This window comes from Vigna unguiculata, chromosome 2 (genome assembly GCF_037176805.1).
Source record: "Vigna unguiculata cultivar grain cowpea cultivar isolate G323 ecotype 2 chromosome 2, ASM3717680v1, whole genome shotgun sequence".
In the NCBI taxonomy this organism is placed as follows: domain Eukaryota; kingdom Viridiplantae; phylum Streptophyta; class Magnoliopsida; order Fabales; family Fabaceae; genus Vigna; species Vigna unguiculata.
In genome coordinates, this window is record NC_140793.1 from 25615662 (window position 1) to 25679939 (window position 64278).

Sequence of the window (64278 nt, forward strand, 5' to 3'; positions counted from 1 at the left end):
TTTAAACCAGTGCAGAGTTCTTGCCAATAAATTTCTTCGAAAAATTTCTTTACATTCTTTTTTTTTAAGAAATGGTTTTAATTAAGTTCTAAAAATGCTAATGTAATAAATAAATATTTTACTTCTTCTTACATGTTTTTATTTTTTTTACAGTTTTACTCTTTCTAATTTGTCTGCTAAAATAAGCAATGTTATCATTTTATAATGCACGTATTAATTATTATTATTTCCTTCACTTTTCTTTTCATAAATTAATAATAAATGATCAATCTCCACAACTATATATTTATTGGGAATGTGAAACTATTTTAGTAAAATTGTATAATACCACCTCTCTGTATATATTAATATTTTTCTTAATTCACGTATAAGTCTTAATCGGTAAATAAATTAGAGAGGAGATAATATATTACTAGCATAATAGCCTGTAATCAAAATAGGAAAAAAAAAAAGCGCAGTAAAAGAATATACGCCAGCAACATGAAACCTATTAACATTTCATCACTAGTTAGAAAACTACATTTACAACACGTAATTCATTGAAAATTCTATAATAGGAGTAATAAGTTTACAAATATAAAAATGTATCAATTTTACTAATTTGATATTACTTATAATAACGCAACTCATTGATAATACTTATATGTAATATTTATATATTAATCTTTGAGTAGATGAATTTAAGAGAGAGGTGTGGATGAATTTGAGAGAATTTTAGAGTGAATTGTGTGTTACTTTTTCTTAAAAGAGAGTTAGAGGTAATAATAAGTAAATTAGGAAGTAGAGTTCCTAAGAATTTATGAGTAATTTGATTGTTTCGATAATTAAAAAAGATGTTTTAACAAAAATAATAAGTAGATTATTATATTGTTCTTTATGTAATAAGTAGTATAAATTAATATTTGTATGAATTGGTTCCAACTCATATGGGATCAGATCTCTTCTCCTAATGCCATGCCTGAATCGATTATAACAACACTTGGATTATATGCCTCTTAAGTGGTTCCAACAACACACGAATTAGATCCCTCTTAAGTGGATTGGTTCCACATGTGACTGGATCGGATTCAACTGTTTATTTTCTTCCCCCTTCTAGACCTCATGAACAACCACTTCATACATCGATTTCAACTCTATTATTCACCATTAGGGTCTTCTCGGTGCACTTCTCATCTCATTATATCAAACATGCACACACAAGAATAAAATAGACTTTGCTCAATTAATCCTCTCAAATCTACTTAGGCGTGATTGTAAAAGTTGTACATCTCGCAAATCATTGTTTTTAATCGCTGATGATTCATCATAACATAATAATTACCTCTTAATCCATCTTTCTATTCTCTTTCAAACAACAAATACACTCAAATGAACACAACTTAAATATAAAAAAAATTAATAATATATATTACTATAGAAAATATAATCATCTTTAATCATTTTTGCTCACAAATTCTCTCATCTTATTTTTTTTTACTCTATTAAACATAAAAAAAATGTTTATATATGAGTTTCACTCACGTTATTCAAAATTCAGTCACATTACATCTCAGAAATTGCTGGACCAAATCCCATGAAAACAGACATGACGGTAATGTAATAAAAGATTTGACATTAATTAAAGTTAAAATATTGACAAAACATGAGTAAAGAAGATAAAAAAAACTAAAATGCATTGAAGAAAAATTGCATTATTTGAGAGGTGTTTGTGATTAACCGAGGAGGAGAGCATGAATGCATATTTGATGGTTGATAGAAAGCATAATGATGAGACAGTGGAATTGAAGGGAAGATTTTCCATTATGAATGAAAAGACGTCATAAATAGTGTGGTGAGGAAGTGAAATGAAACACAGAAAATACATTACTTTATGCTCTCTTCTGCATCCAAATGGTCAAACATCATTTATGTTCATAAATAGACAAGGCAACCCCTCCAACCACGAGACGCAGATTACAGTTTTGCACTTTCAATTAAAAATGTGGCATCTCTGCATGCTCATACCTAGCTGTCACTGTGTCACAACACACTCCTGAATGCACCACTAAATGCTGCAATAAATACTGTGTTTAGTTCAAATCAACGAGGCAAAAAAATATTTATTCACTCTACAAACAAATTATTTCTTTTACAGAATGCATTACTTATTTTTGAATGCCACTTCCCATATAAGTGATTTCTTTTTAACTATATTTTAAATGGAAGGATAATGAAAGTTTTATTTTTCTCTCAAAACTAAGAGATCGATAATATATTATTAGCCTTATGTTTTAAGAAAGTAGATGCATATGCATCCTAACTCCTAATAAATATGTCACAAATCATAACAACCAATATCAACACAAAATGTTAATATTTTAATGTACTTGCAGAGATAGTGAGTGGTAGCAAACAACACTCTTACAAAAATTATACGAATTTGGATACAATCAAATGTCGGAATGGTGTATAAGCAGAACAGAGAGAAAGAGCAAAATTAAATTTCTAATTTAAATAGAAGAATACGAAAAAAAAATCATTCACGTTGTTTACGTTTAACTTCTGAATTTGAAAAATCCAGCTTATGACAGCAAAAAAATATTTGGCACGTAGCTACGCACTGAATATCCATCTGTTCTTGTGGTTGTATATCGTGGATGCAAAATTTTAGTGCTTCTTCGTCGTTACCAATTCAAATACAATACGAATAAGTATATTTAATTTTTTTCTAACAATATCATTTTTTTTTCCAAAAATCAAATCGTTTCATATGCAATTGTTTTTTTTAATAATTAGAAGTTTAACAGGGAGCGTGTAAGAGCGTTTTGGACGCGTGAATTGTATTTTGTATCTTTAAATAGGAACACGCATTGGAAGAGTATTTTGTAAAATTGTGAAAAATGACATAGATGACAAAAGAAAAAAATATGAAAAATAAAGAAATAAAAGCAAAAAAAAATTCCTTGCTTAACAGCAGCTGCCAATGTGTTAAAACCAGACACGTCCTCTTCCCTTTTTTTGTCAGAAAGAAAAGAAAAAAAAAAGAGAAACAGAGAGAGAAATGGAGACAGAGACAGTGATGAATGAATGAAAAATGAATCTGGTATAAGTAAGTCATAGATTTCTTTTTCTCAGAACTCCACCTCTCTCTCTTTCTCTCTCTGGAACTTCACTCCATCAAGGTTCCAGAGAAAACCGCGTACTCTTTAAAACGCACCAACAGAAGAAAGAAAGAAAGAAAGAAAAACGCAGAACTCAAGAACATCCCAAGAAATTCCAGCAATGCCGTTTTTTCTTTAAGACCCTTTCATTTTCTTCCATCAAGAACCCGTTTTGCCACCGACCCATTACTCCAATGCTTCCCCTTCGCCTGAGCGCCGTCGTTTCTTCCCTCATTCTCTGCTTCCTCTTCCCCCCGTTCTTCTGTCTCGGAATCCGCTCTTTTCCGACCGCCGAGGACGGCGGCGCGTTCTTCCACTACGCGGAGGCACCGGAGTACCGAAATGGGGCGGGCTGCCCAGCTCCCTCAACCCACACCGCTATCCCCTCGTGCGACCCGTCTCTGGTCCACATCGCCATGACCCTCGACTCCGGCTACCTCCGCGGCTCCATCGCCGCCGTGCACTCCGTTCTCCGCCACTCCTCGTGCCCGGAAAGCGTGTTCTTCCACTTCGTCGCGGCGGAGTTCGACCCGGCAAGCCCGCGGGTCCTGACCCGTCTCGTTCGGTCCATCTTCCCTTCTTTGAACTTCAAAGTCTACATCTTTAGAGAAGACACGGTGATTAACCTAATCTCGTCTTCAATCAGACTGGCCTTGGAAAACCCGTTGAACTACGCGCGCAACTACCTCGGCGACATGCTGGACGCGTGCGTGGACCGCGTGATCTACCTGGACTCCGACGTGGTGGTGGTCGACGACGTGAGGAAGCTGTGGCGCGTGCCGCTCACGGACGCGCGCGTGATCGGTGCGCCGGAGTATTGCCACGCGAACTTCACGAAGTACTTCACCGAGGAGTTCTGGAACGACCCTTTACTCTCTCGCGTGTTCTCTTCTCGAAAGCCTTGTTATTTCAACACTGGGGTGATGGTGATGGATTTGGTGCGGTGGAGGGAGGGGAACTACAGGAAGAGGATTGAGAACTGGATGGAACTGCAGAGGAAAAAGAGGATTTATGATTTGGGTTCTCTGCCTCCTTTTTTGCTTGTTTTTGCAGGGAATGTTGAAGCCATTGATCATAGATGGAACCAGCATGGGCTTGGTGGGGACAACGTTAATGGGGTGTGCAGGTCTCTGCATCCCGGTCCTGTTAGTTTGTTACATTGGAGTGGAAAGGGGAAGCCATGGGTGAGGCTTGATGAGAAGAAACCATGTCCTTTGGATCGTCTTTGGGAGCCTTATGATTTGTACAAACCCAAACAAACGAGGGATAGGGTGAGAGATCAGAACTGGGGGTTCTCTTCTTCTATTTTGGTTGGCTATGCTCATGATTTGTTGTGATGATGATGATGAAGAAGAAGAAGATGATGATGATGGTGATTCTTTGGTACATTTGTTGTTCAGAGATTCTTTGTTAGCAGTGTACAGAACAGATTGAGTAGAAGAGATTGATTGGGGTTCTTCATTCTTTCTGTAGAATTTCTCTCTTTTCTTAAGACGTTTTTTAAAATTCTTGTGCTTTACAAAATATGAAATTTCGATTCTTTTCTCTGCTGGTGGAGGGTTCCATTGGAACGATTTTGGTGGGTGGGTTCAGTTCCTTGTATGGGACCATTGATTGTATGTGCGAAACCAAGTGCAGAATAACAGACAGTTGTTCATTGTTTTATTTGGATTCAGTTTCTATCACCCTTTTGTTTCCTTTCCTACCTGACAATTTCACATTCAATAGTGCGGTGAGGTTGAACAATCTGGTGTTGAACACGTACCAAAGTTAAACTTTGCTCTTCATTGACATTTTCGAACACCGTAAAATATGAAAAATTGTTGAATTATCTGGTGGTGTGTAAAGCAAAATTCCAAATTAGGATAAATATAGGTAGAGTGAATAAATGAAAAGACAAAGCGGAAGGCACATTGGCACTTGTCATGTTATGATTGAGAATTGATCACGGAATGACTATGAATTAAGGCTAATAAAGGGCGAAATAAAGTGCACATGAAAGGGTGTTTGTTTGAAGTTGTGGTTGGTTCGCTCACGGTTGTTTCCTTTGCCATGAGGAAACTGAAATCATCGTAGTTTTCACTTATCCGCAACTTTAGACCACAAAACAGCTAATGCTATTTGGAAAGTTCTTGGCGTAAGGATTAATCATTGCAGTTTCATCTTGACTCGCAATTTTCGTCACAGGCGTCATTTCACACAGTCTTCTCAAGACTTCCATGAGAATCCAAGGAACGCATTCGTAGGAATTGGTATAAGAATAACACTATTATTGGTTTATACTTTATACCATTATGCCACTTTTTTTTCATTTTTCTTTAATTTCCATTGTATATGCCATTTGTCCAACATGAAGTCATGCCTTGCTGTTCTGGTTTACCAAAGTTGACCACATGAGGTGTACCGTTACAATGTCTGTTTCAAATGAAATTAACAAATTTCGCGTTTGCTTACTCAATTAAACTATTGGGAAAATGCGGTCATTCTTAATATTCTTAGTGCTAATTGTCAATTGCATTATTTGCAACATGTCGTCTAACAGAAAAGAGTTCCATAAAAAATGATCCAGGAACAAAAAGTTAAACAGTTGTTGCAGAGGTATAAAAAGAATTGGAGTTTGCCAGAGCCATGTATTTCCTCAATTGAAATCTTAATGCCAAACTGTGTTTTTTTTTTTTCCCTATTTTATTCGGATATAAAAATAAGAAAAATGTCACATTGAAAGCACTATTAGCCTAATGTGCTACCAGAACATGATGTATAGAAGGAACAAACATTAAAATTCGGAGTACAAAACATGTTGGCAACTGCCAATTGCATTGTTTGCGTCATGTCTGCAGAAAAAAATGACATCAAAGGACTATGATTGAGGAACAGAAAGGTGAAGAAGATACTGTAGTAGTATAAACAGAAGTAACTTTTGCTATAGAAACATTGATATCATAAGGGGTTTGAATTTATACACTCCTTTTTCATCAACCTTGCAAAAAAGGTGCCAGCTATATGAACCGTGTCAACAAATTAAAAACAGGAAAAAAAAAAAGGACAAATCATACTTCTCACTCCACAATAATATTCAATACATGACTCTCAGATCAGCCATCTGATTTTAATTTGATTATTAAACATGTAATGTTGTAACATGACTGTTTCGATGTCTTTTTCTGTTCATTTTAAATATGTGAATCTAACACCATGTTCCCACCTAGAATCCCAAGCAAAATGCAATAAGAAATTAAGGATATTATTAGTGACAATAACTGGATCACCTCCATCACCAGCATAATCAATTAATCATCCCCCAAGGTTTCTACGAATTGTTTCTACTTCTCTGCCAGTAATTTGGAAACCCTTCTTGAGAATTTCATCAAAAATTTCAGGCTTGCTGGCAAATGTTGCAAGTGATGCTATTTGAGTACCTGGGTTCTGGCTATTTAAACCAGAAAGCGCTAGTGCTGGTTCCCTTAACGCATTGTTGGACAAGAAATGTATCAGGCCCTTTGGGAACACAAAAGACTCACCGGGCTTCAGGTTCTGGGTAAACACACGGTTATTTGTGTCAATAAAGCCCACAAGAAGCTGGCCCTTGAGGCAAGTGACCACTTCGGAGGCCCGCGGGTGGGAGTGAGGTGGCACGATCCCATTCGCCGCTATATCAACCCGGGCCAACACCAGGCCCAATGTGTTAAGCCCAGGAAGATTAACAGTGTTGGTGGCTGTGACACTGAAGCCAAATATGTTACTAGTGTTACCACTCTTAGACAAAGCAGAAGTCACAAAATTCGACGCTGTAACTTTATCTGGGTTGATACAGGGCACCCCATTAAGGAAAAATTCACCTTTGTTATCAGCAACACAGTAATCTTGAAGCGGGTCAGGGTCGGGTCTGGATTGGCCCAATAGAAGGAATAGGGTGAAGAAAAGTAATTGAAAATAGTTTCTCATTTTTGCTAGAATTGAAGAAACAAGTGAAAGGAGAATTTTTTTGATGTGTTACATTGTAACTTGCATAAGCGAAATTGTATATAAATAGTTGTAGAAGAGAAAGAGAGAGAAGGTGGTTGATGTTGATATTGATTTAACTTCCATGTGTGTTGTGGGGCGTGGTGATTGAGTAGCTTAAGAGCATAGGGTGAGGGAAACAAAGGCAAAACTTAAAGTAAGTGTGATCAATTCAAATTAAGCCACACACAAGAGGTGATGTGTACCTTCTATTTGACTGAAAATGATTTTTGATTATGATTTTGATTAACCACTATGTTTACCATTCCCAGGCCAAGTCCATTGCTGCTAATTCCATTCTTTATTTGGGCTTGGGCCCAATTTAGATCACGTTATGCAAATCTAACGGTGTCGTTGAGGTAGTAGGACTGATACGGCATCGTTTTCTGTTCTTATTTGAGGGTGTAGAGGGGGTAGGACCTTATATTATATGGTTATATAGTTTTAGTTCAGCCGATTCAATCATGGTCCACATGTAGCCCAAATGCTACATATTATAATAAATTTTGAGACTCGTCACATGCAAACTTTCCACTTTCCACACGCGGCGTGAGAGTTTTAGGTTGTGGCGATGTGGGCCTTCCTTCCTTGCCTTACATTGCTGCTTGATCTCATCCATGTATCTAATCTAATCTAATCATCACTGCATTGGGGTTAATGGGTCTCTTTCTTTGAACCATCTAGTATAGAGATATTCGTTAGTTTAGTGGGAGCAAGGAAAAAAAAATTAAGTGTGGTTGTGACTTGACTTGTGATCTCCTTGTTTTATTATTCAGTGCATGGTCACTTGTTTAGTTGAAGCTATATGATTTGAGTAATTATTTGCTAAAAAGGGTATAGTTTCTTTTTGTTCCTTTTTTTATTTTTAACCTTTGTACAAGGTTCTCCCTTCATCATTCTATGTCCTTTCGTTGTGTTGTGATTCAACGTTGTGTTGTGAAGTCTAATCCAAATTGATTCAACGTTGGCCCTCACTGGAAAGCAGTGGTACTTATTGGCGTTAAAAGTTACCAAGTTGTGATTTAGAAATATCGAGTAACTTTGCACTTTGCACTTTGCACTTTGCTCTAAGTTTTGCTTTTGGGATTGGATTTTTTTATTTTTATGATTGGGTTTTTGGTGTTGGGAGTTTCCTGAAGTGCCACAAGCAGACAAAGGGTGTTGTTACTGTAGACAAGTGAAGTAGAATTTGATGTGAAGGAAAAAAAAAAAAAAGAGTATTCTCTCACTCCAAATCCACATGCACATGTTCCTGCTATTCCCCTTTCTCATCATTTGCTGCAAATTATTTTAGACTCTTCTTTTTTTGTCCCATTGGGAGGACTCTTACTCCTGGTCTTTTCAGTGAGATATCCAGGAATGGTTATTCCCCAATTGCTTGTTTACAGGCCGTATAGTGCATAGCTTCTGTGGCGAAGTAGTAATTTACTTCCATTGGTGAATTTCTTGTGGATGCAACAGTGTTTGAAGATAAGGTAAACACGTTTGTCATTAAGGTTCTTTCAGATTAGAAGTTGATTATTTTTGTATTATTGTTGCAAATCTGTCTTGCTCTCTGCTTGGATCACATCCAAATTTATGATTGTTGAAATCCTGTGCTGTTTATGGTGGTGGTTGTGAGTTGTCTTTGTGTTGGTTGTTTGCAATTATGCACAAAAGTTTTTGTTTTTTTCCCTGATATTGAAGCAGATGGGAGAAAGTGCCGCTTCCAATCCTTCTTTGCAAGTGTCTGTTTCATTTGGGAGATTTGAGAACGATTCCTTGTCTTGGGAGAGATGGTCCTCTTTCTCTCCTAACAAGTACTTAGAAGAAGTTGAGAAGTGTGCCACACCTGGATCAGTGGCTCAGAAAAAAGCCTACTTTGAAGCCCATTACAAGAAGATTGCTGCCCGGAAAGCCGAATTGCTGGCTCAGGAGAAGCAGAAGGAGAATGATTCTTTCAGATCAGAAGAACAAGATGAAATAGATCTGGGTGGCAACACTGATGTACAACTTGATAAATCCGACACTCAAGGTTTCGATGAAGGAGTTACACAAGAAACCAGTTCTGTTGCTGAGATCCATAGGACCCATGTTAATGATTCTGAGGAGGAAGTTGCAGTTTCAAGAGATTACGAAAGTTCGCCGGTTGAGATGGAGAACAAGGAAGTGGAAAGTATATCACATGGTTCCTTCCAGATGGATGAACCTGAAGATGTATGCGTGAAACAAGAGGAAAGTCCTAACATTGAAGCTGAAGATGTGAAGGAAATTTCCCACGTTGTGTACAAGGACACAGCAAAGGCTTCAGAAGTTGAAGCAAAAGATGTGAAATTGGTTCAACCAAAGGAATCTAAGGTTTGATTCAATTCATATATCCATCAGATTTATGTTCTTTATTAAGGGTTGGCAATCTGGTTACCCTGGTTTTAATTTCTCTCCCTCTTATTTGGACAGGTTACCTCTGTGAACAAGGGTAGCAATGCAGCCAAGACAAAGAAGAAACCAATGCTACATACTTCTAAGGCATCCCAGATTTCCACACCAAAAAGTTCAAGGCCTGCATCAACTCCTTCCAAAACAGTAACACCTGCTTCTTCAACTAAAAAGGGAAGTTCTCCATCTTTGTCTAGGAGGCAAATTACTTCTAGTGGGGAGAGCAGAAAATTTGCTAACAAACCTTTGCACATGTCTCTGAGTTTGGCTCCAAGTAATCCTGAGCCAGCTCCTCAAGCTACCATGAGGAGATCTTTAATCATGGAGAAAATGGGGGATAAGGACATAGTCAAACGAGCATTTAAGACATTCCAGAACAGCTTCAACCAGCCAAAAGCTTCTGGTGAAGACAAATCTTTGATAAAGAAGCAGGTAATTGGAAATCTTTATGCACTACTGTTCATCATTGACAAATGTTTTTTATACAGTGCAAATAGTACTACACAACTGTAGAAAATCATATTGATTTAAAAATGTTTTTCTCTTTATTTCCTGTGCAGGTTCCTTCAAGAGGGACCGTGTCAAAGGTTCCAACATCTACGGCTTTGAGGAAAGAAAATGGACGGTAAAATTTTTAATCTGCACTGATAATGAGTTTTCATTGCACAAGCTTCTTTTTCTTTTGTATATTTCATAGTCCTTTTCTCTTTGTCTCTTTCATCCTACTGGTGCACTCAAGATTACCATTTGATGAGGTCATGTTTTTGTTGGTAGCTTTCTTTGGGAGAATTTTAAGCAAGGAAACTACCGATATTGTAGAATAGAGGAGGAAACGTAGCGAGTTATTGTTATGCAAATTGATTCAAATATATTTTATAACTTGTGATTTTGTCCAACACATCTGTTGTAATTTTAATTGAACCTTTTCCTTAAGCTGAAAATTTCTGTATATGACCCTCTCGAAATTATTTTTGAATAGGCCAACTAAGGTTGAGAGTGCGGATAAAAGTGGAAATGCTGTACGAACTTCTTTTGGCCCAAAAAGTGACATCAGAGCAGAGAAAGGAAAAGAGGTAGGACTAGCTCTTGGTTTTTTCCTATTACATTTCAGTGCCTATAACATGGAATATTCATAAGATTATGAGAATTCAACCTTTTCACTTTCTATTTCTTAATCAGTCTTCAAGAAAAATAGAGGAAAAATCTAATGCTAGAGAAGTAGAAAGAATGCGTCTTCAATCAAAAGTAAAGGTAAACGCCCTCTTTCATGCTCCAAACTGTTTTTCTAGAAATGACTAGCAGTTCCTACATTCCCTCTTGCTAATGGTAACTGTGTCTGCATATATCTACTGTACTAGGAAAAATGCTAGAAACACCCTCTTTGAATATGTTCCCTGGTGTTAACTGCTGTTAACCTTGTGAGTGCTACTTATTAAATAAACTTCACTTATGTTATAAGTTCATGGTTTTTAAGAAAATTTAACCAATTTTAAAGTATGTGTTAAACTGTTTATTCCAACACTCATGATACTTAGGTATTCTAATATGTATAATAGGTGATATGAGGTTATTAATAAAAAATGGACATTACTATTTTTCATCCATAAATGGCTTTCTGAACTCTATGCATCAAACGCAGGAGGAAAAAAAAGAGGCAGAGATGAAAAGGTTAAAACATAATGTCAAAGGCACATCCACACCAGCTTTTTACCGTGGTCAAAAAGTAGTAAAAAGTCGTCCAGAAAAGGTACAAGTTGTACATTTTATGCGAGATATGTACCCTACATAAATTGTAGTTTATACTTGTCTGCTGAATGTTTCTTAAATTCTTACCTTCGTTTTCACTTTGGGGGTAATAACTGATAATCTATTTTCTTTATATTTAATACTGTAAAGCAATTTGTAAAACAGCTACTATTGATTGCATTCTGTTTCTTGAGACACAACTGTAAATTACTAAAACAATAAAGCTTAACTTTGAATTGAAGTAAGCTGAAACTTGTGTTCTCAAGTTATAATTACTGGAGTCTGGTGATTGTTGACAAGAAAGGGAGATCTATGTGACCTAGTTGTTTTGTTATGCTGTAAGAATGAACCTGTTTCTTGCCAAATGAGCAATGTGGTTGATGATGATAATATAAGTTCTTTTTACAATATATATTCCGTTAACTGTTATTTGTAATTTCAGGGTGATGCTAAAAGTAAAAGTTAGAATCCTTGGTGTCCCCACAAGTGATAAAGGTGAAGAAGAAGGAGAAAAGAGGTTAAATACACCAGTGTATCAGGTAGACCTGTATGTTCAGAGGAAATGTTTGTGGAAACAGCTCAATGCTGTGATATTCATGTTTGGTAAGCAACAGTGGAGCTTATGAACATTATGAGGAGTAGGAGGAAGGAGTAGGCATCATTTATTGATGATAATTTTCTTCCTTGCACCCCTCGTAGGCATTGTGTTGATTAGGAAATAATATTGTATAATGTAATGTAAGAAATGCAAATATCTGTTGTCATTGGTTGCATTATTATTCTGCTTCTCTACCCGTCCTATGTGGGTGATTGATATGGTTTTTAACATGTTGTAGACCATGTATCTCTAAGAAGCTAAGGTGATATAAAAGTTGTCTAAAGTTCAACTCGCCTATCTCCCCCATTCACATGCAATGATGCAAGACTTTGTTACATTGGGAAACATGATTGAAGAATTTTCAGAACCAAGGAACAAGACTAATTAAGTGGGTTACACAAAGCAGATTAATTTCAGTATCAATTTTGACTTATGTTCTCTCCAATATACACTAATCAGAAATAAATATTGCTGGATGTGCTACCTATACGAGGAAGAATTCTTATGCTAGCAACTTGAAATTTTGAACTTATACAATAGCCTCTATCTCTCTCTCTCTCTCTCTCTCTCTCTCTCTCTCTCTCTCTATATATATATATATATATATATATATATATATATATACTTTTTGTCTTTTGTTTTTTTTATTATCCTTTCTTTTTCTTCCCTTTATTTTGTAGTTAGAGTATACAAGAAAAATCCTGTGTAACTGCGTACGGTTATGGAGCTGTGGGATAATGCTTTTGCATGTACACAAATGCATACATAAAAAGAGAAGTACAATTATCACTGAAAAGTTAAAAGGCACACAACATTTATAATACATAGGAAACTTGCTAAAAGAAACTTGCAGAAATAATTGTATGCGGGAATTCAATTTATGAATGTTTTCTGACGCAAACAGAGAGCTATGCAGCCAAGATAGTAATGTCAAATTTGTCGTGTATTATGTTAAAATAAAATCATTGATGACACGAATTCATTTGTCTATCCTAACGTTGCTCTATTAGTTCATGCGCACAATCAGTTTACTTTTTGGGCAATGCTAAGTCAGCTTCTTTGGTGTCATACCTCAGATAAATAAAATAAAACCCATTAGTTGAACATTCAAATACAATAGAAAATGAGAAGAAACGGAGCACGTTATGAACTTCTGGATGATAACAAAAAGAATCCAAGATCTGTGTATATACATGAGACTTAAAATGCTCAAGAACAATAGTTCTCTGTACAAGTGACACGGTTAAAATTTGGAAAATTGTTGACACTACAAGAATGTTTTAGCTTCTGAATTTGACAGACAAACTGGCTCTAACAATGCCCTCATAGTATTTTCAAACCTCCATTGGTTAGCACTTTGCAACACAAGATCCTCCGCCACAAACTGGGAGTGATGTTATCATTTTGAACTGGGTTTTAGCACTTCAGCTCCATTATGTAAATGGTCCCAAAGATCAGGTTGCGTGTGTTAGCAAATCCTAGATTTCGATGACATGCAATGTTAAACCTCCAAAGTCCTTTGTGCTGGTTCCTCTGCAGACTATTACAGTGTTAGACTTAATTTACCTTAGGCGTCTTCCTCTTCTGCATGTTACGAGCAATCTCAATGCATGCTTGATCAACCATTCCCAGAAAATCTTTAACTATGACGAATAGATAAAGAGGGTGTTCTGCACTATCTTTTGAAGCTCCTCCTTGATAATAATCTGTTGTTTTTTTCACAATTTGCATCACCCTTGTTTGCTCTTCCCTCACTAATCTCAATTCTTCCTCAGCATTTTCAAGAAAACGGTTCATTTCTCTCACAAAGTTCCCTCCCTTGTCATTTTCACACTGGGAAACAAGTTCTCTAATCTGAACAATCCTGGCCGAGAGTGCTGAGATTGAACCAACAAAAGCGTTGTAATCTGTAACGGCAGCTTTCTTCACGTTGGAAAACTCAGAACTGATCCCTCCCACAACTGGCAATCCTAGTGTTATGTATTCCTTCTGTCTTTGTTCATTTGAAGCAGAAGAGTTTTGAGAGTCATCACTGTAGTTACTGTTCCTGCTGCTACTACGACTCAAACTGTGGCTGCGGTTGAGAACAGCACGTTTTCCTTCAGAACGAACAACTTCTTCAACCACAAAGTGAAGCAATGTGGTTTTTCCATCAGTGCTCTTGACATCGGAGAGCTTTCTTAGAGAAGCCATGTTGAAAGCTTGAGCATTACCCCTCTGAGTTCCTGCATTCATGCGATTTCCAGCCTTAAGCACTGCTTCAAGAAGTTTCACAAAGATTCCGTGGTTTCGAAGCTCCTTGCACCCCATCTCAAGGTTCTGCAGAAACTCCTTGATTTCTAGAATCTCGGAGTCATAATTCAACCTGAATAGCAAGGCATTCAATCGCTTAAAAGCTGAAGGAACAGCTTTGAGGATGTGACGTAGGAAAGTTTCGGCTTCAGCAAGTTTTGAAGGGTCTCCTTCATAGGCAAGTACAAGTGATTGCTCTTCTTCTGTTGGGGCTACTCTACCAAGCTTTTCAATGGTTTCTATATTAAGGCCTTGACCATCAATGAGTGCTTCGATAATCTCTTTACGAGCAACTGTCAGAGATTTCAAAACAATTGCAATGTTTTGTGATTTTCTTGGGTCAAGAAGGAAGGCATTTGAGGATGGAGCCAAAGCATCCTTGCTAGAACTCGTTGAGTTATTTTCTTTGGGGGCATTATCATTCCGGTTGGTGGCGACTACCCCGAAGAGAGCTTCCATAAGATCATCATCAACCCTGTAGTTTAATAAATCATCAACCAATGCTAAAATGGAGGAATCAAAATTTAGATAATTACAAAATCTAGTTTACTAGGATTATACCTGAAAGAACCACGGTCCATTTTGTCCCACACCATAGAGTGATCAAGGTTGGTATTCACCTTATCCCAATGTAATGGCTTAAGTTTCACCTCTGGAGAAGTTTCTCCTTGCTTACTTGTGGTACCTGTTGTTCTTTCAATAGGATTCGGTGGCGGTTTTGATGAAGACTTCAAACCATTTGCCTTTGGCGGAGGAGGTGGTGGTGCTGGACTCTTTCTAGGAGGGATTGGAGGAGGAGGTGGAGGAGGAGGAGCTGCTACAGCAGAGTTCATGTTTTGTGGAATTGGAGGAGGAGGAGGAGGTGCTGGTGCTGGTATTAGAGCTTCATTATTTTTATCAGGTACTTTTGGAGGGGCCAATGGTGTTGCAGAATTTGTAATGTTTGGAATTGATGAGAAAAAAGTGGAGATTGGTTTTGGTGATGAAGGGGTAAAGGAAGGAGAAGATGGTTGTGTAGGAGAGCCTCCAAGTGATGAAGGAACAGTGGGAGGAGGAGCAGGAGGTGGAATTCTCATGATTGTGTAGGACTCTTCTGGAAGAAATATGTTCATGTGAGAAGTTGAAGATTTGTCTCTAAGAAGAGGAGTTTCTTGAATGGATTCATTTCTCTTCCCTGGATTTCCCTCATGATCATCATCTTCTTTACCTTTGTGACCATCCAACACCTCCCTTTGGAAATCCTTTTGTGGTATCTTCTTACCTTCAAGTTTTCTCCAATAAACCACATCCAAACCATCCTCATCAACGATCAGTCCCTTCACGTTTCCTTCCATTCTCTGAAACACCTCCACCTGAGGTGCAACATGATGCCTTTCTACAGCAGAAGCAGTGTTCTTTGTTGCCTCCTTTCTCTTCCTTGTTCTGAAGCACCTTCTAACCAAGAAGAAAACCAAACCAGAAACAACAAGAGTGCTTGCTGCAGTGGCAGCCACTGCTGTTCCCACCTTACTGTTTGATGAAGAGGCTTTTGTTGCAGATGATGGTGGTGATGCCTGTGGCTGAGAAGGTTGGATTGGGAGGGGTGGTTCTGAAGTTTGGATTGGATAAAATGTTTCAATATTCTGAGGATTATTGTTCTCACAATAGCAGGTTGGTATCACAAAGCCTTGCAAAACAACAAGGCTCACAACAAGAACAAACATCATGTTCAAATGTTCAAAGACACGGATTCTGAGGAACAAAGATTACAAATACAAAAGCTATTGTACTGTTTCTACAAGATGGCCATTGCAAGTTTTGTCCTTCATTGTCTTGCGCTATTGGTTTTGCTAGCTGAAAATTTCAACACAAGTAAAGACGTTAAATATAATATCAACCTTCCATGTGCATTCCAATTTCACATTGCAATGACCAACATGACCCTACCCTTGAAACGACCAAACATTGCAGTTTAGGATGGTTTAGTCATTTAGCAACTCCATTAAAGATTTGGTCGTGCTTTCAAATGGAAACTGATTTACAAAGTCAAAACATTGTTATTGAGGTACAGGTTTGAAGTGGCACAATGATGATTCAAAGGGTTTTTCAAATGACATAAATGTCGTGTAGTACAGCAATCTTACAAGGTCTGACTTGGGCTTTTTTGTAGAAACGTGATTTTGAAATTGTAGCAGCCTTCGATAAAGTATTGATTTAAAAGCTTAAAAATAAGAAGAAATACCAATTCCACTGTAAAGGGTTTAGCTGCAGGATTAGTTGACTTAAGAGGCTTACCAAATTTGGTTGACTTAATGGTCTTGCTAAGGCCAACCCCGCGTTGAATATTCAGTATTCAAGAGAGTGGCCTAACATTAAGGTGCAGTGGTTCAACAATGTAAATAGGGTCATATATATTCTTTTAATCTCTAAAATGATTTTAAGAATAAAATCATGATAAGAGTATGAGATCCTACCGTAAACAATGCCTTAGATATTGTAATTCACCCAAATAGAATTAAATTGGTAAATGTAATATAATAATTAATATATTACAAATAAATTTGGCTTCCTAAAAACATTAAATACCATTTTTCTTAAATATAATATGTAACCAGATTATCATTTATAAAATTAATTGATTGAATTTTATATTTTTTTTGGTATCTGTAAATTTATTAAAAATGTCTTAATTAATATGTTTGAAATATTTATTTTGAAGATATATTTCAGCGCCTAAGTTTGTCAGAAATAATAAAATTAATAAAGGACTAAGATATGGTTACACAAGAGTGAAAAAAGTAGTGAAATTAAACTTTTAATTTTTTTTAAGAATAAAAATTTAATCAAATCTAACAGATTAATTGTTTTCATATCCTCTTAATTATAATGTATATCAAATTTCACATAATTTCTTTCTTTTTATATAGATACGTTATCTAGTTATAAATATTTAAGTATTTTCAAATATCATATTATACTTAAAATCAAGTGATGTACTTATAAATAATTTTGAAATTCTATGAAACTTTATATACATGATCTAATTAATAAGAATATGAAACTCAAACGATGGATTACTTAAATTTGCATTCGACAAAAAAATTGAAGAGATAATTTAACTAACTTTTACATACAGTGTATACTAATTTGATACTAAAGTATGGAACATATTATTTAACTTACAATTTTTAGAGGAGATAATTGTCTTTTCACTTATCAAATTATTATTTCTTATTAGGTTTAAAATTTACTTCTAACTAGAAAAAGAATTATAAAGAAAACCATACATTGTTTAAAATATTTACACTATCATCAAACTAGAAATATTTTTTTAATATGATTTTTGAGGCAGTTACGTTAAAATCCAATAAACTTATCATTACATGGTAGTTTGTAATTGAATTACAAGGGTGACTTAGAGTGTATACACACTTATAATAGTTTTAGAGTTCCATACTTAACCCTTTAACCCCCTTAACCCCAAAGTTCCTCTTTGAAAGTCTAAGTGTTACATTTTTTTTAGAATCAGATATCATAACAATTTGTATTATTTAGACTATGATAGGAGGAACAACAACCCAACAATCAAAAAAATCAATATGCACCATAAATAATTTCTCCAAATTTACTAGAATATGTGTGGAACAATAATAATATAAAATGACAACAATAATCATAAAATATAACACTAAAATTTAGATCAATCAAATTCTACTAACATCAAATATAGGTATAAGAAAGTTAAATCAAAAGTACAAATAAGAATCTCTAACAAGCCGATGCATCGAACAATGATGCTCTCAAATAAGAACAAAAGAAAGAGAAATATAGGAAAATAGTGTAAGATTGATTCCTCTAACCACACATGTCTAATTGACCATCACAATTATCAAAATAAAGAATCATATGTCACGAACCTGTTGTGTCATTTTACTTGAGAGTTTGGTGAATATGTCAACACATTTTTTTCTCTCTTCTCTCTTTTAAAGGTTGTAATTTTTATACACTTTCTTTACATAAAAAAACCCTTATGCATTCAGGTTAAGTGAAAAAAAAAACCCTAACTTAGTTAGACTTTTTAAACTTTTTTTTATTTAAATAATTGAATATTTAATTTTAAGTTGAAATTAATTTTTTTTATTTGATTCAAATCTTATCTTAATAACCACACACTTAAACAAGCAATTCCATAATAAAATGATAATTTATCATTTCAATGCTACGGATGAGAATAAGGAATTTAATAATACATCATAATAACTTTTAATTTTAAGGATTCACAATTTTTAAATATATATTATGCAAATTCATGAATGTGATTTGCATTGCTTTAGAACTTTACAAAATTTCCAAAAATATGAATAATAATATCTCTAACATCTTGTTAGGTATTACTAAGCAAAGTTGTTTGAAACTTCTTCAAAGAATCACATTATTTTTTTCTAAATGATTTATTTAAACTAATAAGATTTTTGGATCTTAGAATATTTCTCAAAATTCTACACGATGCTTCAAAACAATACTTATTTGACATTGATGTGTCATTCCAAATTATTAACTTTTGGGTTTGCAAAAATTGAGTTATGTTACTTCCATGAATTGTATTATAACTTAAACATTCATTTATCGACAATAAAATTAAAAATAAAAATAAATAAGATGTCATTTGTCCTCCCATAAAAAGAAGAGAAACAATTCTACTTGAAATAATAATCGAAACTATATATAATATGACCTTCTAGTTTAAGAGTTACTGATAAAATATTTCATTTAAATGCCTTTCATATTCCTCCATACTCACACAAGAAAAATAAACAATTATAATCACTCAAAATTTTGTCATAATCTCTTTCTATGCATTCAATTGCTTACATGTTATTTTTGACATAAAATAATCTTGTATGTAGGTCATTCAATTTTGTGACTAAACTCATCAGCCATAAATCTATTTTGTTATTAAGTTTCATTACTCATGAGAGAATATGATAAGCTTGAATTTTTTTGTTCAAAAACTAGACTTTTACGATAACATTGAAGCATATTTTTAATTTCTATTGCAAAAATTTCTAATATCATGCAAAATAATGAAATAGATTATTTTTTCTTACCATAATGACAAAAAAATAATTAAGAAGCATAATGATAACAAATAAAATATATTTTACATTTTAATAATCTTTTTTCTTTTATGTTGAATGTTATTAGCTAATATAATTTTCAATTTTTCCCCACCCAAACCGCTTCAAATCTCATGATTGAATTTCAGATCAATAATGTAACACATAATTTGCATAATTTAAATTCAAATCTTAATTCACTATCTTCTACAATTTCATCGGTAAATTCTTTGTCATCAATTAACAAACTTAATATATAATATATAATTTTTTTTAGTTATTGTAAGTTATTATGTTCACTATTATAATATGTGCATCCTTTTAAACAAATAAAATGAATTCTTAAGCTCCATAGGAAAGAATATCTACAAAAACTTAACTTTTGTGACTTCGCCGTATGACTTTGTGGTAAAATCACTATTTGAAAATTTATAATGTTTAATGTCCCTTACTTTAGGATATAACATTTAGTTCCTTAACTCTATTATAAAAAAATATTATATTATTAATATATTTTATTAATAATTTCTTTTTAATAAAATAATTTTTATTAATGAATTTTATTAAAAAAATAATAATCACGATATTTATTAATAAACTTTTTATCTTCGATAATAACAAACAAATTTTCTTACCTATTGGTTAAATTTATTGATAAGAATTAGTCATCTAATTTCTTTTACCGAAATATTTTTGTGATTATTGACAGATTTTATTTGTTAATAAATTTGTTTCTTTTTTGTTATTCCATGACATCGATATTGTGTTACTCTCTCTATTTTTTAATACATGATAGTATTTTTATTTCCTCTTAAATGACTCTTTAATTATTTAGAATATGAAATATTAAGTTTTAGAACTAAGGGTAAAGAAAATAAATATATATCCATTTCAATAATATTGAATTGTTTAATTTTTTAACATAAACATTGATATTTCTTCTGAAGTTTAGCATTTAAGTGTTTCAAATATTAATAAAATTTAAAAAATAATTTTAGTCCTAACGTGTTACTTTTATTAATTATTAATTTAATGAGAAAATATTGTTTTTATAAGTGACTATCTTTTAAAGTTACTGTACTTAATTGCAAAATAGACAGAGATAAAAATAAATGTTAATTAAGCCAAAAAATCCATACACAATTATAAAATTATCAATAAAGAAGAGATCATAAAGATACTGAGACATACACATTATTGTCTTCGAAAAAAACAAGTCTCAGTTGCACAAACACAAAATAATATCCGTTAATTCTCTAAAGTACAACAATATATCATATTGATTCGGTGTGGAACCAATTTATGAATCTTATAAAACATTTTTAAAAGATAAATATAATATAAAAATAAAAATTTAACTAAAATTTTTGTGTGTATTATAAATTTTTTTATGTGGATATGTGATATTTATAAGTAAAAAAGAATAAAAAGTAATACATCTCATTAAATATGATAAGTACAGTAATCGTTAAAATATTTAACAACAAACATAAAAATAGAAACTTTAACAAGAATATTTTTTAAGAATAATTTATTTATATTGTTCTTATTATATTATAGTATTAAAAAATAAAAAATTTGATAGTTGAAAATAATATATTATAATCATATTCAATATCTTTTATTATGAATTGCAGTGTATTAATATTAAAAACTCTGGCAATAAAATATTATTTTACAATCATGTTAATTTTTTTACTTTATTTTATTCAATAACAATTTAATTTTTTATTATAACATAACTAACCGAATATTACTACTACTATACTGTTTAAATTTTTGAAACAGTAACAGGTATATTTGTTTATTCAGATGGTGACCTTTAAACAACCAAAAGAGAAATTAAAAGAAATTAATATACTTTTTCCTAAACCGATCTTTTGGGTTTTCTTTGATTGGTTAATTTACAACAAATCATTCATTTGCACATTTTTCTACTTTTTCTACGGATTCGTAGTGTGAAAGATTCATAGCATTTCAAATAGCGTATTAGGGTATTTTTCTTCAAAGTGTATTTTTTTCAAAGGTAATTGTATTCTAGAAGATGACACAATTTCAATTAAGAATTTCTATACATAAGTATGAATGAGCTTAATTAGATTTGCTTGAAAAATAAAAAAAATAAAAAAGTTCCCTCAGTTTGCATGTCCACAGATTTCAGTTTTTCAACCCCATTTTTTTGTTTATGTTTGTTAAATCTGGGGGAAAATGTATTGCAAAAATGTAATGAATAAATAATTAACTTTGGGAGTTAACCTAAAAGTTTGGCAAAACAATGAAAAGTTTAATTAAGCCTAACTAAATATCCTATAATCAGATAATGGGTTTGGTACTTTAACACCGAAAGGAGTTATTGTTCAATTGTGCTATGTTTTAGATCATGATTTCAAATGAATTAGAGAATTCAATTCTATAACCATAATCGAAGCTAAAAAGGAAGAAAGACCAGTGAAGTAGTACTTCATGGATTTTGAATTATGAAAATCTTGACCACTTTTCTAATTAAATTTTCACCTAAGTTCAGCTTGTATTTCTATTTACTACAGAGTTTATTGTATAGAAAACAATTCAACTAGGAATATGATGTTAGCATTAATACTTCCTGCATTCATAATTTCTTAATGTTTTTTACTCTCTTTTTTTTTTCTTTATTTTAAAATCATTGTCATTTCTATTTAATGTCCAACAATCTTTTTTCAGTCCTATCGTAATTTGATTTATAGAGATTCTAATTTAAATTCTTTAATTCATTAAATGATATTAAAATATTAAAACAGATATGCTTTAATTAAATTATAATAAAACAATGCATTAGTAAATAAAACAATGATTTGTGTACATTAATTTAAAAAAGAAACAATGGTTTTGAAATGGTAAGATTAATTGAGCACTACCTCATTTAAATTGAAAATCACGATAAAATGAAATCCCAATAATTGGTTGTACAATAGTTCAAAGTTGATTTTGGGTGATGACTTAGCTTATTTCAGTCACAAATTAAACTTCAAAAATTTCTTCATGAACTATGAAATTCCCACCAAATTAACACACTCACCAAAAATATAATTAATGGATATATCCCCACAATAGAGAAAGCTAGATTGACTTTAGGTTAAGGGATTCTGATTCAACTTTCTTTGAAAAAATAATGTTTAATTCAATTTCAAACATATTTAATTGGGTTCTCACCAGTCGAAACTAAACCATGAGTACATAATAATGGTTTGCTTTTGTTATCTATTTATTGGGTATACTTAGTTTTGTATTGTGTTGCATCTTATGTTGGTATTAAGCTACTATATAAATTATACTTAAATTAAATTGCATTTAATAAAAGTTTAGCATCATGATAAGATAAAAAGTTAGATCTTATATATTATCATCCATGATAGTCTTGCTAATTAAGAAGAAAACTGCTGCTGTCTTATTATCATTGTAGAATGTTGGGAATTGAAAACTTTGTTTTTTTTTTTTTACATATACTCACAAACAGGAGTATAAAATTTAAATAAAAGATACAATAAACTTGGCGTCATTCGTCTCTTAAAATCTATATTTATAGATACTCAACAATTTTTTTTTGTCTTTGGTCATCTAATTTTTTTATTTAATTAAGTTTCATTTTTTGTTAAACCAATTTAATTTAGTCATTAACATTTGGTTTTTATAAACAACGTTAACATCTTATTTGATCATATCACGTGTATTACAAGGATTTCATGAAGTTACTAACAATTATGTTCTCAAAGTTTTAACCTGATAATGGGCCAAAGCTTCAATGTAAAATATATTGGTTATTTTGTTGGACTATTCGTTTGAGTTACTTTCGTGATTGTCAGAAATCTGTTTGGTGTGTAAAGAGTGTAGGTCTTTATAACATTGTTGTGTTTTTTTATTATTATTTATATGTAATTGTCTTGATCTACTTTTGTAAATTGAGACATCATTCTCCACATTCTTTTTCTATTTCCTATTATCCCCTTTTCGATTCATATTTGTTATCGATGTTAAAATAACTCAACGTAAATATTTAAATTCATTTTATTTTTAAATTTAAAATTTTTAAAACACATATTTTAAACTTATAACTTTTTTTAAATATTAAAAATATAAATATAAAGTTGTTGTTATAATTTTTAAATTTTAATATTTGAAATAATTAAGAAAACTAATAGCTTTGTTAGTTTTCTTCCATGATTTAGGGTTGAGATCATTCTTTCTTAGATGAGTTGTTTATTTTAATTTTTGTTATTCTTTACCTAATATCACGTGAATTAAACACTTTACATATTACTCTAATATTATTTTTTTAAATGATTGTTTAACTTATTTTTGTAAGTTCTACTATTCAATTCATATTAGTATTTAAAATATTTTCTCCATTAAACATTTTACGTAAATAGTGTCACGTTATTTGTTGTAATAATAAATTTTAGTAGACAATGCTATTTAATTTTAAATAACTCTTATAACCACTACATTACATTTTGCATAGGGTCAGTAGGAGAAGACAAAAAACTTTAATAGTAATTATTTCTACAATGTTGAGTACTTCTCCTTCATTGTAGTCTTGTATTATAGGTCTTCTAAAGGTTTTTTTTTTTTATCTTTTTGGAGTTCTTAGATACTATTTGCATAAGATACTCCCACACACAAGTTGGTTTCATTCTGAGTCAGATCGTAATAAATGTTTGTCAAAAAAGATCTCAAACTACTTTGTCTAGAACTTCTATTATGCATAGTGATATATCATCTTTTTGTAGATCTAATCGAGCCTCATTACTCAATTATCATCACTACACATGTTAACTGAGATTATCAATTTGATTAAGTGCTCTTTAGCTCAAGTGATGGAGTCTGTAGATTAGTCAATGGTGATTAATCATGATAATATTTGTGTTCTGAATGAATCTTCTCTTGCTAAGAATATTGATGGTAGTGTGTTTATGAAATATGATTCCTTGGCTGGTACGCATTCTTTGGAGAATGTCACTCTCATTGTCAATAGTTTGCCAGATTTACAATAATTAGATTCAAATCATAGTAGTTCAACGATAGTTCTTACTCCTTTGACGTCTAAATAGACTTGTTTTGGGAAGGAATTAAAAATAATTTTTAAATGGGCTAATATACTTGATAAGAGAAAATTCTATTAGTGAAAAGGATGATGAGTTCGTTTAAACTACAAGAAAGCTTGGTAGGGGTAGGTAGGCCAAAGAAAATTAATACTAAATCCTCCAAAACAAAAACTTCTGAATGTTAAAGTACTTTTTGGAATGTGAGAAAATTGACTAGTTATAATTTTTTAATATGTTGAGGAATTTGCTTTTTTTTTTATATATGGAGTTCAAAATATGGTATGATTTTTATGATGAAAATCATGAATTTTATTCTGGATTTAGTGTAGTCTAACATAATCAACTTAGGTCAGCTAACTAACCATGAATATAGTTATTGATTGAAATTATCTATGTAAATAAACTTAACTACTATTTGAAACTATAGATATAGTTTTAAGAACTTTAAGCATCGGACAATGGGTATTATTGAATTGAAAAAAGTAAAAAACTTGTCTGAGAAAGTGATTAAACAATTAAAAACTTTGGTGATGAAGAAATATGAAAGCTATTGCTGTGTTTTGTGTGTCTGATATAACAGCACCAGAAACATCCATTAACGATGCAGAATAATGAGTGCATGTGATGGAGTTTCTTTATTAGGCAAGTGGGTGACGAGGATTCTCCATTAAGCATATAAATTTAGCCCAATTAGGTAACAAAAAATGGTTTTAGATACGAGTTTGTGTGTGTCATCTACGATGAAGTTTGTCTACAATGGTAACAACAAATATGATAAGGCCCAGATATCAGATATGGCATAGTGACAGAATCAAACAAGAGAAAGCTGATTTTACGTATCACAATTTTGCCAAACATGAGGGACATCATTAAAACCAAACTTTGCACAATCATCACTTAAAGGCCACTTCGATTATGGGGCCAACCGACACATACAAAATTGGTGCCCAGTAGAAACTTTGTCTCCATCTTTCTTCTATTATGCCCTGCAATTTGGGTTTTATGGGCCCCCAATTAAACCATCCCTTACCCTTAATCACACAGGCCCAACTTCTTCTATCATTTCTAATTTTTGCATTATTCAAACATATATCTACTTAGATGGAGTTCAACATCATCACTATTAATAACAAAATTCTTTTTTTTATGTTTTTAATTTGATTCCATTTTTCATATATTCAAATGTGGAACCTTTCGCAAACCAGAACAGTCCCACCATACACCAATTAATTCACACATTATTGGTTGTCTTTATCCTATAATTGATTTGATGTACACTAAAAATCATTTTGAAAACATAGCCCCTTCTAAAATGAAAAAACATGTATAGACCTGTTGATTTTATTTTATACAGAAATTGGTTTTTTTTCTTCTTCTCGTATTTCCTCTGCTATAAATGTTTAGGTTTAAATCTCTTTCAAAAGATGTCTCAATTGTGTTTGCCGGATAAAATATATTTTTGATGTAAATATTTTGAAAATTGTTTTTTTACACCATATGCTTGACAACTCACTTTTAGAAATACTTTTATCATTAAAAAAGAGTTAACTTTTATATAAAAAAATTTTGAAATATGAAATTAGGTTAAGTATGTTTTTAATTTTTAAATTTTGACGAAAAAAATGAAATTTATAAACTTTAATACATTTTGGTTCTCACACTTTATAAATGTATAGATAGGGATGACAAAAATATCTGCGCCCGCAGATATCTCTGGATAAAATCCGCGATGGATAATTAGTATCCACGTGTATTTATTACCCGCAGGTAGCGGGCTAACAGGTATTTTAATACCCGCTTATAAATGGGTCGGATTCGGGTATCGTATTATCCGTACTCGCAGGTACATGTTACCTGTAAAATATTAAAATTAAAATTTAATTTAGATTTTATTAAGTTAAATTTAATTAAAATTAAAATTAAAATTATATTTTATTAGATTAAATTTAATTAAAATTAAAATTAAAATTTAATTTAATTTAATTATATTTTATTTTATTTTTATAATTTTATATTAAAAATTTTATAAAATATATATATATTTTAAATATTTGCAGGTATGCGGGTATCCACGGTACCCGCGAGTTTTTAAAAAATCCGCAGATATTTTTTAAGTGGGTACCCAACGAGTAAATGGACAGGTAACAGACAAATTTTTTTTTTGCAAGTCGGGTTGCAGGTATGCACTATCAGTACCTGACCTGTTGCCATCCCTATGTATAAATATAGTCATTTTTAACCTAATTATGCTAAAAAATTTTAACGTGTTAAATGTACTTCGTGCTAATATTTGAATTATTTATTCAATTTGATATATTTTTGCTTTAATATCTACCAAAAAAACGTATCAACAAAATTTAAGATAATTAAATTAAAAAAATTGTTAAAATTTTGAAAACAAAATATATCAATTTCAATTTTGACGTCAAACTCTAGGTACAACAATATAAACATAGTTAACTAATGAATATAAAGTGAGTAAAAATTTGTAGGGTATCAAAATAATGGCAGCCATTCATATAATTTTTTAAACTTGAAGGTGTCATGGAGAGAAGAAACTCTTTGAAATTGGTGTGGAGTATCTTCAAAATCTTTACAACCAGATGAAATATGAGTTGAAAGATGAGATTAGGGAAACATTGTTTCAGTGGAAGTAGAGAGCTTGACTCATAATTTGTAATAATCAGTTTTGGCAATGGCATTGTTCAGTCAACCCTTGATATTTCCATCCTCTGAAACAAGTGCTTTGGAAAGTGTGAGTCTCCTGTTTGCAGGTTAGAGAACTCTAACCTAATTAACAAGGCTATATCAGTAGCTGAAGGTTGCTTCTAACATGATTTTACAGTAAAAAAGAGAAGATGGTGAAAGCAGTGAAAGCAGCAATTGTGTTTATGGTTGGCACATTAGGTCAGTAACTTTGATCTCATAGCTGATTTTGAAGGCTACAGAATGTGGGAAAAGAGTGGAAAAAAGATTGGAAAAAGATGAAAAAAAAGGCACATGTGGATGAGTATGGTCCAGTATCAACAACCAAATATTCTGGTTCCTCTTCCACATGACAGAGGCAATGCTTTCTGATATTGCAGGTTTATTGCAGCCAAACCTCCTCCATCAGAGACAACCAGACAAGTACAGCAGTTCCAAGACCCCACCACACCTTCCCACCCTCTTCCTTAAGGGAACACTTCCAACATCTCCATTTCACATTTCTTTATTCTTTACACCAGACAAGATCTTGCAAACTATTATTCCATCTGTTTCACATCATTTCCAATCTTCACTCACACCACCCATTCTTTTTTTTTTTTCTTTTTTTCATTGCACCTTCTGCTAAAACATTGCAATAGTATTTTATTTCAATAACATCGTGGTTATGCTTCTTCCATAACGTTAACCCACCTTCGTACAACAAACAAACAAAACAAATTAGTAAAAGATAAGAGAGGGCCAATGCAACAAAAACCGTTACAGACACCAACAACGGGTAATTGCAATTTTTCGACCCCGGAGAGAGGAAACCAAAACCAATACATCTTAAGACCAAAAAAATAAACACTGCTGTGGATGCCGCCATCACGGAGAGTCAATCGCTGCTGCTGCTGCTGCTGCTGCTGCTCATTTTAAGCCGTCTGATTGGTGAAGATGTGGGAGACGATGACGGTGAAGAAACGGACGGTGATGATGAAAGTGTAGAAACGGACGGTGGCGATGATGATGATGACATGTCAGAGGTCTCTTCCTCTTCTTCTTCCACCAGCTTTCGTTTGTTGTTAATCTCAATCTCAACACCAACATCATCGACCACACCGCTTCCTCTGTCGTGGCTTCCAACCTTAACCTCTCTCGTTGTTGTCATGTATCCCTTCAACCGTTTCACGTCGGATAATTTCACCGGTTTCACTATGAAATCCTCTGCACCTTCCTCCAAGCATCTACATGGTTTCAAATTTTCCAATTCCTTTCAGATTTCTAAAACTTAACTAGAATTAGAAAAATGTAGCATGAAGGAAACAAATCATTAATCATAATACCTGTCTATGCGAGGCAAAACGTTTTCGGAAGACATAATCACTACCGGAATTTCCCTGAACATGGACGATTCCTGCATCGAGTAAAAAGTTTTCAGTTAGAATTATCAATCACAAGGAGAAATCAAGGGTTTATGATTAGAATTTGAATTATTAACTAATGAACCTTTATTTTCTTGAGCAATTCATAACCTGTCATCTCGGGCATGCAGTAGTCTGTGATAATTAGATCCACCTTCAAACTCGGCTGAGGAAAATAAAAAACAAAAACATAGAGCAGAAAATAAGCTATGGAAAATAAACGAAAGTGAAAAGAAAATTATAATGATACTGATACATACGACAAAACCCTCAGATTCAGAGGTCCTTCTCTGCTCGTCCAACCCCAGAAATTGCAGTGCTCTGATTCCACTGTCCACAGCTGTAACTGCAATTTTTCCATCCAAATAAAACCCAAAAAAAGAAAAAATCTTTAACAGAACACAGATAAAAGAGTAAGAAAAAAGAACAATATAAAACACCGAACAGTGTGTTTTGCTTTGATATGTTAAAGAACAGTTAATTACCTTTACAAGCTGAGATTTTGAGCAAGCGTTCAATGACCTTTCGATCAACGAGGCTGTCGTCGACGGCCAAAACATGAACCTCGTGAGAATCCTCCGGCGAGACATGATCGAAGGAAACGACGGCGTCTGTGTCCATCGAAAAGTGCAGAGGGAATTGTAAGCAGAGAGAAAGAAAGAAAGAAAGAAAGAAATAAAAGAACAGAAAGAGGATTCCTTAACATGGGTGAACAAATCTTAAATACAGTGTTATATTAATGAATGTGGCTATGTGACATGTTATGTTGTTGTTCCATAATATCCATCTGTCACCGCTTTTTTTTTTTAAATAATTATTACTACTATTGTAATAATAATAATAATGGTATAATAACAATAAAGTCTCTTTTGGAAAAATCAAATCTTAAAATCTTCTCTCTTTATTTATGTTTTTTGGAAGATGGCGCTGAGATTCTGAAATCCACTTTGGTTTGTGATCTCAAACGGAATTTCTTTTTCCTTTTTTCTTTTTTTTCTCTTTTCTGATCCCAAGCTAAGTAAGGTATTAATGACACGTCCTCAAACAAAATCTCGCGTGATTTTGGTCAATCTTGGGAGTTTGTGAACGACGTCGCACAGTGATTGGTGGGTGTGACAGCGTTGACCGAAGTCAAGGCTGAACCAAACAGCGCCGTCAAATTCCCAACGTCATTTTTTCACCGTTCCTCGTTTGGTAAGTGGTCGTGAAAGAAGAGAAGTCCTTAATTAATGCTAAGAAGATTTTTCTGATTTTGTGTGAGTTTATGTTTCTTTTTTGTGGGGTTGCAATAAATTGTAAGAGTATTTATGGGTGTAGAGTATCTATGCTAATCTTCATGGAAGCGATATCATGCACGTGCAACCTCGTGTGAGTTGGTTTATTTTATTTTTATTTTGATTTGTGTGTCCGTGTTTTGTGGTAAAAAAAAGGTTGCTGTACAAAATGAAGAAGATATGTTTGTTGATGTTGGAAAATAACTTGATTAAGGAAGTGAAATTTCATTGGGATTTGAATTGATTTTGTTCTTTCTCTTTGAACATTAATTTTAAGCTATATTCATGGAGGTGATATTTTCGAGAGATTTCTTTCTTTATGGAGAATAATTGACGAGATTGGTCAAAGACTGAAAACAATGCCAGCTCAAAATTAAAATCAACACTTATTATTTTATGCATGTCAATAATTCATTTCATTTTATTTATTAATAATGTAAGTACTTTGAGTATCTCTAATTCATAATCATAACATGCAAAGATCGATTACTTGTACGGCTGAAGGACATGGAATGATTTTAATTTTCATAAAGTTGAGAAAATACCAAAGTTTGAGATAACGCAAATTCCAACCTTTCTAAAATACTAATTTAAATAATCCCAAGTTGCATTTAGTGCATGGAAATAAATCATTTTAGGTTTATGTTTAGCCAAATAGTTAATTGTCTCTCTTTTTTTAATAAAAGGAAGGGTTACCATACCAATATTGGTATTTAGTGAGTTAAATCACTCACTTTAAGTATTATTATCATTAAAATTTCTAAAAGTATATAATAAACTTTCTAAAAATATAAAGGATATATAAAAATATGTAAAGTAAGTTTATTAAGAATACATATTAGTGAATAAATAAATTGATCTAATGTTAATCGTTAAAATCGAATAATCGGTATATAGACATACTTCTTTCGTTAAATGTATGTTTAGCCTAGTAATTAATTATTATTTTTAACCAAACATACCAATATAACTGCTATTCAATGAATTAAATCACTTATTTTAATTATCATTAAGTTATCTAATTTTATATGTAAATCCGTTCACGGTGATTTAAACTTTTATAACCACTTTAACTTAAAGAAACTGCAACTATTGATTAAATACTTGTTTAAAGGAGACCCTATTTTATAAACTCTTTTAGCATCTTTCAATTAAAGGATTTAATTATAATAAAACACTTATTTGAGGGAAGCTTTATCACTTTTATTAAAATAAACATTTTAACCTCACAAAATACTAAAAATGTAATTGTTACTTTAGTTTCATCAATTGATTTACATTGCTAATAGAAGAAATAGAGTTATGTTATGCTTACATTTTATTCTTCTTCGATCTTCATATAAAAGAAAATAATGCCCACTTAAACACTCAATTTTCACAACTCTTAAAATAAAATAATATCAATTATAAATTCCATAATTACAGTTTTACCTTTAAAATCATCTCATTCAATTTTTTGTCCAAAAAAATACATTAATTTCACTCAGTTTGCATGTTTTCTCTCTCAATAATTATTTGAAAACACTTCTAACAATTATCATTTTAATCCCCACCTATAAAATTAATTTATTTCAAATGAAACAAAACCAAATAATCAACAACAACATTAATTTCACTTAATTTGCATGTTGTCTCTCAATATTCAAAAACTTGGTACACTTCTAACAATTATCATTTTAATCTCCATCATTAAAATCAATTTCTTTTAAATGAAGTAAAATCAATAATCAAGAAGAATAATGATTTTTTTAAGTTGTCTAATAAATTACAAATACTGTAATAATTTAAAATGAAATCAAGTATAGAGATAAAACCTAACATAAGAATTATGCATATATTTATTCATCAGAGTGAAGATGGATTTGAATAATACTTACATATGCAAATTTATTTACATTATTATAAAAAAGTTAACTAGAAACTCAATCTCTATTTATAAATCACCAAAACAGAATTAGTGGGTTAAGATTTCCCACCAAAATAAAGGTATGGTTTCGTGAAGGGCAGATAGGATTGAATAAAAAAACTATTAATCAATTTTTTATTCAATTAAAATTTAATTAAAAATATTACTTAATCTGATTCATTTAATAAAAAAATGGTTTATTCATTAATTTTTTTAATGGATATATATATATATATATATATATATATATATGTATATATATCTATATATATATAATTTATTCATAAAATTAACACTTTTGAAATTAAAAATATTAAATTTATATTTTAAAAGCTCACTTTTAAAAAGATAAATTTATGAAAGAATTAATTGTAAAAATAATTGAATTAATTTTAATATGTGTTTATTAAAATAAGAATTGGTTGGATTTTAAGAAATAATAGATGGATTATTATTCATTCATAAAATGAAATAGAAAAATTTAATGCCATTTAATTATATTGTACTTAATAACTTAGAAAAATTACTTATAAAGGAATCCAAAGAATGATGGATAAATAGATTGTTTTGATGTCTTATAATTTTATTTCAATTTACTATTAGGTATTGGTTTTAAATGTATGATTAAAACTTTTTTGTAATATTATGTGATTAATCACAAAATTGTTACATTAAACAATACTTATAACCTGTAAAACAAAACAAAAACATTAATTAATTTAAATGGCACTATACTTTATCTCTAGACAATTTATAATTTTTAACGTATCATAAATATAAAAAAAAACAATATTAACTCAATAAATTTCATTATAAAATAATATCATGTTTCAATCATATTATATATTCATTTTATCTCGTTTTGATAGATAGAATCAAGCAAAAGTCAAGACAACAAAAAAGTTTAATAGAAAATAAATATCTGTTCAAAAGCATTTTAAGCATAACAACCATAAAAAAAAGTATTTTATATACAACAAATAGCTGGTACATATGAAATTCCATATCTAGCTTTTCATATTCACGAACATGTATCAGAAAAAATAAAATACAAGAGGTATAAGCTCCCTCATAATGTTGGACAAAGGGGCAAAAATTAAATGAAATGAAAAATGCTTTCCTACATTTTACCTTAAAATTAATTCATTTATATTTTCGTCCCAAAATCCTGATTATTTTAAGAAAGGTAAATTTAAAAATTGATTCACACAAATCTTCTAATTTCAAGATTTTAAGTCTAGCCTATCTTCTTCCTTTTTATTAGAATTCTTGTACTATTTATTTTATATGCCTTTAAAATATACTAATTTTGATATTAGAAAATATATCAAACATACGTGTATTTGAAACGTATAACTAAAGAATAATACTAAAAATCCGACATATAATTCAAATTCCCTAAACATGGGGTTCAATATAAATCTTCATAATTTTTTTAGTAAGTTATCAAATTTAAATACTATAGGTGAAATTGCTAGAATCTAAGGACTCGTTAGTTTTTTGAAAAATGTTTGAGTGCATGGCTCACATGGTAAAACTCAATTTTTGCATGGCTCATGGTTTTCATAAAAAAGGATACAATTTTGTTTATATGTGTAATAAGTCAATATTTAGCCATAATAATAAATAAAAACAAAAACCATTCCATCAACCCACGCAATCAACCAACATCATAAATCACATGTGACCATATTTGTCTCACAACCTCCTGATCTCATTTTGATAATTGAAGAAAACAAAAATATAAGTATTTTTTTTATCAAATATTAAATTACTAAAATAAGCAATTCCAATTTTAGTTTTATCATCTTTGTTTTCTTTAAAAATTGAAATAATTGACTTTTGTTTTCATTATTTTAGTTAATTATGTTTGTATGTAGTGCAAAATTTGAGTACAAAAACTTGTTGTTGGAGGAATGATGGTGGTACCACGGACAAAATGATGTAGGAGAATATTTTGAAGGGTCGTCGACAATAGAACCACAAGTTGGATTGGTATTTGTTCCAATGAAGTAAAAACTTGTGGTGAAACAAAGAAAAATGTTAATTTCTTCTATTATATGCTTAAGATATAATATTTTTTTTCTCTTATTCGAATTTATGATTTTAATTTGGTGTCTTAAACTTAAAAAGGTTCACTTTAATTACTGGAAGTTTTATTAGTCAAAGTTAGTTTTTATTAAATTGTATATTAATGAGGTTAACTTTAACCGTGTTAAGCATTTATTACATTTTACAACATTTTACAGAAGTTACTAAATTACTAAATTATTTTTATTCTATTTTAAAAATAAATTTAAGATATAAGATTGTAATAAAAATAAACATGAAATGGTTTAGCATTAAACACATAATACATCAAGGAAAAAAAACACTATGTTACTATATCTTTTTATTTTATTGCTTATATTAAAATATTATGCGGTGAAAATTGAAAAAAAATATACATAACCCATTTCTTTTTTAAAACAAACTAAGTTGTCTCATAATTTTAAAAATGCAAAACATCTCTCTAGTAACATCAGTGTCATTGTTCCTTCGACTCAATCTTGTTTCTTTGTATTTTTATCCTTTCGTGAATCATGGCTAGAACTGGGATTGTGACAGAGTCCTTGTCAAAATCCACTGAACAATTTCAACATTTGTGAAAGTTGAAAATTCTTTCAGTTTGGGATTTCAACATTTGTGAAAGTTGAAAATTCTTTCAGTTTGGGACTTTGATTCTGACCATAGCCTCAACACTCTCTATGTTACTTCGTTTTGACTTCTCTAGGTTGAATTCAGGTTTTGGTGCTCGAATCATCTTGGGGCTTTCGTTGTTTCAAGCTTGGGTTACACTCAAGGCGATGGAAGTTAATTCGTTTTGGTTTTAGTAAATTTGTGTTGCATGTTGTATTTGGATCCATGAAATTACTTGAATTTTTGTGGTGTGTGATTTCTTAACCTTGGGTACCAAGATTAGGGTGAAAATCTGTTATTTTCGTTTGGGCAAGACAAAATCTCTCTCAAGTGACTATAGCCCATAATTCTACTTTACTCTTTGTTCAAGTTGTCACACATGCGACAACTTCTCGCCTAAGCGAAAAAAGGTGTCGCCCAAGCGACAGACTTGTCGTTCAGCCGAGAAAGCCACTGGAAATTCTTTTGTCTTTGATTGAGTTGTTGCTCAGACAACAACTCTATCGCTCAAGCGAGAGCCCCTGTTGCTCATACGAGAATGCTCCAGAGGCTCGTTCCAGTTTCTGTAATAGTGTCGCTTAGGCGACAAAATCTCGCCCAAACAACACCTTGGGCTCTTATATATTTATTTTTTTTCAATGTGATTGAATGTGATATTATGACCAATATGATGAATTAAGCTTATACGAGAACATGATGGATGAACTATGTATGATTGATGTTGATATACTAAGACTTGACTTGATATGTTTTTGTATAATATGTGATTGATTATGAGATAACATGTGGAAGATAAGGAAATTTCATGGAGAAAAATCTCTGGTTGTAATATAGTGTAGGTATTGTTCTATGGATTCAAGTAAGGTTACATTTTAACACTCTAATGATAATCTAGACTCATATAGAGTAGAATGGTTCTTGTGGTGAAAGTAGCATGAGGTCTTAGTCTAAGGTAAGATAATGACCTTAGATAATTATGGATTAATCTTGTGTGTGGTAGGGTGAAACTCATTGGTAATGGCTCTATAGAGTAATAGAGACTACCATAAGTGCAAGTTTTTAGTGAATCTAATTTCAATATATGTATCTGGATAATTGAGTTAGAGTGTCGATTATGCTTAGGTAATACATGTTGCTTGTGTTAATTGACATCATGAAGACATATGAAGACATATGTATATTTGAATGTTTGTAATAGTTAATCTTGTATACTTTTACATTTATTCATTCATATTAAATTATATTATGTAATGTTTTGTTTAATTGTATTTTTCAATTAAAATGGACGTCAAATTATTATTAAGTAAGTTATAAAATATTTTAATATAGGAAGTCAAAACTAAATTTTCACAATATTGATTTTATTCATAAATTAATATCTGGTAGTGAGATGAGTTACAGAGAGACAGTGAGGACCCAATTTTGGTAATAGGAGAATGTCTCCAAACACACTCCCTCTGCCTCTTTCGTAAGGATCAGCTCTCCCTATTTCATACCCAATCACCCATACTATACCTTTTTCTCTTTTCTTTTTTTTTATCCACTTGCTTTTTACTCAAGCTTAATTTACATTTTAGTTTTTGTTTTACTAATTCTTTTTAAAATATGATATGAAGTTATGGTAAATAATATTGAAGTTAAAATTTGGTTTCTTATTAACTTCTAAGACAAAGGTCACAATGTGAATTCATCAATCTTGTTGAAATGGATTGCTGCTATAAGATTCACGGATTAATAAATTTAGTCATTTTTTTTTATGATTTGTAATTTAAAGGTTTAGTGTTTATAACTTGATAATCACAAGAAAATTTTAAATTAATGGTTGACTATTTATTAAAGAATTAAAGAAAAAAAATATATTAAACTCTAAGACACGAAATATTTATATTTTTACTTTTAAATATATGATATCATTAGAAATTCAAAGGTGAATCTAAATACCATATTAGGTAGGAATAAGAGAGTAAACAATATATAAGGATTAAAACTATTGAATCTATTGTTTTAAGATTTTAGGTTGCAAGTGATGTTTGATAAAATTTAAAAGAAATTAGATCAAGTGAAATGTTACTAAGTAATCTAATTGTTTTGGGTGTAGGAATCAAGCATCTATCTGAAACACTTGATTTGTCTTTGATCAACTTTCCTTCTTCTCCTTACAACTTCTTATGTTCGATCTTCTTTCTTTTTCTCTCGTTCGGTTGTCCAGACGATTGGGGTACCTGTCAATTAGGTTCCGATGTTTAAGTCAGTTCAAGTTCGTTCGGGTGAAAACAATTAATGTTGTAATAAATGCGAGGTAAAAGTCTTTATCAACTTACCTTAGGCTCCTATTTATAGTTTTTGATATGAGCCTATGATTAGAGTTTTCTTAATTACGACTCAATTACTTTTTTAAACTTGATTACTGACCTGTTTTACTTTAACTTTAGATATTATATGGATGTTTTCTTTTTGGCCGCCCGACTGACGTCGTTGAGCGTCCACACTTCGACCGACCGTGTACTTATTGACACTCACATTAAGAAGGGTGTCAATGTGATTTTCAATTGCTCATCACCAGATCGACCGGCCATTGCAGACGGCCTTTGGCCGCTTGTCCTCGGGGCTGCTCGGTTGTGGGCTCCCTAAAATCACTTCGGAAAAATTGTCACATCAACAAAGTTCACAACTTTAGACCCCAACCGTTGGATAGTCTGTCTGTAGCGGGTGACATTCGGCCACTTATCCTTGGGCTGCCCAGCTGGGAGTGTTGATAAAGAGATGCTATTAAAATAAGAACCGAACAAATATAACACTAAATTCAATGAGTACAATTTTAAGTTGGTGTCGAATTGTGATAATCCTTATGTAATTATTACTTCCTTACAAAATAAAACATATAACATCATAACCAAAAGTTCATGTCAAAATTACGAAATGTTGTGAAGATCAAATTTTTATTTATTATTATATATATATATATATATATATATATATAATATTACTTTCTATATTATACTAAAAAAATTAAAATATAATTTTACAATAACATATAACATAATTAAAATATTCACATATACATATATTTATATATTTTACGGTACTGTATGCATATTAAATTTACATCATTTGGTACATATTATATTTTCTACACTAGAAAGAGAAAGAAATATTATTTATTTACAGTTTTTCCCTGATATACTGATCTTCAAGCATGTGGAGGAAAAAGATTATGGATAGAATTCACTTGGACGATTTGGGATAAATAGAAAGTGACTCCAATATGTCATTTAAGGATAACCAGTGCATTTGAAGAAGCATTTAAGAAGGTGATAGTAGAATTTCTAGTTCCTTGGAAGGTTACCAAATTGTTTACCGCATTAGTTTGTCATGCATTTCCTGGAATACTACTACTATATCAGCAAGGAATGGGTCGGGCATGTTAGAGACATTAATCTACGATAAGATTATAATATAAATTTTTTTATACATAACCATAAAATATGGAAGTGAGACAAATGTCACAAGAAAATATAACATGTCTTAATAAAATAAAATGAAAACTCATTTAAATCCATAAAACTTGGATCTCTATTTCATTAATAAAGATTTTGATTAATTTTGTAATAACTAGTCAGGATAACCTGAGTCTCAACATGGCCAATAAAGTAACTAAAAAACGTCTCCTCTTGAGTACTAACTACTCGTTTAAATCTCCAAGGTCATACCTCCAACTACAAAAATCAAATTTTTATTTATCATAAGTTTTAATTTGATATTAAGTCATATAATTGTGTAAATAAATAAGATCAGTGCATAACTAAAAATAAATATAATAAATAAAGATGACAAATACGTGATTGGAGATCAATATAAATAAATAAAAGAGGGTAAATATAAATTGAATAAATATGATCAGTGCATAATTGAAGATGAATATAAATAAATAAATAAGAACGGGAACTAAATACAATTTAGAATGAGGTTAGAGGCACCTCACTTCAAGTAAATATAAAAATAAAAATAATTATAAAGAAAAAAAAGTAAAAAGGTAAAATAATAAATGTCTCCTCCTTTTATCTTATTTATTGTGAAAGATATCTCAAGATTGTACTGAGACTTTGATAATATTTTTTTTTTTCGCTGCACTCACACCACCTATTTTTTATACTAGATGAACTTGATGAATAATTTCAAAGCTATAAACTCTCTCTGTTTTTGGTTTTTACCTCCCCTTGCATTCCTTCACCCTTCAAATATTTATACTACTCAAATAATGATTAGTGTTAATTTTATTTTAACCAAATTCTTTCCAACTCTGTGTCAATACATTGCTAACTAAACATTCGTACCTAGTTTAGATAGACGTGCATTTATTGCCATTCTTTTAATGTTTATGTGCTTTTATTACATGTGTTTGCATATATATATATATATATATATATATATATATATATATATATATATATATATATATATATATATATATATATATATATCGTAATTAGATTTTTTTTACTTATGGATAATATTTGAATATGTAACTTTGTTTATAACTCAATCATTCACCACACACATTTGTTTTATTTATGTTTCTTCTATTATTATAATAAAAATATTCTTTCTCGTTAATATATATAAATTCTAAAATATTTAATATATTTCTTATAAAATATTCAATTATTTATATATTTTAGATATTTATAATAGATATATTATTATTTTTAATAATATGTATTATATATATATATATATATATATATTATAGATACATATTAAAATACTTATAAATAAAGTAATATATTATTTATTGATAATATAATTTATGATGTTACAAATGTCACCTATCTTAAAATCTATTGCAATTAATATAAAAAAAATTTAGAAAATTCCTTAAAGTCTCATCTTTCCTTTACTATTTTTAATTTTTTAATAAAGGTGAATATCACTATTAATTTGTAAAAGATACATTTTTCATTTATTAAATCTTTCTTTTTTCTTTTGGCTAAGCATTATTCTCTTATAGGTTTTTCATTTTCATATAAATTTTAAATCCTCATACTACAACATAGCATCTCACGTTAATAAAAATTCATCGCATCTCATCAATCATACATATTGGTATCTCAATTTAAATGGTAATTAGAATTAGTTATTCCTTTCATTAATATAATGTCAACACATAATATATTAATCAAATATAACAAAATAGTGAAAGAGAAACTAATTTTAGCCTTTAAAAACATTTGAAAACTTATTCTTGTAGAGTTCATAAATATTTTTTCATTTAGTTAGCATTTGACTAGCTTAGTGAATTCAGCACCTGTTGAAATTCTCTCAGTTAAAATTCTACTTGCTCAGCTAAAAGTCTCAATACAACAAATTAATTTCACATCGTCCAATGAAAATTTTGCTCACCAACAAATGATTACTCGAGTATTTTTTTAAAAAGTTTTGTTGAGCGAGAATATAGCTCACACAACGACTCCAATCACTTAGGAAGGCTTGCCTAGCAACATTTTACTTGCTTGACACTCCAATCCCATGGGATCCTTTTTCACAAGGCTTGCCTAACAAGTATTTGCTCATCTAACAAGTAGAATCACTTGAAATCTTTGTATTTTAAAGTTTTCACTTTCTTCTAACGACTAGTTGGCTTGCCCAACTACTTTACATAATTTCAAAAGTTTCACAAATATACCAAATACTCAATTTGGTTCTATTTGAGTTTTTGTACTCATTTTCCATGTCAAAATTATTGCATTCAGTTCAAATTTGACCTCAGATAGAATTATCTTAAAGGATAAATGTTCACACAATTACAAAAATATAACATGTGATATATTCAAGAGAAAACTCAATCAACATGAATATTCAATACCACTCCTACTTTACAATCCATTAAAATATATGACCAACTCAGTTAGTTCACAACATTAGAAGAAAAATAAGCTAGATTTCCTTACTTGAAATATGTATCCTCAAAACAAATCTCCAAGGAAATCCAAGTAGTAAGGTTACTCAAAATTTAGAGAACTGGAGTAAGGTATTCAAACATAACATAAGTTTAGTATATGATAAGCACAAGTTGAGTTTTTCAACTAAAGCAACTAAGATTGATAACAAAATCATAAAGAAAATAAGATAAGAATGAGTTTATAGAGCAATTATTACTTTGTTTAAGAAGTTAATAGGATAGATGTGTTTCTCAACTCCTCAACTCCTGAGGTGAAATCATATTTTGAGAAAAATGGAAATTGGAGGTGAAAATTTAGAGAGAATGAAAAGAAGAGAAAAAAATGAAAGAGATGAATATAAGAATCTCGTGTGTGTGTGTGTCTTGTGTGAGGGCTACATTGTGGAAGAATGAGAACACACCAAATCCTTCCATGAAAAAAAAAAGATAAAAACATACATAAAAACTTATAAAATTGTAATAAAAGAATATTAATAATTCATCCAATAGACAAGTAGATGTCATAAACAAATCGGAATAATAAAATTTAAGTTCATTTGTTATCAAGCATGTGATACTTTAATTTGTAACACTCAAACTCCATGTTGAGGTATATTTCAATAGTTTTAACATCAAACTTAGGGGTGTCAAAGTGAGCCAACTCGTGTGAGCTGGGTTGGCTCATCATGGGTTAAGCTAAAAAAGGACTAGTTCTATCCGACTCACTTTTTGGTGAGTCAGAAATTTTGCAACGCGGTCCAACCCATCTCAGGTTGGTGGATTAGTGAATTGGCTCAGTAATGATTTTTTTTTTTGCAATTTATTTTATGTATTAATTGCATTACAATGAAAGTGAATTAATTTATTTTTTATAATAGTGGAATCAAAGTATTAACCTAATTATCGAAATATTATCGTAAAGATAATAGTTAAAGATTAAAGTATCAACATATATAACTTGATAAACACATTAATTAAACATTCAAACTATTCAAATATTATTGAGAAACATTCTAACATTTAAAAATATCAAATCGTGAACGTATATAATTAAAAGTAGTAAATAATTATAACAAAAAAAAATTTAAAAAAATTGTAAAAAAATATTGGTGGGTTAAGTGGGTCAACCCACCTTCAACCCAACTCGAACACGTTTAACCCATGTGTTAAGTGAGCCGGATTCAATTCAACTCACTTTTGAAAAAATTGATTTTTTCTCAACTCAACCTAGCTTAAACCTATAATAAGTCGGATTAACTTACGGGATTTCGACATCTCTAATCAAACTTATTCTCGTAAAAAATCAAACTAAAAAAAAAAAAAGTCACCAACTAATTAGAAGATTATTTTTATTGATATTCAAAATCTAATACAAATATCTTATAAAACAATTTTATCAATAAATTCATATATTTAATCCTAAAAGTAAGGACTTTAATCACGTAGAAAAGAACACCATAACAGATAATCTCATTTTAATTTATATAGTCATTCTTTTCTTTATTATCATATTAATCTCTTACGTAAGCGTTAAATGCTCATATGTAAGTAGATGTTTAATAGCACTCAAATATGTTGAATATTTCCTTATCATAATCCATGATTACACTTACAAATCATACATATTTTACATTATCAATAGCTCGTTTAAAAGTGTCATCCTTTCCACCGAAAATAGTTTATTTACAATTCAAAAATACTTTTATAAACATTTTTTTAAGTCACAAAACCATTTTTAACTCCAATAAGTCTCCCAAACTGAATTAAAGTTTTCATAAGTAATAATTTAAATTCCCTTAAAATCACCAAACATCAAGTTCAATTTATATTAAGAAAAGTAAAATCATTTAATAAACAATTAAAACTTAGGAATCAAGAAAGAAACCAACCACCGAATTTACTAATAAACTAGCACCGACTAAAATCAAGAACCGTGAGTCACTTTATATGCCATTTTCTAGCATGTTATACTCAACATTTCCCATTTTTTAAATCTTCCAAAAGGTCAAAATCAATTTCAGAAGGGATCAAATTTTGAAGAAACAAATCTATTATGAATTATCAGCGACTCCAGACTAAAAGGGTTAAATATGTTTTTAATCTCTCAAATTTTTACTAAAATTTAGAATTGATCATTCTTCGAAAATTTTGATCAATTTAGTCTTTTATTTTTAGAAATGTGTGAATTTAGTCATTTTAACAAAATTTTATTAACTTCATCTGACATTTCATGTGCCTTTTATAATAGTACTTGAATTGTTTACATTGTTTGACTCATTTTAGCTTCAATGCTAACTTATATATTATCATAAAATGCATTTGAAATTTCAAATAAATTTAACAAAATTTGATTAAAATGACTAAATCCACTTATTTCTAAAGATGAAGGACTAAATTAGTCAAAATTTTTGATGAGAGACTAATTCTAAATTTTACTGAAATTTAAAAAACAAAAACATATTTAACCGAATCTAAAATATGCTTTCATGTTCTTCGAAACTCAACAATTTCAACTACCATAAAATTTTACACACTTTTATTTACTATTAGTTTTTGGAACGGTACAATGAAAATTACTTCAAATTTGGGCAAGCGTAACTATAATAATTTCTTGGCACTCTCCAAATCCTAACCAAACAAGATTTATAAACAAAGTCCAAAAGAACTAACATTGGTGCAAAGGGATGAAAATTTAGTGTAACATTTTGATATTGGTTAAACACAAACAAAACCTCAGACCCCCAAAAGTTCATAGCTCTCTCTTTTTATAATTTTATTTTCACCCATTGTTGTAAGATTGTTGAATAGGTCAAGTTCATCTTCTTTTGTCCCTTGGAGCATAATTTTGTGAAAGAGATTTGTTGGTGAAAGCAACGTTAGGGTTAATTGGCTAACGTGTATCATATCTCATTTGGATATTATATGTTCAATCATGCGTGATAAATAATTCTTGAAAATTACATGATTAAATATATTTTTTCCTCTAAATTATTTTAAAAATTTATATTCATCTTTAAATTAAATTATAAACTATTTTATTAAATTATAAACTATTTTATTTTTGTATTGTATGAAAGTTATATAAAACATTATTTTCAACAAATGATATATAAATGTTATATCATATTTCAGAATGAAACTGTATTTGTCACGTGAGAAACACTCTACATGTTTTTTGTTAGGAAGAACATTTACATAATTTTTATAAAGTGCAAAGACAAAATCTATACTAAAGGGATTCCATATTTTGTGTACACATTTTGTTTCCAATTTTATCTTTTAAGAATTTTTTTAAAATTAAAATAATTATTTTACTCTTTAAATGATTTATTTTTATCTTTAAATTTAACTATCAAATTTTCAATTTGACTGTTTTTTCTAAAATTTAATTATTTTTTAAAACTAAAATAACTATTATAAAAAGTGTATCTAAAAATATTTAAATTTACCTTTTTAATTATAATAGTATAATTTTATTATAAAAAAAAAAGTAAAAATGTCCGTAATACATGTGTTTTCATTAGTAATTTATAATTTAGTTTCAAATTGAAACAATATGTTGACATATAAAGAGAAATCACTCGATGTTCCCATTTTGTTAGATGTAAGGATGATTTGAGATCCACTTCGAGTTATATCTATATGTTGGTTGGTGGTGCAGTTTCTTGGAGCAATGTCAAGCAAAGTCTTATTGCTTCATTCATCATGATTACAAAATTTATACCATGTTATGAGATATTTAGTCACCGGATTTGATTGAGGAACTTTGACATTGTGCTGCAAAACGTTAAAGAAATTTAAAGACCACATAAGTTATATTATGACAACAAATTATATCCCAACAATAATAAGGTACTGATCAAGTCAAAACACATTGACTCTAAGTTCTCAATTGACAAGAAAAGAGTACAAAGTAGACAAATTTTCATAGAATATATAGAGATACATTCCATGATAACAAAATTCTCTTATGAGAATTTTTCACCCAAAATCTTTCATGAACACATTATTTGAATAGGTGTTTTACAATCCGAGAAATATTTAACTCATTAAGAATTAATTATTTATATAATTTTTGTTGTATAATAATTTAAAGACGAAAAACATATTTAACCTAAAATTAGATATAAATTCTTAGTGCATTTCATGATTTGGGTGGTTAAAAAAACATGAAATAGTGTGAATATTTGGAGAGATTAGAGTTTTGAATGCACATAAAATATTAGATTGATGGAGTAATGGAATGCATATTATGCCCGACCAAGTGAACAAACTGTTTGGATTAGATGTGATGAATATAATTTGAGGTTGAAATATTCAATAGAATCAAGGACTGTTATATAATAAGAAATGGTAGCTACCTTTTGTAAAGGGAAAAAGAAGGCACCGAATAGTTGGTATTTTATTTGATCGATCAAGATTTGGCATCTCTTTTTTTCAATATTGGGTGTGATTTTGGGTATCTTTTTTATTTGCTTGTACTATCGCAATATCATAGGAACTTTGGATCTCACTTTACCAAACAGGTAATAAAAGCACAAAGCATTTTCCCTCCAACGTCAACCAGAATAACAAAACAAAGTGGAATTCAAGGATATGCTATAATATTATAGGAATATCAATGTTTCTTAGGGTTTCAAAATCCAATGTTCAATAAACTTCTCATTATCATGCCCTCCAATTTCTTCAAACTTTAAATAAACCACAATTTTTTTTTTTGTTAAGGAAAAGAATTGAACCCTTTTTCTGTTTTCGGTAAAAGGTGAACTTTGACGAAAAAAATGACATTTAAAAATACAAAAGCTTCATATGTTTAGAAATTAGGATCAATTATTTATTTAATATTTATACTTGTAAATGTTTGATCTTTTTGACCCCTATACTTCAGAAGTGTACGGATGTTATTTTAATTCCTATAGATATTATTTTAATTACATTTAGTATGGATGTATGTAAATTTTTTAATACCTTTTAATTTTATTCCGAATTATAAAGAATTAAAGAAACTAAAATTTAAAAATAATAGTAAGAAGTTTAGAAGTATTAGTTTTTAAATGTAGCGATTATAATGTAAAGTTTATTTAAATATAGATATCAAATAAGTGATTTTATCTAAAGACTGTTTAGATTAGGAAAGACATCCATGTAACAATAAACAACATGAAAAAAAGTATAATGTATATGGTTTGGTTTGGATCAAAATTTTCTGTAATTTTCAATCCAAACACATTAAACTTAAGTAGGTTGTATTTTTATTTTTGCTTTATTTAACAATTCATACTAGTACGAAAATGTTATACTATATTACCCAAACTACATTGATATTGATGTAAGCATTGTTAAAAAATATAATAACATTTTATCAAATAACAAACCACATAATATATTAGTTGAACTAGATGTTTTATCTCGGAAACTAATAAATATTAACAAAATGCAGTTTTAAAAAAGTTGAACTAGATTTCTGCACCTCCATAAATACAAAACTTTTACTTTGCCCTTAAAAAAGTGAATTATATATTATATAATTTCGAAGTCGTTTTTAGCATACAAAAAATTTGGATTAAACAATCTAGAATTTTTTTTTTCGAATTGTGTAGTCTGGATGTTTTTTAACTTTCAAACTATACAACCTGAAATTTTTATTTTTATTTTTTGCATGAAGAAAGCTTCCGGATTTTAGAAATAATTTTTTGCATGAAAAAGAGCTTCTAAATTACATAATTTAAAAGCCATTTTTTCATAAGGAAAACTTTTGCGTTGTCTAATTCAAAAGTTTTCTTCATAAAAAAAAAAAACACTTTTGAACGAGTGAAAGGGGCTCACGGCGAGTGACAGCAGCAAGCATTTTGGTATTTTTAACCAATCCATGGGCACCTGAAAAGGGTGGGGTGCAGAAAGAAATTACCCTATTGATCCTAAGATCCAAATCCAATGCGATTTAAATTCTAAGGTTTGTTCAGAAGAGAGAAAATACACAAGAGAAGGAGAAACTCAAGTGAGAACAGAAAAGAAAGTAAAAAAAAGAAGAAGACAAGTTTGAGTTTGTTTAATTTTAATAATATAATTAAATAATCATATTATTATTATTGATTATTTTTATGTTATTATTATTAGTACTACTATTATTATGATTATTTTATAGTCATTTGAAATTTTATAAGTTACTTTCAAATTGCACAATCTTAAAACTACTCTTCAAAATAAATACTTTTGATTTTACAATCTAAACAATTTTTAAACAATTTTTGGTGGATGTGATCCATATGTCTATAATTTTGTTTTTTACACACCTCATCGGATGCAAGAAGAAACATAGGGTGCAAAAAGAAATCAGCCCATTTTTAATTGTCTTGCCTTTTATGTGTTAGTGACTTCAGAATTTAGAAACTAAAAAAAAAAATAGTTAACGTAAAGGATATTTGATGAAGTTTTAAGCCACTTTAATTTGCAGATTTGATTTGTGTTTATCACTTGAGGACATTCATGCTATTATATAGTTTACTTTGACTAATGAAAAGATGTTATTAATTCATAGATAAATATTTATCAGGCAACGATTATTTTTCACTTCAAAAATAAAATTAAAACTTGAGATATTTTTTAATATTTACAATTTATTTCATATTTGCTTTTAAGAACCATTTTTTTTCCATATTATATGGTATTTTAAAACTAAAATAAAATATAACAAGAACAATCTAAAATGGTTTGAAATCCAAAAAAAAATTATATGATTAATTCATGTTAACTATTTTATCTGACATCAACAATAATTAGTATTGAAGCAGAGAAAAATTAAATTAAACAATAATTCAGAAAGTAAATAGTTGAGAATTTTATAAGTTAAAAATAGACATTTAGTTATTCTACATTTATGTCTTCATTATGTAAGAGATTAATTTTGTCTATATGTTATTATGACTATTATATATGGGTTTTTACATATAGTGAAATTCGCTAGAAGAAAGTTTAATTTCATATTTTATTATCAAATGTTAATATTTTTTAAAATGATAAAATCCACGAAACTAAAAGAACAATAATAAAATTTGAAAAATTGAAAGTTGAATAATGAATATTGTAAACTTGGAAAGTTGAGTGATAAAATATAATTTAAAGTGTAATGTATGGATTGAAGATAATCTGATATTAATTATATGATTGCACCTTCACAATAGGAAAATGTAAAATATGTATAATTTTAAATTTTGTGTAATAAAATTCATGAAATTAAAACTTTAGGATAAAATTTACTAAATATATAAATGCTCAGTGAATATCAAACTAAACCAATTAATTATTTTTTCAAAAATTATATTTCACATTTGGTTTCTTATATATGAAAAATGTATAACTTTTTTTATTAGTATAAAAAAAACTACTAAGGTTTTACTTTTGTTTGGTTATAGCACAGTTAGTGCATTTTAAAAAACGCGAGTGGGCCGTGGTAGACCTGGTGAGTCTTGGGCTGGGCTACGGCACACCACATAATAGATTGCGGTGGTCGGAGAAATGAACGGGATGGAGTGCGCGGGGAAAGGGAGCGGAGCACGGTGCGGCGGTGCCGCCACGCGTCTCTGCGCTCGCTGTGAAGCCGTCGCTTATTGCTCTCTCTCTCACCAGGTTTGCATCAACTTCTTTTTCTTATGTGCGCCATTAGGTTGTAAATTGCGCTGTAAATTCTTACATAGCTTCACTGCTTTCGCATTTGATCGCTTAGATTGCACACTGGAGTCGTCACAAACACGAGTGTGATAGGTTGCAACAGCAGATGAAGAGTGTTGAAGTCCTCAACGATTTTCCCTTCACTTTCTCTCGCGAAGCCACGTTTCAGGTTACCTCTCATCTTCTTCCTTCTTAATACCGCGTTTCGGAACAGTAGGATTTCTGATTTATTTTTAAATTTTTGTTTTTTAAGCGATTTTTTTGTAGTTTTAACAGGTTTGTGTGAAGCAAGAAGGTAGGTGTTCATTTTTGAGCAACAGAGGTCTTCATGAAGTGGGAATGTGGATGCATGAATGCGGTTGTGGGGCGTCATCTGCTTCATTTGATCGTTTAAGGTTTCCTCTTGTTTCTTTCATATTCTGAAGCTTCTGTTAATTAAATTTCAATTTATATCGATGATGAGTTCCTTTTGGAGTTGAAGAATGTTCCAACTTATGATTATAATTTAGTTACAACCTTTTCACTTCAGGTTTTGAATTTTACATTTTGCAGGTTAAATAATGGTTGGGATCTCCCAAGTGTTTTATGTCCATGTGGTGAGTTTGTTTGTCTAGCTTCATCTTCTTCAACTTCCCTTTCCTCTATTTTAATTAGATTTAGATTTAGAATTAAATGCAATGTATAACTGGTCAGGGCCAAACTCTCTGGTATTAGAGCAATTGCATAGTTGGAGAGACTACTATAAGTGGAGAAGCATCCCACTAGACTCGCCTGTTGCTTTGCTTCTTCATTGGGTACGGTTGTGTAAATGTTTGTCACAATTAGCTCAAGGAAATTCTATACTTTTATTCTTCTTTCAATTTTTTGACTGGGAATCTGTTATCTTATTTTGTTTGTAAGCGGCAGTAATGATGTGTGCAGTTTGTTTTGGCTCTTAATTTGTTTGCAGTCAAAATACAAGGGGTGGGAGGCTTAGTCCCTCCCGCTACCTTCTCAGACTTCACCTACCACAATATAACGTCTGCTTTCACCTGTAAAATCTGTAGGGGAATGGATCTTTGTGCCATTGGTTACTCTGATAGAAGAGAATGGGATACTAAATTTACTGCCTCCAATACTATAAGAATAGACTTGTTATTTACTCATTACATTTTTTTTTTAATTATATGCTTTTTACAGAATTAAAGGATTGCCTCTTTTTCAGCCGCTTACATTATATCATGCTGCTCGTCTTGTTGGAATTACAGCCTTGAATCCTGAAATCGATGAAAAGTTGTACATACATTACCTTGGTATATCATCACCCATAAATTTTCCCTAAACATTTTAATTTCAAATTTGGAGTATTTTTCATTAGTTATCTTTTATGCTATAGGTTAGGAATGAGACCGGAATTGTGTGATATTTCTCTAAAACACTATGACCATTATATACATATTTAGTATATGAATGTATCTAATGGCCAAGGGATATTTATATTCAGTTATAATTTTAAAAAAGATACTGTAAGAAAAAGAATGCTACATAGAAGGACCCTGTTCCAAAGTAATGGTGCTTGTTTACCCTCATAGAAGCTCCTCAAAGTAAAATATGCAACCATGGAGTTTATTGCTCATTTGTAGCTTTTACATTTCTTTATTTTATTTCCAAAAACAAAAAAACAAAAAAGGTTTGCTTTGCTATAAGAAAATTTCTCAAACTAGAAAAACTTGGGTTGGCTGGGGGCTTTACGTTGAGAATCGCTGAAATGATCGCACTTTAACCTGATATTAACTTGATAAATACCCTTAAATGCATGATTAAGTTAGAATCATCTTACTTTTTTGCCATATAGAATGTGTAGGTACAACACTGATATTTTATTGCTGACTTGGGTTAAATGCCCTCAGATTAGCTACTATAGATTTTCCAAGCTGTCATGTTTTCACTTGCATGGGAAATAACCTAGTGTTGTTTGATGAGTTATGACCATATATGCTACTTCTCCTTTATTATATACATAATGTGTATACGTTCTATATTTCTACTAAAGATGTAAAAGTAAAAGTAAGGATTCATTGATCAACTAACCAAAAACTTGGGCTTTTATAAGCGTTTTTTCTTGTTTTTGTTTACAAGTAATGCAGTTTTCAGGTTTCTTTGTGCTGTTAAAAGTTTGTGTAAACTTCCTCACACTACTCAAGATTAGTTATGAAACTGTTATTTACTCATCGTTATCAATTTTATCTTTTATTGATCATGAATAAAATGTTCCTTTTTGAAAAATACAAATGTTTTGTTTAAAAAGGCTTGGTTATTTATTTTCTTAGTATTGATTTCTCGACGCATAACTTTGGCTTCATTATTATATACGGAAGGACCTGAGAAAGAGCTGCTACAACTTGCTGTGTTTGGAGAATTACTGGCACTCTTCCCTGGTGTACATATTCATATAGAACTTGTTGGACCTGCAATTCCTCCTCAGAGGTCTGATCCATTCTCTTAAGTCATTGGATTATCATATGATATTTAATCCTATTTGATCTAAATATCTGTCCTCGTTGCTTCCCAATGACCAGGGATGGTGAGAAAATTCACATTTCCAAGTATGCTTGTTGCAATGAAGATGAGTGTGAGTGCAAAATAGCAATTGAAAATACATTTCCTGGAACGAAGTTTGGTTCAGCAGTGACATTGCAGCTTTGGCGAGGATTCTATCATGACCGGTGTAGAGATATTGTTAAGGTATGTTGCAACATTTGAAAGGGATCTAGTATGTTAAGTCATTTAATGTAATCTTGCTTGATTTAATTTTTTCTGCGGAATCCCCTATGTACATTTTACTTTAAGTAATGCTTCACTTACAGGATTCCTTCCCTCACCTAATAATTGCTCCAAATGGTGGCATTGCTGCTTATTCCAGTTGGTTACCGAGTATTGTATGTCTCCCACCTTGTGCTTATCCCAGACTTAGACGTTAGTTTAATTTTTGTACCACCTTGAAAAGGTAGTGAACAGTATTAGACCTTTGCAGCATGTTTTTCGTCATTTTCTTTGTTTCTTGCAAAAATTTCAGGAGTTAATTGAAAAGATTGGCGTCCCAGCTGTTTTTACTGATTATTGCGAGGAAGCATGTCATCTTGCAGCAAGTTGTATTAAGACTGTGTCTGACCGTCCTCTTAAGTTGCCAGTAAGCTTTTTATTCATACTTTGCTGACTTGGAATATAATTGTTTTGAAGTTAAATTAAGCATTTACTAGTTGACATTCATTTAGGTATCTGTTCTTATTGATGTACCGATTGGTTTTTGTTGTTACTGTGTTTCTAAGGTTTTAGTTCCTATCCACTTAGCAGGGACCAATGTGTATTAATAAAGGCCTATAGATCAAAACTGAAGCTTGTTTCATACAAAGATAGATTCCTAAATGAGTGTTATCAATAGGGACAAGTGGTTATTTTAACCTTGTTTATCATTGGCATAATCTCTTAATAATTCATTGCACTATTATGTAGGTTCAGTTAAATCCTTTCAGGCAGCCCATAGCCGTGGAAGACAGCGTGCTGTTGCTTCCCTGTTACTCGAATTGCTTTCTTTTTGGGATGTAAAGAGTTACTCAGAATATCTTGATTCTTGAGCCAACGATATTGGCCGGAACAACAAACCTAATTGCATCAAAAAGAAAATAATTGCTTTATCTAATGGGAATGGAAGGAATGGTAGGTAATAATTAGAAGCTTTGCAAACATGTATCCCTGAACCAACTTAAACCCTTGTGCTGGGTCATTTGCAACACGTGCTACAGCCACTTCAATTATTCTAAAATCTTTGCGCTGCATGATATACTTCTGGGTTTGTGACAAGGTCTTAGCTAGATGGTAGATTTGATTTGAAGTATCTTTAGATCTTTCTTCTGATGATGTCCCCCTGTATACATACTGAACCACAGAATTCTCAGTCAAATTATAATAGTTGATGTAATCGTCAAAATGTTGAGTATTTAACTTTTTGAGAAATGTTCTTACTGCGTCTCTTTCAACCCTTTCTCAATTTATTTTTACACTGTATGAAATTTTATGAGGTCTTCACCTGGAAAAGGCATGCAGCGATTGAAATGAGATTATTTCCTTATATCAGTGAATTCAGATGTGATTATGCAGTCCTTCTGGCATGATAAGGCATCAAATTATTTGGAAGATTAGGCTAATTTTTAAGTCTATCTCAACAATTTTAGTTCTGTGAATTGTTCATTTGCCATAAAGCTTGGAAATAACTTCACACTAGAAAATCAACATAATAAGCTTAAAAGAAATTATACCAAAAGGCTTGCTTAAAACAAAACATTTCCATAAAATTAGTAACTTACTGATTTCACAAAATAAAACAGGGTCCTTTTTCACAATTCCAAAACATGTGCAATCGTATGCAATGTGCAAACACAATATACTTCTCTTACATATGAAAACACTTACCATGTCTTTGGATGAGACAATTTAAAAGAGTAATTTATTTATTTAGAGAATTTGAATTTTTTTAAAGTAAAATAATTTGTTTGGATGAAAAAATTAAAAATGAAATTGAAATTGAGAAATTTTAAGAATGTATTTCAATTTTCAAATAACTGAATAATAGAATTTTGAAATTCATTCAGAAAAGAAAGAAATTGAAATTACATAAGTTGGAAAATTTCTAATTGGTTAGGATAAAACATGGTCGAGGTTGGCTTGATCGATAATGAACCGGGATTGACTTTCTCGAATTTAGTTAAATTTCGGTTGATGATGACTTAGTCAAAATTCGGTTTAGACTGATTTGACCGAATTTGGACAAATTTTGGTTGAAATCGATTTAGTCAAGTTCAGTCAAATCTTTATTTAGGATCAACTTGACCAAATTTGGTAGAAACTGAGTCGATCAAAATTTGACCGGAATCATTATTAATGTTTTTACTTTTTATTCACTTTTACTTAATATAGCTTAGACCGACAATTATATTAATAAAATAATATTTTTAATATTGGTGTAACCCACTCAATATTTAATATTATTAATTTTATTTATGATTTAATTTGCATCATTTTAAAGTGGGTTTCACTCACTCTATATCATTATTAATGTTGTTATTTTTTAATTTTCTTTTACTTTGGTTAATCAGAATGCTTATATTAATAAAAAATTATGTTTTAATATCGACTTAACTTACATAATATTTAATATCATTGTTTTTGATTTATCGATCAATTTGTGTGAAATTTAGTTTTTCATTAATATTTTTATTATTTATTTATTTCTTTCTATTTAGCGTAAATGATTGACACTTATATTAATAAAAAATTATTTTGTATTAGTTCAGTCCACACATTATTTTAATTATTTTAATTTGTAAGAGTTGGGTTTTTCTTTACAATATTTTAATGAGTCTTGTTGTGGTTTTAGTCTTTCTTGACGTTCAACAACAACTACATAAACATAATATTCTCTCTAAATTATAAGATAAAGCAGCATGGGATCGCTACTTTCTCTAATCTCTTAACATAATATTATTCCCAAAAAGATTCTAAATCCACAATGAATCTAGAAGCACCACATAACCAAATCCAAGGGACAAGGTGGTAGTTACAAGCACTCCCCAACTTCCACCATAACCAGACATGGCATCACTATACTGTTGAAGAATGTTGTTCTTGTCGGAATTCGACATTTGTATCTTTCGTTGTTGTGATGGCAAAATATAAGGGTACATAACAGACTCCTCCATGAAAGAGTGGTCAAGTCCAAGTAAATGCCCTATCTCGTGCATCGCCACACTCTCCAAGTCCAAAACCCCCTCCTTCCACGATACGCTGTCGTTTTCACTCGGCACCGCCCAGTAATAGGAACCGTCAAGACGTATCTCCCCTATACTCACATTAGAACCTGCTTCCAACCTTACAGAGCTTATCCCATACAACTGCTCCGGAACACCTTCTGCGAAACTGTAGAACCCTACTTTGATGTCGGCGTTTTCGTAGGTTGTCTCCGTCGGATTCAAAACCTCTATGGCCTTCGCCCAGCGAGTGAAGGAATCTCTGAACACTTTTCTCATGCTTTCTGGGATTTCACTCTCCGGGAGAAAACCGTAGGTGAGGTTTCGCTTGGCGAACCATTGGTTCCTGTAGTTGGGCAACGCCTCGTTGTCGATGAAGCCGTGGGGGAAATTCTTGTCGGGGACACCGCAACGTGGTAGTAGGATTTGGTTGAGGGTCTGGTTGTTCAGGTTGCCGGTAACTTGTAGGTTGAAACGTTGCTGGAAGTTTTGGATGGCCAAGATTGTTCCCCGGTCCAAAAAATCGCTGAATGGGGCAAAGGATTGAAGATAGCCAAATTCGACAAAGTAGTTTTTGATGAGAGATAGACCTTCGATTTTCTTCTGTGGTGCATATGGCTGTGGGGGCCATATTTCCCTCTTCCATTGATTCTCAAACGTCTTGCCTCTTGTGTTCTTCTTTGCTTTGGCCGTGGAAGAATAAGGGACACGGAAGTTAGCGGAAAGGGATTGGTGGAGAAGAAGGAAGAACAATAATATAAATGCAAAATGGTACGATTTCATTGTTAAATGCTCTTTCTTGCTCCCTAACCCTAAGTTCCTATTAAGTCTACTTTGAAGATTTGAGCAATCATATATAGAGAAAGATGAGGATATGGGGTGATTAAAAATTATCACACATTAAGAATGTGTGTGTCTTCTTCTCTGGTAATGTGTAATGTGTGTTTGAATTTGAAATTTAGAATCTGGGATCCATGTTTCATATATAAAATTGAAATGATTGAAAGTAGCTTTAATCATAACAAGGATCATGTATTTGGATTTGATTGGGGTTGATCGGGGTCTCTCTACATTATTATTTGTACAATTTTTGTGTATTATTTCAGCTTGTCCGTTTATTGGCCTTCAATCTGTAGTGCAACTGCATGTGAGTACTGCGCATGATTCCAACTATCTTTCTGGTGATAGTACTTTGAAAGTGAAATTTCAACTAAATAAGCTATACACAAGCATTGTACTTTTAACATAATTTACATCATTGACGGAAGAAACTGGTGCTATGGTTTGTTTTTCTTTCATGATCATCTCCTACCCATTCTCCTGCCAAAACCAAATACTTGTCTTTCTTAATGTCTGGGAAACATAATAATTACTGTTTTGAATTAACATATCTACTTTTTATGTTCAAGTATTCATTGTGATACCAATTCTCCTGCCAAAACCATGTAGGACATATTTTTCTTACCAACAAAAAAATCAATTAATAATAGAACTATTAAAGTATAATACAAATTCTAGAACAATCTAGAAAAATCTAAGATAGAGTTATTGAAATGTAATGAAACTTCTAGAGTATTGGAGAAAAGCTTAGGATAGGAAGAAAAATCAAGAACATTCTACTATGTAGAAAAATCTAGAACTATTTGCTCAAGTTCTAGCTAAAAGTTTCTAGAATAATCTATGGGTCTATAAATACCCCATGTATCCTACCATTTGCAACATGAAGAACAACTAACACAACATCCAATCCAACTACTCTCAACTACAAGATACACTTCTCCAACTACTACTTTCACACTCTACTATCTACACATTTTCTCTATCCCTTCAACTATCTCCTACACAACCTCAAAATACTAACAGTGGTACCAGAGAGCTACTTTCGGTCATCTACTGGGCATAGATAAACTTTTCAACTACTTCAAAAAAAAATTAGAACTCCATTCTATACTACTTCCAAAATATTCTCTCAACCTATGGCCACTACCAATCAAACATCATCAATTCCAGTACCTATTTTCACAGGAGAAAATTATGATTTTTGGAGTGTCAAAATGAAGACATTCTTTCGCTCCCAAGACTTATAGGACATTATAGAAGAGGGATTCACTATTCTAGAAGACACTTCCACTCTTACTGCAGCTCAGAAGAAGGAGTTGAAGGAAAACAAACAGAAGGATTCAAGGGCTTTATTTGCTCTTCAACAAGCAGTTGATGACACAATCTTTCCGAGAATAATAGGTGCCACAAGTGCAAAGCAAGCTTGGAACACAATACAAGAAGAGTTTCAATCCACTCTTACTGCAGCTCAGAAGAAGGAGTTGAAGGAAAACAAACAGAAGGATTCAAGGGCTTTATTTGCTCTTCAACAAGCAGTTGATGACACAATCTTTCCGAGAATAATAGGTGCCACAAGTGCAAAGCAAGCTTGGAACACAATACAAGAAGAGTTTCAAGGAAGTGACGAGGTATGCAATGTTAAACTTCATTCTCTAAGACGAGCGTTTGAATTAATAAGAATGAAAGAATCTGAGACCATTAAAGACTACTATTCTAGAATAAAGGAAATAGTTAGTCAGATGAGAGCCTATGGGGAAACTATTCTTGACAAAAAAATCGTTGAGAAAATTTTAATTTCTATTCCCCAAAAATATGATGCAATCGCAACCGTGATTGAATAAACAAAAGATTTGGCCACATTGTCAGTAACACAACTAATGGGCTCTCTTGAAGCTTATGAACAAAGATTGAAAAGGCATGAAGAAGACTCAGTCGAAAATGCCTTTCAATCAAAACTAAAATTACGGTCTCAGAATAAAGAATATGAAGGAAATAAAAGTAGAGGAGAAATTTCTAGAAATAAAGAAAATTCTAGAAGCTTCCCTATGACTCGTCAAGGAAAATATCCCCCATGTGGCATATGTAAAAAGACAAGTCACATGGAAAAATATTGTTGGCATCATGGAAAACCTCAATGTCAGTATTGTAAGAAATTTGGCCACGTAGAGAAGTATTGTCGTAATAAAAATAAGCATCAAGCAAACTTTGCTGAAGAACATAATCAGGAGCAACGCTTATTTTATGCCAATCAAGAATCTCCTAACGGAGGAGAAAGTTGGTACTTGGATAGTGGATGCAGTAATCACATGGCCAAAGATCAAAGCATCTTCAAAGACATTGATAAATCTGTCAATGTCAAAGTTCGACTAGGAAACGGTGCCACAGTGGAGTCTCAAGGCAAAGGAACTGTCATGGTGGAGACAAAGAAAGGTACGAAATTCATCAAGGATGTTTTACTGGTTCCCAATCTTAAAGAGAATCTTTTAAGTATTGGCCAAATTGATGGAGAATGGATATTCTCTCCACTTTGAGAAAGATACATGCAAAATTTATGACAGTAGAAAGATAGAAATTGGCCAAGTAAAAATGGGGAAGAGAAATAGAAGGTTTCCCATAAGCTTCAAACCTGGAACTAATATTGCCATGAAGGCAGAAGTTGATGACTCGTGGCTTTGGCATAGGAGATTTGGCCACTTCAACACATATGCCTAAAAGCTTCTATATAAGAAAAATATGATGAGAGATCTTCCATGCTTAAAGGAGAATAATGAATCATGCGAAGGATGTCTCCTTGGTAAACAACATCGATTACCATTCTCGACCGACAAAGCATGGAGAGCAAAAGACTTACTAGAGTTGATCCATACTGATGTTTGCGGACCAATGAGGACGCCTTCACATCACAACAATAGGTATTTCATCCTCTTCATTGATGACTTCTCTAGAATGACATGGGTCTATTTCTTAAAGGCAAAGTCAGAAGTCTTTGGAATATTCAAGAAATTCAAGGCCCTTGTTGAGAAACAAAGTGGAAAACAGATAAAAGTACTTAGAACTGATCGTGGAAAGGAGTATACATCTCGCGAGTTTGACAAATTCTGCGAAGATGAAGGCATAGAGAGACAACTCACAGTCGCATATACTCCACAACAAAACGGTGTATCAGAAAGAAAAAATCGCACAGTCACGGAGATGGCAAGATCAATGCTAAAAGAGAAAGGTATGCTTAACACTTTTTGGGTTGAAGCAGTCTACACTACAGTTTACATTTTAAACAGATGTCCAACTAAGGCAGTCAAAGACAAGACTCCTATTAAAGCTTGGAGTGGAAGAAAGCCATTAGCCAAACACCTACGAGTATTTGGATCTATCTGCTACATACATGTTCCTGATCAAAGGAGGCACAAGCTTGAAGACAAGACTATACGAGGAATATTCTTGGGATATAGCACACAATCAAAAGGCTATCAAGTTTACAACCTACAAACAAAAAAGCTCGTCATTAGTCGAGATGTTGAAATTGATGAAAATGCTTCTTGGAATTGGGAAGAAGAAAAAGTTGTTAAAAGCAGCACTTTAGTCCCAGTGCAACAATATCAAGAAGAAATTCAAGAAGAGGCAGAAGCTTCAGGTACGCCTTCTGCACCTCCATTAGAAGATTCTTCACTAGAGTCCACTCCAAGACTAGTAAGATCTTTGGTAGACATATACGAAACCTGCAATATGGCCATGATTGAGCCTAACTGCTATGAGGAAGCATCAAAGCAAGAAGTACGGATCAAGGCTATGGAAGAAGAGGTTAAAATGATTGAGAAGAATAACACTTGGGAGCTCGTAAACTGTCCTCAAGGAAAATAAATCATTGGAGTGAAATGGGTATATAAAACAAAGCTCAATCCTGATGGAACTATACAAAAGCACAAGGCCAGATTGGTCGCAAAAGGATACTCACAACAACCATGAATCGACTACAATGAGACATTTGCTCCAGTCGCAGGACTAGATACAATAAGAGCTGTAATAGCCCTAGCAGCACAAAAAGGATGGAACATCTATCAACTAGATGTCAAATCAGCCTTCCTAAATGGAGTGCTCGAAGAAGGGATTTATGTTGAACAACCTCAAGGCTTTATCAATAAAGGCAATGAAGGCAAAGTACTAAAACTAAAAAAAAGCCTTATACGGCTTGAAGCAAGCTCCTCGAGCATGGTATAGCAAGATTGATCAATACTTCATAGATCAAGGATTCAAGAGGAGCAAAAGTGAGCCAACACTATATATTAAAGCACAAGGTCAGTATCACCTCATTGTCTCCTTATATGTCGATGATCTTATCTATACAGGAAGCAATTTGGAGATGATGAAAGAATTTAAAGAAGAGATGATGAAGACATTTGAGATGACCGACCTTGGGTTGATGAACTATTTCCTCGGTATAGAGGTGAAACAACAAGAAGACGGCATATTTATCTCTCAAAAGAAATATATTGAAGCCCTATTGAAGAAGTTCAAGATGTATGATTGTAAACCTGTCGCTACTCCATTGGTGGTAAATGAGAAACTACAAAAAGATGAAGGAGCACAAGAAACAGATGCATCACGCTGCAGAAGTTTGATTGGAAGTCTCTTATATCTCATAGCCACAAGACCAGACATTATGTATGCCATAAGTCTTCTATCAAAATTCATGCAAAAGCCAAGTTAGATTCATTATGGAGTAGGGAAAATAATTTTAAGATATCTACAAGGCACAAAGGAGTTTGGAATATGGTACAAAACCATGACTAACTCAAGGATCATTGGCTACACCGATAGTGATTGGGCATGATCAATAGATGACATGAAGAGCACCTTAGGATATGCTTTCTCGCTTGGATCGGGAATATTCTCTTGGGCGTCAAAGAAGCAAGCCATAGTTGCACAATCAACCGCTGAAGCAGAATACGTGGCAGCAGCTGAAGCAACAAGTCAAGCTATATGGCTTCGAAGAATACTCAAAGATATGGGAGAAAAACAAAGTGGCCCTACTACAATTAATTGCGACAATAAGTCAACTATTGCAATGACAAAGAACCCAGTGCATCACAGTCGAACAAAACATATAGCAATTAAATACCACTTCATCAGAGAAGCGGAAACAAATATGAAGATACAACTTGAGTACTGCCCGACAGAAGATCAAATTGTAGATATTTTCACAAAGGCCTTACCAAGACTAAGGTTTGAACTACTACGCGCTATGCTTGGAGTTACCAAATTTGCATCAAGGAGGAGTATTAAAGTATAATGCAAATTCTAGAACAATCTAGAAAAATCTAAGATATAGATATTGAAATGTAATGAAACTTCTAGAGTATTGGAGAAAAGCTTAGGATAGGAAGAAAAATCAAGAACATTCTACTATGTAGAAAAATCTAGAACTATTTGCTCAAGTTCTAGCTAGAAGTTTCTAGAATAATCTATGGGTCTATAAATACCCCATGTATCCTACCATTTACAACATGAAGAACAACTAACACAACATCCAATACAACTACTCTCAACTACAAGATACACTTCTCCAACTACTACTTTCACACTCTACTATCTACACATTTTCTTTATCCCTTCAACTATCCCCTACACAACCTCAAAATACTAACAAGAACACTTGGGGTGTGAAATATGTGAATATAGACCAATCTTTGGTTGCAGACTCACATCCATACAGTTCAGTATTCCTCCTACATTCTCATTCTTATTATTGTTGAAATGAACCATGTTGTGCCTCCATAGTATCTCTTCTCCTGTTCAAATTTGCAGCGTTTGCATGATGTTATGTTAACCATTAGTTGGTACAGACTCACAACATCAATGTTGTATACCATATACACTATACTACTAGGCCATTTAACCCTCTAAAGGTTAGCCTACTCTTCCAAATTCGGCTCACACACATAGCAAGATCTTCGACACATGTTAATAAAGATAAATAAAATAAAATTCTAAAAATCCATAAACTTATTACATAAGTTCTATTATAATTATAAATATTGTTTTTTTAATTCATAATTATTTAATATACATATTTGTCTCTTTTTATTCTTTTTTTTAAGATTACACTTGTTGAAATGTTCATATTCGAGTCATGTCCGTGTCAATATCTATCCTACATAGTGCCTTAGTAGCCCAATCTTATTTTCTAAGTTTGTTTAACATTTTCCTTACGTCTTAATAAATTTCTAGACTCATGTTTTTTTCTTTGTTTTGTAGGATTGATTTTGGATGCTTTCCTTTTCATGTGGAGACCCTTCTTGGAGAAGAAGAGCTCTAAGACTTATAAGTGCAACACCTTAGGTGCTCTTGGACTATTCTTTTTCATGTTGCCACCTTTTTGAAGGAGAGGAACATCGAACTCAAGGCCTATCACCGTGGGCAGACCAAGAAGGCAAGAAAATGTCATCCTTTGGACTTCTAGAAGATAAGTGATCACATATCTCCTTTGGAGTATCATATTTTGCCAATTGAGCGTCAATCGAGTGTGTGATAGAATTATTAATCCAAGTAATAATTTTAGAGTTATCAGCTTCTCTTTTTCATATCTCTAAAACAGTAGCATAATCATCGGTTTTGGTGTCAATCGTTGTTGCCTTAACACATGAAACATAATCCCACATGAACTTTTCTTGAAGAAACTATTTTCATAACATAACTCTAGTAGACTAGTAGTAATCATTTTTATCATCCATTATAACATAAATGTGAACCAAAGGGCAGAAGCAATTGAGGACGGGTTTTTAGAGTTAGCTCACCCTCGCGGGATTGTAATCCTTTGTCCCGTCTATTATAACATGTGTGTCGCCTAGGCATAAGGGGCATGATGACCTGTTGTCATCCTCACCTTTCTCCGACTTATCACCTGCAGTTTGCTCAAGGTTCCGAACTCAATCTTGACAACTAAACATGAGGATTGCACTCGTTGCGAGACTTAACCCAACACCTTACGGCACGAGCTGACGACAGCCATGCACCACCTGTGTCCGTGTTCCCGAAGGCACCCCTCTCTCTCAAGAGGGTTCGCGGAATGTCAAGCCTTGGTAAGCGAACAAAACAAAATACGAACTCAACATTAGAGGATTGCAAATACTTTAGAATGACATAAAAAACATAGTATATAATCTCAACAAATGTCTCAAAATTTGTAGAAGAGACTTAGAGTTTAAGGTTTAAGAAAAGGAACTACTACAAAAATTATGAATGTTTAAAATTCTTGATACGGTATAGAAACAAAAAAATATATAAAGAATGATCATAATTAAAAGAAAAAGAAAAAGGGTTGTATCGTCTATAATAACTTATATAATGTATAAAAAGAAATAAAACATAAGCTACCAACTATAAAATTCACCAAAAATATATGAAATAAACAAAAAATGTAAATTCGTCCCACTGTATGAAGAAAAAAAAAAAAAAAATATATATATATATATATATATATATATATATATATATATATATATATATATATATATATATATATATATATATATACCTCACACAACTTCTTTGTAAATAATTATTTTATTCTAAAATCATATTTTAAAATTCGACTTATCTAATCCTACAACTTTTTAAAATTTATTTATTATAATAAATTCCAAAAATCATCAAACTAGTAAAACTTTTCTAAAAATATATTAGGTAATTTAGACATGAGCAATGATATATTGATAAATTCAGTCAAATATACAACTATAAATAACAATTTATTTATTTTATTAGCTATTAATTTATATTATAATATATTTATTAAATATTTATTTTAGGTTTGAAATCATTATTTTTATTTGTACATGCACGTGTAAATAAACTGTGTTCTCATCCCAAATAAAAAAAAGAAGAAAAGTTTAGACGATGAATTTGAAAAAGTGAATGCGACAAGTAACGCACTTTAAAGTGTGTAGCAATTGTCCCGTGAACATCAGCAGAAACAAATTTGGCTGAAATTACTCACACTATTTAATTTGAAGAAATATTAGAATATTTAAGTGTTAAAAAGGGAAAATTTTCTAATACGTTTCATTTTATTAAATGAAAATAACATTTTATTTTAAAAAATTTAATAAGGAGGGCTTAAAAAAATGTCACTTTAAATGAAACAAATAAATCAAAATGATAATAACTAATTTTCTTATTTATCACAAATAATATTTTATTTTTAAGTTCAGAGAAGTATTTAAAGAATTGAATTTTTAATTATAAAATAAATCATGCTTCCTTATATCAAAAATTAAGTTTGTAAGTTGCTAATTTGACCATTTGCTCTAGCCATCAAGCATTGGTCTTAATTTCTAATTAAGGGACGTAAGACATGATGTAGCCAAAACTTCTAGAAGTCACTTTTGAAATTCTGGGCAACTTAAATCACTACATAGACATTTCCATCTCAATAGGAATCACAACATATATGTTGATTTTTTTTAGTATAAAATTATTACAAAGTAGAATATATTTTAATTTGAATCAAAATAATTTTTTTCAGGACAAACACATGGAAGAAATTTTTTTAATTATTTTTATGTTCCAAATCTATTTATTTATATTTAAAAATAAACACTTTATTTGTAGAAAACCCATATATATATAATTTAGCACAACTCTCGGGACCATTTTTCTCATTACAATATGTTAATATATAACGTACGTATTAAATAAATAAATTTATTTAAAATACCGTAAAAATAAAAATATGGATATGCTTATAGTCTTTATAGCCTTTATGTTTAAGAAAAATATTGGAATCAAAATCAATAAAAGTATAATGATATGGTACATCCCCTTTAATATGAATTCTATATAATTTACAAACCGAGAAAGAAAGCTTAGAGTGAACTTCAAATAATTAAGGAAAATACAAGTACTAGCGAGAAGTATTAGAAAAAGCTGAAAATTGACTCGAAAAATACAATTCTTATTGATAAATATTGACTCAAAAATATATTTTGAAAAGTATCATACAAAATCGAGAAATAGTAATCTTGTCGATTGAAAATATTAAGATCATCTTAATCATTAATTACTTCTCTTTCTCTCTCTATTGTTACTTTCACCTGTATCTATATTGTTATTATCTTCTTTATTCAAGGAGCACTCACATGTATTTTCTAATTCATTTTTCTTATCTATTTTTATAAATTTATTCATATCTCCTTTTTGAGATGCAATTAATGTCTCAATTCTTTTTCTTTTTTGAATTTATGAATAGCCTAATTCAAATTTTCTAGTTGATATATCTATATATTTTTATATGAAATAATAATATATAAAATACTATTAAAGATATGTATATAAAACGAATGAATTAAAACAATAAAATCTGATTTTCGTTGTCAAAGAAATAAACTTGATAGTAGACTTGTACTATCTTAAAGTCTCAAACCTCTTTATCCTTCGTAATCCTCAACTCTTTCACAAATCTACAGAGTTTTAAGATTAATCATTAATAAAAATAATTCAAAAAAATTATTGTTTTTCGATAATAAGTGGACAAGATATATGAAAAAAAAAATTCTTAGAAACTCGTAAATCAAAAAGTACGGAAAAACAATATTGGGCAGAAGAAACAAATTTCTAATTCTAATACAAATCCAAAACAAAATAAAAATAACAACACAAATAGAAAGAAAAAACATACAAACAAAAAATGAGGATGAAAATATTGGTATATACGGACAA

The 64278-nt window shown here is 31.1% G+C and overlaps 7 protein-coding genes across 12 annotated transcripts; 3 read left to right on the top strand and 4 right to left on the bottom strand.

Moving 5' to 3' along the window:
- The first annotated feature begins 3011 nt into the window (after positions 1–3011).
- LGT8 (glucosyl transferase family 8) lies at positions 3012–4805 on the top strand. The gene has a single exon (XM_028057748.2). The coding sequence runs from the start codon at positions 3335–3337 to the stop codon at positions 4475–4477; it is 1143 nt and encodes a 380-aa protein (XP_027913549.1). The 5' UTR covers positions 3012–3334; the 3' UTR covers positions 4478–4805.
- Positions 4806–6039: 1234 nt separating this feature from the next.
- GLP7 (germin-like protein 7) lies at positions 6040–7150 on the bottom strand. Its single transcript, XM_028057749.2, has one exon. It carries the CDS (start codon positions 7083–7085, stop codon positions 6435–6437), a length of 651 nt encoding a protein of 216 aa, XP_027913550.2. The 5' UTR covers positions 7086–7150; the 3' UTR covers positions 6040–6434.
- A 679-nt stretch (positions 7151–7829) lies between these two features.
- Positions 7830–12445, top strand: LOC114173660 (neurofilament heavy protein). Of its 3 annotated transcripts, XR_014993013.1 has the most exons (9): positions 7834–8617; positions 8832–9479; positions 9579–9989; positions 10118–10182; positions 10537–10630; positions 10737–10808; positions 11197–11304; positions 11746–11842; positions 12140–12445. XR_014993013.1 is itself a non-coding variant. In XM_028058167.2 (8 exons), exons 2-8 carry the CDS (start codon positions 8832–8834, stop codon positions 11767–11769), a joined length of 1422 nt encoding a protein of 473 aa, XP_027913968.2. In that variant the 5' UTR covers positions 7830–8617; positions 8829–8831; the 3' UTR covers positions 11770–12082. The 3 variants fall into 3 exon arrangements, 2 of the variants coding, with proteins under 2 accessions (XP_027913968.2, XP_085526050.1); XM_028058167.2 differs by lacking the exon at positions 12140–12445 and having other exon boundaries at positions 7830–8617; positions 8829–9479; positions 11746–12082; XM_085669924.1 differs by lacking the exon at positions 12140–12445 and having other exon boundaries at positions 7836–8617; positions 11746–12082.
- A 614-nt stretch (positions 12446–13059) lies between these two features.
- Positions 13060–16043, bottom strand: LOC114169422 (formin-like protein 4). The gene is made up of 2 exons (XM_028054565.2): positions 14755–16043; positions 13060–14668 (listed from the first exon to the last, which is right to left on the bottom strand). The coding sequence occupies exons 1-2, from the start codon at positions 15897–15899 to the stop codon at positions 13459–13461; spliced, it is 2355 nt and encodes a 784-aa protein (XP_027910366.2). The 5' UTR covers positions 15900–16043; the 3' UTR covers positions 13060–13458.
- Positions 16044–27275: 11232 nt separating this feature from the next.
- On the bottom strand, positions 27276–29230 carry ARR4 (response regulator 4). 2 transcript variants are annotated; one of them, XM_085669975.1, is made up of 5 exons: positions 28962–29230; positions 28737–28822; positions 28588–28642; positions 28399–28469; positions 27276–28299 (listed from the first exon to the last, which is right to left on the bottom strand). In XM_085669975.1, exons 1-5 carry the CDS (start codon positions 29095–29097, stop codon positions 28201–28203), a joined length of 447 nt encoding a protein of 148 aa, XP_085526101.1. In that variant the 5' UTR covers positions 29098–29230; the 3' UTR covers positions 27276–28200. The 2 variants fall into 2 exon arrangements, with proteins under 2 accessions (XP_085526101.1, XP_027912188.2); XM_028056387.2 differs by having other exon boundaries at positions 28562–28642.
- An 18453-nt stretch (positions 29231–47683) lies between these two features.
- Positions 47684–51934, top strand: LOC114168793 (zinc ion binding protein). Of its 3 annotated transcripts, XM_028053745.2 has the most exons (11): positions 47687–47899; positions 47997–48110; positions 48218–48336; positions 48494–48537; positions 48635–48735; positions 49146–49233; positions 50299–50407; positions 50500–50665; positions 50788–50859; positions 50997–51110; positions 51434–51934. In XM_028053745.2, the coding sequence occupies exons 1-11, from the start codon at positions 47789–47791 to the stop codon at positions 51524–51526; spliced, it is 1131 nt and encodes a 376-aa protein (XP_027909546.1). In that variant the 5' UTR covers positions 47687–47788; the 3' UTR covers positions 51527–51934. The 3 variants fall into 3 exon arrangements, with proteins under 3 accessions (XP_085525682.1, XP_027909546.1, XP_027909555.1); XM_085669556.1 differs by lacking the exon at positions 50788–50859 and having other exon boundaries at positions 47684–47899; XM_028053754.2 differs by lacking the exons at positions 48635–48735; positions 49146–49233.
- A 1448-nt stretch (positions 51935–53382) lies between these two features.
- On the bottom strand, positions 53383–54670 carry LOC114173309 (metalloendoproteinase 1-like). The gene has a single exon (XM_028057605.2). The coding sequence runs from the start codon at positions 54505–54507 to the stop codon at positions 53476–53478; it is 1032 nt and encodes a 343-aa protein (XP_027913406.1). The 5' UTR covers positions 54508–54670; the 3' UTR covers positions 53383–53475.
- Positions 54671–64278: the final 9608 nt, after the last annotated feature.

Bases quoted from the DNA above. Each gene is read 5' to 3' on its own strand.
- LOC114168793 (XM_028053745.2), top strand. From the start codon at position 47,789: ATGAACGGGATGGAGTGCGCGGGGAAAGGGAGCGGAGCACGGTGCGGC. The intron at 48,736-49,145 runs GTACGGTTGTGT...CCTCTTTTTCAG, and splicing joins TTGCTTTGCTTCTTCATTGG to CCGCTTACATTATATCATGC. The intron at 51,111-51,433 runs GTAAGCTTTTTA...ACTATTATGTAG, and splicing joins ACCGTCCTCTTAAGTTGCCA to GTTCAGTTAAATCCTTTCAG.
- LOC114173660 (XM_028058167.2), top strand. From the start codon at position 8,832: ATGGGAGAAAGTGCCGCTTCCAATCCTTCTTTGCAAGTGTCTGTTTCA. The intron at 10,183-10,536 runs GTAAAATTTTTA...ATTTTTGAATAG, and splicing joins TTGAGGAAAGAAAATGGACG to GCCAACTAAGGTTGAGAGTG. The intron at 10,631-10,736 runs GTAGGACTAGCT...TTTCTTAATCAG, and splicing joins GAGCAGAGAAAGGAAAAGAG to TCTTCAAGAAAAATAGAGGA.
- ARR4 (XM_028056387.2), bottom strand. From the start codon at position 29,097: ATGGACACAGACGCCGTCGTTTCCTTCGATCATGTCTCGCCGGAGGAT. The intron at 28,643-28,736 runs GTATGTATCAGT...TATTTTCCTCAG, and splicing joins CTGAATCTGAGGGTTTTGTC to CCGAGTTTGAAGGTGGATCT. The intron at 28,470-28,561 runs GTTCATTAGTTA...TACTCGATGCAG, and splicing joins AATTGCTCAAGAAAATAAAG to GAATCGTCCATGTTCAGGGA.
- LOC114173309 (XM_028057605.2), bottom strand. From the start codon at position 54,507: ATGAAATCGTACCATTTTGCATTTATATTATTGTTCTTCCTTCTTCTC.
- GLP7 (XM_028057749.2), bottom strand. From the start codon at position 7,085: ATGAGAAACTATTTTCAATTACTTTTCTTCACCCTATTCCTTCTATTG.
- LOC114169422 (XM_028054565.2), bottom strand. From the start codon at position 15,899: ATGATGTTTGTTCTTGTTGTGAGCCTTGTTGTTTTGCAAGGCTTTGTG. The intron at 14,669-14,754 runs GTATAATCCTAG...ATTAAACTACAG, and splicing joins ATGGACCGTGGTTCTTTCAG to GGTTGATGATGATCTTATGG.
- LGT8 (XM_028057748.2), top strand. From the start codon at position 3,335: ATGCTTCCCCTTCGCCTGAGCGCCGTCGTTTCTTCCCTCATTCTCTGC.